Source organism: Ixodes scapularis, unplaced genomic scaffold, assembly GCF_016920785.2.
Source record: "Ixodes scapularis isolate PalLabHiFi unplaced genomic scaffold, ASM1692078v2 PGA_scaffold0__279_contigs__length_252992795, whole genome shotgun sequence".
Classification (NCBI taxonomy): domain Eukaryota; kingdom Metazoa; phylum Arthropoda; class Arachnida; order Ixodida; family Ixodidae; genus Ixodes; species Ixodes scapularis.
In genome coordinates, this window is record NW_024609835.1 from 79,699,776 (window position 1) to 79,771,864 (window position 72,089).

The 72,089-nt window shown below is 43.8% G+C and overlaps 1 non-coding gene across 1 annotated transcript; it reads left to right on the plus strand.

Annotated features, from left to right (window-relative positions):
• Positions 1-40,243: 40,243 nt before the first annotated feature.
• LOC8036350 lies at positions 40,244-48,611 on the plus strand. The gene is made up of 4 exons (XR_006076547.1): positions 40,244-40,280; positions 41,121-41,187; positions 45,749-45,872; positions 48,213-48,611. It is a non-coding gene; the product is annotated as an uncharacterized LOC8036350 (transcript).
• The last annotated feature ends 23,478 nt before the right edge of the window (positions 48,612-72,089 follow it).

A 72,089-nucleotide genomic window follows, 5' to 3' on the forward strand; every position in this document is an offset into this window, starting at 1 on the left:
TACTGAAGGAATGCCCCCACTAAACAAGAGCTCACGCGTTGAAAGCATCCGCCACAGTAAATATATTCAAACCAACATGTCCGAAAAAAAAAAAAAAGTACATTGGATAGTGTTTGGCGTTTTACAGCGATAGCTCTTCGAATCTCTAAAACTCGCGAACGGTTTCCACGTTGCCTTCACTACAAAAACAGATCTCAGCTTAATATTTGAATGATTAACTGTCGTAAAGTGCCAACCTATGAAAGACTAATCGAAAATTATTCAATCAGTTATTAGCGCACCCTTCCCGCGGATATTTATTTGTTCTATTTATTTATAAAATACCTACGGTGTGCAGAGGGCATTATTTTAGGGATTAATTTCGTACATAAACTATCAAATTGTCACAGGTAGAGAAACACAGCGTCCGACTACATAAAAGTCCAGTTCTCAAATTGCAAAAAGAAAAAAAGAAAAAAAAAAAAAAACAGGAATAATAAGAAGGAACACGATCCATCAAGAGCACAGAACTCAAATATCACGCCAATATGGCACTATACAGGTATCACTGGTGACCCGTATTATCGGAGATCACTCCTATCACAAATCATTTTTTTGGGAAAAAAAGAATGAAGATTATTCACACAATTACAATCTGTTTCTAAAAGTGGTAGCTTACGTTAAAAGCACTTACGCTACTTTCGCGAGCACTCTGCTTGTGAAATAGATGCGGGTGGCTTCCAGCTTTTCTCCTGCACTTCAAAATACTACAACACCACCAACATATATTTCCGCGCGAATGCTGCACGTGCCCGAGGCTTGTCCTTAAACAGCGAAGGCTACCGGCAATAAAGTGCAGCTTCAGAGGTGTTTTCGCGGAATGACCGCTTGCGCTAGAAATTTTTGTTTCAAAGGGAGGTTTACGCGCTAGCCCGCGCGTGTCGCTGACTGGTTGGAGCTAGGAGCACGAGGAGCGCAAGCTCATTCTGTAGAACGTGCTATGAACACCAGGAATACTTCGTCTCAACTCAGCATGGACCATTGTTGGTCACACGTGCTAAAAGCGCGAGCTAATTGTTTTGGATGACGCCTCGGCGGGCACACGAGCGCTCGCGGGTGCACAAGCACTGAAACAGCATCTGCGGTTCATTCGGAGGTGAAACTAAGTATAGCGCGTGATGCACGTTAACGACCTCAGGTTAGCGGTCGTGCTGCACTATACTCTGTTTCATACTTAGCGTGCAACGCTGTCAGAGCTACTGGTGCGAGCGTGGGGCTTGATCTCGTTGATCATTTGCACGCGTTCTCGCTCAAACAAAACTATAGATGAAGCCACGCGCTCGCGTCAGTAGCTTTCACAGCGTTGCACGCTAAGTATGAAACAGAGTATAGCTACGCGTGTCTCATGTACAGCGTGAACCAGTGTCACAAATCTTGAAAGGCAGACCGACCTCACGCCGAATAATCTCTCACGAACAGTTTGACCTTTGAATCGAGTGTACACCAACTCATTGCGTGTAAACAAGCACGCGTTTGCACACAAGAGCTCCGCGCACGACGCGCTGCATGTACCCATTTTCCGAAGTGTGAAGCGTTCGGCCATGCTCCGTTCAACAGGCTGCACCACCGCCTAAGCGCGACGTCATAGATTTGGTGTAGGTGGGACTCTTGTTTAATTAACGATTCACTATGGCACATCGACTGTAATTTCGCCCTCATTTGCTTTGAAATAATGTTTTCATCCGAAATACTACCTATAGATTACGAATGACGAGTCACTGATCATTTATACGCCAGGCGAGCACGGGATGGCGGCCCCTCTCATTGGAAATGCACCGGTGATTTTGGCACGGGTGTTTATTTCAAATTTATAATATAAGCACTCCTGAGCTGTCCTATCAAAAAGATGTTTGCTTTTTTTGGCAGCAATGACAGCAGGGTTGCACAGAAGCATATATGCATTTAAGCACGTCCCTTATTATAGGGAAAATTTAATCGAGAAAAGTAATTAAGGTAAATTAACGTAAAGTTCTTTTGTATAAAAAAAAAAAAATTTGCCATATAAGTGCACACGTCAGTACTTAAATGATTGTGTTGTTACCCATGAAGCGCGCGAGAAAGACCTTCTTGAGAAAAAATGTGAAACAGATACTTTTATAAATATATTAATTAATTCATTTATGTATTTTCCGTGTTCACAAACATAACAAATAAATTATCGTTGTCCTATATATTTATGCATAATTGCGCATGGAATACCTACTATCAATGACACATTCATAGTGTCACTAAATCTTAGTTCTGTGGAGATGCCAAAACGGTATTCGGTCATATATTCCGAAACCGTTCGTAAAATCAAAAAACAGAATTAAAAAAAAAAAACAATATGGCAGCGCTACTCTTCCTAGGCCCCATCGTTCGCAAGGCATCCGTTCTAAAGTTCCGGGAAGCTTGCTCGTGGGCAAAACGATCTTGTTGCTTTCAAGGTTGGAGGTTTCGCGCGCAGAAAGTGATGTCAGGCGATAACAGGCCGGAAATTGATTGTAGAGGTGAGCTCTTATTTCGTTCATCTCTAAGTTGACAATGCGGTGAAGCTAAGCGTTCGCCAACCATTCAGTGGCCTGACTCCTATCGCTTGATTTCGCTCGCCTCGCGTGTGTATGCGGAGAAGGGGTGATCACGTGGTGCGAGACTGACAGTCAAACGGTCTAACAAGCACGTAGTTTCCACCGCGCTGTCAGCTTACGGGGGATAAAGTCCCCGATCCATGACTAAAGGCTTTGTGTGGCAACTGAGGACAGCGTGTGCTTCCGAAGGCGGTAATCCAGGGAATCCGGACTCAACGGGCGCCTCGCTCGTTCCTTGCGCACCTTGCACCCAGCTTGCACTAATGCTCCATACAAAAAAAAAAAAAAATAAGAGAAAAATATTAACGAACTTTAGTGTCCGCAGCATGCCCATTCCACACTATTTTTTTTGTGTTTATTTATTTGTTTTTTCGAAGGTTTTTTTTTTTTTAAGTTTTTTCGTGAAAATATTTGCGTCGTGAAAGAGCTGGTTGGTTGGTGCTGGTTTGTTGTCGATTCGGTAACTAACAAACACAGGAGACCAAATTAAAGTTCACAATCTTTCCACATCATGACTTTCAGCTGGCTGGATTGGTACCAAGACCAAGCTTATAAGTAAATTTGGCTGTCTGTAAAAGACAGATTTATTTATCTTCTAAATTCCTCTAAATTTATTTACTCTCTAATTTCCTCTGGGTCCTCTAAATTTCCGCTTGCGACACTTCCCTCACTTCCGAAGCACTTCGATGGTGAAAAATATTTTGTGAATCGGATTTCTTTAGCTCACGGATGCGGCAGGCTATGCCTCTCGGGACGCGCTGACCCACGTCTTCTGTACAGCCCATTTAGGGCATTCGGACGGCACTCCAACGCGTGCTTAGAGTGCCATCGGACGTGGGCACTTGAACGCTTGGCAAGAGTACCACGGCACTCTAGACACAGGCTTTTTCAAAGGCCATGCTAGATGGAGGAAGCTACCGCTAGTTACAGAACATATAGACATTTTCGCTCATTCATTTTAACTGAGCTTCTGTCGTCCGTGTTTCGTACCTCGGGGACATTGAACATAAGAAGCTTAGCATATTTTTAACATATCGTAGGGCGACATAGAGCAGTGTACGTTCTCCCCCAAATAATTGAGCTATCGCTTGCTGTGTAGAATCAACTGAACGTAAGGTGAACCCGTCAATGGCAGTTTAATTGTGGCTCTGTTGGACAGCGAAATAAGACTTCTGTATTACACACTAATGTATCTATATTTAAAGCCAGTGAGATCCGTACCACAAATATCGATATCCGGAATGCTACACGGTGCTTCCGCTGTACATTAGGAACTGTTTGATGAACAGCGGAAAAGAGCAGCGATCTTGAATGTTCTCTTATATCGAAAACCTTCCTGTCAAGGGAGCTTCGCGGAGAGTGAGGTTAAAACAGTTAAAGGATGTAGCAAACTGTGCAGAGTTAAAGGTTTAACCCCCCAGAGCTTTTCTTGAACAGAGCAGAAGACTAATCGACTCCCTCGCTTCGAAAAGTAAAATGTAAATATTGAAAAAAAAAGGTAGTAGTCAAGCCAAGTTTATTTAATGACACAAAACAAAGACCGCATAACAAGTTTGGAAATCATCGCTAACAACTTTTCCAAACGCTCTGGCTCCGTCGTTTATTTTCTCCACGGCGGTGAAAATAAGGGAGCCCCTAGTGTCACGTACCAAAAACCTGGCTTGCCGCCATGTATAGGTTTTTTGAACCTATACATGGCTTTGAAACGAACGCCGTGTTTAAGGCGACGCTTTATGAAATGGTCGTCATGTGGCGTATGCAATAGACCGCGCGAAGCCGACCTCTTCTCTCACGGAGGGAGGTTTTCCTCTTTGCTTGCTTTTAATGCGAATGTGGAAAAAATACTTGATTTATACATATACCTGTTCCTACGATCAGTGAGGTCGGGCTCAGCAGTAACTTGAAACGACCCCCCAAAAATATAACAATGCCCCAAAAACATCCCTGGGCTACATAACAACCCTAGGCACTTATGTAACGAAACATAATCGCACACGCGCGTCAGCATCCGCTCATACACCCGTTTACACACTGATCTATATGCTTATTGTTTAATATATCTGTGCAGCAAAAACATTAATTGCCTATTGCTTGGATAAAGGAGTGTCCCCCGCTCAAATGATCTTCCTGCCGCAGGTAATAATTAAGTTAATAAATACTGAAATATAAACCCGTCAAGGCAGGCTGTACCAACTCATTTATTAAAACATCCTTGCCCATCTCCCCCCCCCCCAAAAAAAAAAAAAGAAAAAAGAAGAAAAAAAAAAGAAAAAAAGAAAAGCGGATAGGAAAAAAAGGTTTCCCCGAGAAAACGAAAAAAATACCTGCGCCGAACAGCGTCGAACTTGCGCCGAACCCATAGCGGCGCCATCTATCGACAGCCCGTGATATCGCGAGGAGAAACTAGCTCTCGTTACAGTTACTCTCGAGGTCGAGGGAGGGTTAAGGGAGAGTATCATCGAAAGAAGCGGTCGGGAAAGAGTAACTTCCATGCAGATAGAGTTAAAGGAGAGTAAGTTATTGCACTTACTCTCCCTTGACACCTTTTTTTTTTAGAGTGTGGAGATATCAGTCAGTCCTGTGACACAGTCTTTACTTTGTAAAACATGAAACATCATCTCTCCACCCGGGTTCTTCCTCACCTTCTGCAGATAATTGATTCGGCATTGTGATACACAACCACCACCGAATGCAAAAAAACTCAGGTAGATAAAATAAGATGTCCATAATAATGTTTGAGTCTTGGTGGAACCTTAGAAAAAAAACTGGGTGCGAACTCCCGAGAGTCCTAAAGTATATCATTGCCTGAGGGCCCGGGATTTTTGATGGTAGTCGAATTTCCCGGGCCTTGTGTAAAAAGAGATACTGAAAATTGCATAATTTGGCATGGAACTACTTCAGGTCATGCAGTTAGTTCACGCCAGATTGTCAGATTTATAATGAGCGAAATAATTAAAAGCTCACTAAAACAGCATTCGATGACATATAAAAATACTCTCCCAGACTAGCGTCATGTATCCATAGTGGAGACTGGACCTCCTCAGGCAATTTTGTGCTTTCCTGAACCAGGCGCAGCTGCCCCAGGAACATTCGGGCTTAAATCTGCGGAGCCAAAAGACGCGGTTTTCGGTGCCAGGGACGGGAATTTAGAAAAATACAGAAACATAATTAGTATAAATATCAAAATGCTCTCCTCGAATATGCTACTAGACACACCCAGCTACATCCTAAACGAAAATTCGATATTCTCAAGCGATGTTTGTGGCTTCCTGAGCCGGGCGGAACAGCCAAGAAAAACGTTGGGACTTAGTCTCCAGAGCGAAAAGACGCGGTTTTCGGTGCCAGGGACGGGAATTTAGAAAAATACAGAAAAATAATTAGTGTAAATATCAGAATGCTCTCCTCGAATATGATACTAGACATAACCAGCTACATTCTAAACGAAAATTCGATATTCTCAGGAGATGTTTGTGGCTTCCTGAGCCCGGCGGAACTGCCAAGAAAAACGTCGGGACTTCGTCTCCAGAGCGAAAAGACGCGGTTTTCGGTGCCAGGGACGGGCATTTAGAAAAATACAGAAAAATATATAGTATAAATATCAAAATGCTCTCCTCGAATATCAAACTAAACATACCCAGCTACATTCTAAACGAAAATTTGATATTCTCCGGCGATTTTTCTGGCTTCCTGAGCCGGGCGGAACTGCCAAGAAAAACGTTGGGACTTAGTCTCCAGAGCGAAACGACGCGGTTTTCGGTGCCAGGGACGGGAATTTAGAAAAATACAGAAAACTAATTAGTATAAATATCAAAATGCTCTCCTCGAATATGCAACTAGACATACCCAGCTACATTCTACACGAAAATTGGATATTCTCAGGCGATGTTCGTGGCTTCCTGAGCCGGGCAGAACTGCCAAAAAAAAACGTTGGGACTTAGTCTCCAGAGCGAAAAGACGCGGTTTTCGGTGCCAGGGACGGGAATTTAGAAAAATACAGAAAAATAATTAGTATAAATATCAAAATGCTCTCCTCGAATATGAAACTAGACATACCCAGCTATATTCTAAACGAAAATTTGATATTCTCCGGCGATTGTTGTGGCTTCCTGAGCCGGGCGGAACTGCCTAAAAAAACGTTGGGACTTAGTCTCCAGAGCGAAAAGACGCGGTTTTCGGTGCCAGGGATGGGAATTTAGAAAAATACAGAAAAATAATAAGTATAAATATCAAAATGCTCTCCTCGAATATGATACTAGACATAACCAGCTACTTTCTAAACGAAAATTCGATATTCTCAGGAGATGTTTGTGGCTTCCTGAGCCCGGCGGAACTGCCGAGAAAAACGTCGGGACTTAGTCTCCAGAGCGAAAAGACGCGGTTTTCGGTGCCAGGGACGGGAATTTAGAAAAATACAGAAAAATAATTAGTATAAATATCAAAATGCTCTCCTCGAATATGATACTAGACATACCCAGCTACATTCTAAACGAAAATTCGATATTCTCAGGAGATGTTTGTGGCTTCCTGAGCCCGGCGGAACTGCCAAGAAAAACGTTGGGACTTAGTCTCCAGAGCGAAAAGACGCGGTTTTCGGTGCCAGGGATGGGAATTTAGAAAAATACAGAAAAATAATAAGTATAAATATCAAAATGCTCTCCTCGAATAGGATACTAGACATACCCAGCTACATTCTAAATGGAAATTCGATATTCTCAGGCGATGTTTGTGGCTTCCTGAGCCGGGCGGAACTGCCAAGAAGAACATTGGGACTTAGTCTCCAGAGCGAAAAGACGCGGTTTTCGGTGCCAGGGATGGGAATTTAGAAAAATACAGAAAAATAATAAGTATAAATATCAAAATGCTCTCCTCGAATATGAAACTAGACCTACCCAGCTACATTCTACACGAAAATTGGATATTCTCAGGCGATGTTTGTGGCTTCCTGAGACGGGCGGAACTGCCTAAAAAAACGTTGGGACTTAGTCTCCAGAGCGAAAAGACGCGGTTTTCGGTGCCAGGGATGGGAATTTAGAAAAATACAGAAAAATAATACGTATAAATATCAAAATGCTCTCCTCGAATATGAAACTAGACCTACCCAGCTACATTCTAAACGAAAATTTGATATTCTCCGGCGATTTTTGTGGCTTCCTGAGCCCGGCGGAACGGCCAAGAAAAACGTCGGGACTTAGTCTCCAGAGCGAAAAGACGCGGTTTTCGGTGCCAGGGACGGGAATATAGAAAAATACAGAAAAATAATTAGTGTAAATATCAAAATGCTCTCCTCGAATATGATACTAGACATACCCAGCTACATTCTAAACGAAAATTCGATATTCTCAGGAGATGTTTGTGGCTTCCTGAGCCCGGCGGAACTGCCAAGAAAAACGTTGGGACTTAGTCTCCAGAGCGAAAAGACGCGGTTTTCGGTGCCAGGGACGGGAATTTAGAAAAATACAGAAAAATAATTAGTATAAATATCAAAATGCTCTCCTCGAATATGAAACTAGACATACCCAGCTACATTCTAAACGAAAATTTGATATTCTCAGGCGATGTTTGTGGCTTCCTGAGCCGGGCGGAACTGCCAAAAAAAACGTTGGGACTTAGTCTCCAGAGCGAAAAGACGCGGTTTTCGGTGCCAGGGACGGGAATTTAGAAAAATACAGAAAAATAATTAGTATAAATATCAAAATGCTCTCCTCGAACATGAAACTAGACATACCCAGCTACATTCTAAACGAAAATTCGATATTCTCAGGCGATGTTTGTGGCTTCCTGAGCCGGGCGGAACTGCCAAGAAAAACATTGGGACTTGGTCTCCAGAGCGAAAAGACGCGGTTTTCGGTGCCAGGGACGGGAATTTAGAAAAATACAGAAAAAATAATTAGTATAAATATCAAAATGATCTCGAATATGATACTAGACATACCCAGCTACATTCTAAACGAAAATTTGATATTCTCCGGCGATTTGTGTGGCTTCCTGAGCCGGGCGGAACTGCCTAAAAAAACGTTGGGACTTAGTCTCCAGGGCGAAGAGACGCGGCTTTCGGTGCCAGGGACGAGAATTTAAAAACATACAGAAAACTAAATATTATAAATATGAGAATGCTCTCCTAGGTCATGATACTAGGCGTAACCAGCTACATTCTAAACGAAAATTCAATATTCTCAGGCGTTTTCTGTGGCTTCCTGAGCCAGGCGGAATAGCCAAAAAACGTTCAGACATACTCTCCACAGCGATGAGACGCGCTTTTTTGTGCATGTGATCAGATAAAAAAAACTAAAAAATAATTATTACTATTATCAAAATACCCTCCTGGAATATGATACTAGACATACCGAGATACGTGAAAGATGTAAATTAAATCTCCTTATCAATTTTTGTGGCTTCCTCAGCCAGGGGCAACTGGGCGGAAAAATGATCTGGCATAGTTCCCAGAGCGACAGATGCGATTTTTTTGTGTGTGTGTGTGGGGGGGGGGGGGGGGGGGGGGGCGAGATATAAAAAATTGCAGGAAAATAATATTTATGAATATTAAAATTTTTTTGCCGGAGAATGATAGTAGACATGCCCAGCTACATGCCACGTGGAAATTTTACCTCCTCATGCAATTTCTTCTAATTTCTTGACCTTATGAAAAAAACACTGTATAATTTAGTCGGCAAAAAGGCGACTAGTAGCCTAACTCGCACTTCTTGCCTACTGCTTTGCCTTTTAACACTCCAGAAGCTACCTTGAGATTATAAATGCGAACTAGGGTGCCTTCATCTCCGCTTTAATCGGGGTGATGACATCTTTTGTAGTACCCGATGCCGACAGCACGTGCTCACATCGAGAATACAAAGAAATACCTTGAAAAAAAAAATGGTGTCGTAGCACAAGTAAAGCGCGCTCCTACCAAAGAATAAAAAGCACAGCACCCGTATGAGAAATATTGCACCATTGTTGGTGACATGGTCACGTGACGATAATTTACGGGGCTCACGTGACCATCGTCCGTTGCGCCACATTAACCACGTAACCACAGTGAAAGAGTGGGCCAACGGAAGCCACAAGGTCATGTGACCATGATCCGTGGGGTCATAAGAACACGGTCCGTGGAGTAACGGGAACATAACGCGCGCAGGGGTGGGGGGGGGGGGGGGGTTCCTCTCCGCCAGGTCTCCACGCGGGAAATGATATCGCATTTAAGCCTCACAGGTTGTCCAATTGTCCAAGATGACAGCCAACTTTTTGGCGATCACGGGCGAGCGCGGTTCTTCTTGGTGGGCGGCGAACGGACCCCCCCCCCCCCCCCCCCCCCCCCCCACCCCACCCGAAAAGTACAGAGGAAGCACCTAGAGCTCCCTGAAGTATGTGAGTCAGAAATTGTGTAAAGTCGTCGATTTATTTACTAGGATTTGGGCATGGTACAGGAACCGCAAATCTCTTATTGGTCCATAATTGCTATCGACATGTATGGCGCTAAAATGAATTCATTTGTCCTTCGAAAAGAAGGATCTTGCTTCCATTGTGCAATCATCAGAAATATATATTTCATTCTTTAAAATAGTAAAGATTTTCGAAATATTTTGGGCGTGAGATCTCTGCTGACCCAACCATGTTTTAACGCTATTGCCAGCCCTCGGTTATTAGAGAGCTTTAAACCTAGATAACTCAAAATTGAGCGTGAATTTCAAAATGCTCTCCTGGAATCAATTAAAGCTAAGATTAATAAAGCGATCGCATTTGACCTCAAGCTCCTGTGGCAACAAGCTTTTCTTCCTGGGAGCTGAATGTCATGGCCTCGTTTTCAATGGGAGTCTATGGGATTCGGTTTGTTGATTCGGGAAGGAAATGTAATGGCCGTGAGGCACTGAAATTCTTCAAATAAGCGGGCTATTAGATCAATATTATGGCCCCCCGAGTGCAATTAAATTTGTGGAGTTTTAACTGAATTACAAAAATAAAACTTTTTTGCCCATTGAGTTACGCTGGGGCGCTGACGTGACTGCCGAGAGATGGCGTAAGTTGCGAGCGGCGGCATGTCCCGGATTCTTGGGGTTGGTTCCCCAAAAAAACGCGAAACAGGTTTCTTCTTCGCACGATTGTGACATGCAGTTGCTCAGTAAAAGGTTGTCCAACGAGAACGGGAATCGTTTGTGCATCACTAAAGACACGGGCAGTGATTTGGTCTACCGTGACCAAATCACTGCCCGTGTTCCAATGATCACGGGCAGTGATCATTGGAACCGTGACCAAATCACTGCCCGTGTTCCAATGATCACGGGCAGTGATCATTGGAACACGGGCAGTGATTTGGTCTACCGTGACGCTGCTTTCTGTAACTTTACATGATAGAACTTGACCGGAACCATAGCCTCGAATCTTGCCTCCCCGGGGCGGCTCAGTGTAGCCGTTAACCAAACCATCAGCGTCTCCCTTGCGCAGTATGGCGCACTGACTTCCAGTATTAACATAAGCCTGAATGGACTTGCCATTTATGAGTGCACCGTGAAAATGTTTTTTGTTGCCCTCATTCACTTGCTGTTTCTCTTCTATGTGATGGCCTCTAACGATCTTGCTTCCGCTAGCCTTCCCTCTGCACTCCGGTCTTTTGTGTTCGAATCTATATTTATTACAGCGTTCTCGCCTCTGCGTTCGACTACAGTTGGCGAATATATGTTAATATTGGTCGCGGTTGAAAGAGCGTGGTACATCGTTGGAATTGAAAGCTGGTTGTTTTCGTTTCGTATTTTTTTCGCCATTTCGGTCGCTGGATGGAAGTCTTGAAAGTCCCAGAAACGGATGCCGCGTCCGATCGGTCGGACGTCCATTAAATGACGGTGAGTCCGTCATTCAGACATCTAAGGCGTTTCATCAGAGCCTCTGGGGTCGCAAACTTGACGATGCTCAGACTTTGAAAGAGAACTTTGTCGTTGATGCCTGTGACGACGTAGTCCTCATACTAATCTTGAGAAAGTTAACATAGGTGCGGAAGGCTGACCTTATCGTAAAAGTACTGTTCCGTGGTGTCATTCACCATTTTTTGCCTTATTCCCATTTCCCGGTGGCAGTGATGTAAGCTTATAATAAAAGTGAAAGCCTTCTATAGCTCCGTCTTCCACTCAGGCCACGAGCGCTCTACGCCGACGAGGACGTCGTGCCATACTTTCGCTATTCCTTCTGGCTTTGTCAACGCAAAATGCGCCGTCTTTCTTTCGTTCCACAAGTACATCTCGGACAGTTCATCAGCTTTTTCGTCCATTGCTCGACCGTCTGCGCGGGATTCGTCACTGGGTTGAACACCGGTACCTACGATTTTTCCGAATTCGGAATCTCATCAATTCAACAGTACAGAAATCATGCTCACATATTATTGGCTCTTCTCTTCGTCGACTGACAGAACGTTTCGAGGTTGCTGAATATCCTCAGGAACATACTTTAAGGCAGTTGATGTATGTCATATGTCCAAAGAAGTCAATTTGGAAAAACCCTAGACATTCAAAGCGAGTAGTCCTTCCACATTTTCATAAAATTTCGCACAACATCAAAGCGTTAGCCAGCAGGTTTAATATTGGCACTGCCTTTTCTACAGAGTATAGATTGAGCCGTTTGACCCCTTTTGCCTCGACTGTTTCAGGTTGCACGATAAAGCACAGAGAAAGGGATGTAGAATGTTCGTCGGGTGTTGTTTACAAGAAACCCTTTGATTGTGGCCTTTGTTATATTGGACAGACTAAACGCTGTGTAAATGAGCGCTTGATGGAACACAAACGTTGTATAATGAAAAAAGGCCCGTACTCTGAAGTGTCAAAACATGTTATCGAATGTAGGAACTGTGCACCGTTGTGGCATTTGACTTCAGTAGTGTTGCGGGAAAAATATGACCATAAGCAATTGATAAAAGAGTCATTAACAATACTAGGTCACGGGAACGCAGTTAATAAGCCGTCGTTTGGGTTGGACAACGAACATCGGCGTTTTTCTTAGGCTGTGAAAAGTTCTGACCTTCAAGGTTTATCTTTGTAGTTTTTCGGGTAGAAGAAACGTTAAGTCGCTTTTTTTTTTTGTGTGTGTGTGTGTGTGTGTGTGTGTGTGTGTTTGCGTTAATGGGTTAATTTAGGTTTTCGGGTAGAAAAAGCGCTAAGTCTTTTTTTTTTTTTTCTTGTGTGTGTGTTAATGGGCTTAGGCTTTCCAGTTTGTTTGGCGGTCGGGTGTGAGGGGTCAAAGATAAGAGAGGTGCTTGACGCAGAGTCCGTTGTCCTTGTATTTAGTCAAAGGTTACTTTGGTGGAAAGTGGCATTTTTAGGGGTTCTCACCCTCTCCCCCTTTTTTTCTTTTGTATCGAAGTGCCTATATAACCAGATTGCAGAAAATAAAAATTTCAGCTGTGTTAGAGACTTTTTAGTGTTGCGTCGTTTACCCGCAGTCTCGGGGTTTGTTCAACCATGACTGCATGGACGTTAACACCATAGGAAGTTAGTGTGCATTGAAATATGAGGATATCTGAACCTGAGCAAGACGTTTAATTTGCTGGGCTATTTGTAGACTCGGGGATTGCAGGAACGCATTCTAGAACAACGTACATTCACATTGAAATGAACAGACTTGGGAGCGCGTGAGGTAATCAGCAGTGCTTGGAACCGCTCGACGTCGTACAGAATGGCGGAACATTCATATACTCAGCGTACGACCTGCACTAGAAAAGGTACATTATTTGATAACGAACAAAACAGCGGAAACGTCAAGTTGAGTAATCCTGAGCACTGCACATGGTAACAGAAAAAGCGAAAACGGGAAACTAATCACATGTTTTTTTGTTTGTTTTTTTTTAAGAAAGGCATGCACCATAAATTGGAGGTATTGCGCGAGCTGCTCTAAGTCAACATAAAGGTGCCGTCTACTGCTCGGGGGACAGTATTGCAGAAAACGGAAGTGTAAAACAGCAATTTAGTCTTCGTTAATCGCAATAGATTGAACTGCATTAACACAGACAAACATTTATTTGCAAAATAGCTACAGATCTGAACGCACCTATGCTCAAGGTGATAATAAACAACGAAATGTGACTACACTCTTAGAAAAAAGGGTATCGATAGTCCTCCCTTAGGGGAGGAACGGTCTTGTAACCTATGTTCCTTTAGAAAGGGAGAAACTTTCGTCCCTGAAGCAGGGGACCTTTCCTCCGTCGCCTGTATCTCATTATGGCGGCCCTGAAACGAGCAAATCGAGCTCAATAAGGCTTAACGAGGACGCTACGTCTGTTGTACGGGACGGGAGGAGCAGCAAATAAAAGCGTAACACGAGCTTTCCGCGAACTGTGTTTATTTCCGAAGCCAGATTTCCCCCAAATGATACAGAAACTTGCTTTTCGAAAGCAGTTACTTAGTCTTCTGGTCGACAGCACTGCGATGTTAAACGGAGACAACCGATACCCAGTTACTTCGCGCCCTTTACGTCTTACCTTTAATGTTTCCTCGAGTCACAATTCCCTCGTCAACCGCACATCACGGAGGAATGGCAAACTCAATCCACGAAACAAAAATCAGCGCTCAAAAGAACAAACCCGAAGCCGCTGTAGCGTGGCGCTAGGTACTGCCCTAAAAAAAATTTACCCTTCTTTCACGCTACGCGTGAAAGAAGGTTAAATCGTTTGCCGCCAGATGGCAGGGTCAAGCAAAGTAATTGCGAGTTGCTAGGCTAGGTGGCGCTAGGTACTGCCCAATTCATGTTCTACAAATTTTTTTTTATATCCTTGGGTCACCATTGCGCATCGGGATGTTCGGGAACCTCTACTCTACACACATTACGGATACTACAAGCATCAGGTGAACATACACCGAGCACATACACATTCATTGCACATACAAACATCGATACAACGGCACACTAACCCGATCACTGCACCCGTGCTCTGCGTTTCCGTCTTTTATACTGGTCGTTTTGAACGTACGGAAGTTCTCGGTGACTGAATGAGCAATAAAGATTATTCCGAGCACGTTGATTTTTTTTCCAGCAGTGTCATACCTCTGAGGGTATTTTAAATGGCTCAGGGGATGAATCTCTTATTAAAAAGCAAACGCTCGATCATGCCGTAATGATTTGAAAGCCAATAAATCTAGCCGCTCCAATGCGGTTCGAAGCCATGAGTTTGTTTCCCCGCACGGCACGTTGTAGCCTGTAATTCTATTGTAGTGTTTGTTTTTCTATTTGTGCTGTTCGTGCAAGGCTGCAATTGCCGTCTTGAATTAATCTCTGTAGAGCGAATATTCACTCAGCTGGAAGTGATACTTCACGCGCTGAGAAATCACTTTTCGATCAAATTGAATGCAGTCAAAGCCGCGACTTGCGGCAGGTCTTAAGTGTACGGAGCTACGCCTATGGCGAGCTCGAAAACTTCTGGCGCTCATCCCAGCGCGCCACTTGGAGGGCAGTTTCTCCAGGAACTGTAGTACATGTAAGCAGCAAAATAAAGGGTAGCTTTTTTTCTCAAATTTACGTACTATTTTTTTAACGCTAAAATTCCATACTGTAAATATACGTACGTTCCGTCACGATTCCGTACTGTTCAGTCCTTTCCCCAGAGCGTAATCGCTCTCGGTTACGAGACAACCGACAGTCACATTGGCCACTGTACGATAGGAGCTTACTGTTCAGACCAGCGTTTCAACATGACTATCCGCACGTCGATCGATTGCACTTAATTCTTCAAGTGGTATTAAACGTTTTTATGTAAAGCGGAATGTCAACCTGCGACACCCCGCCCCCTCCGATGACGGCATGACCAGCGGCATCAATGCCCGACAGTTTACGTCATCTCATCTTGTTGTTACACCACTGATACACGAACACACGGTCACATCGGCGATAATTCCAGTCTTCTGTTCACAACCCACAACCAGAGGTCGGCATTTTAGGTCGCCCTCACTCACCCTCACCCTCACAGCCACACTCACCTAAGCCCCTCACTCACCCTCACCCTCACAGCTACACTCACCTTCAGCCCCTCACTCACCCTCACCCTCAGAGTCACACTCACATTCAGCCCTTCACTCACCCTCACTGAGCCTCACGGCCCTCACACACTCACCGCCCTCACGGCCCTCACGCCCCTCACGGCCCTCACGCCCCTCACGGCCCTCACGCCCCTCACCGCCCTCACGGCCCTCACGCCCCTCACTCACTCATGGCCCTCACCGCCCTCACGGCCCTCACTCACTCATGGCCCTCACGCCACTCACCGCACTCACGCCACTCACGGCCTTCACCGCCCTCACGGCCCTCACCGCCCTCACGGCCCTCACCGCCCTCACGGCCCTCACGCACTCATAGCCCTAACGCCACTCACCGCCCTCACCGCCCTCACCGCCCTCACGCCACTCACCGCCCTCACGCCACTCACCGCCCTCACGGCCCTCACGCACTCATAGCCCTCACGCCACTCACCGCCCTCACCGCCCTCAACGCCCTCACGGCCCTCACGGCCCTCACGCCACTCACCGCCCTCACGCCACTCACCGCCCTCACGCCACTCACCGCCCTCACGCCCCTCACCACCCTTGCGGCCCTCACACCCCTCACGCCCCTCACGCACGCATGGCCCTCACGCCACTCAGGCCAGGTTCAGATGGGGCAATTTCACCCAGAAACTTTACGTCGCAACACTAGCAACACGGGCCGCCCGCGATCACACGCAGCAACCAATTGCTGCAATTTGCCATTGTCATCATAAAATTTTATTTTTCTTGCACTATTTAGACACAATTACGCGTTATAAACGTGTTTTTATGCATGTAAACCTCGTTGAGAATACTAATGCACCTTTCTGAAACAGTTTATTTCCAAAAAACGATCGATTTCAAACCAGAACCAAGTCTTTCGGTGTCATCATCACCGGCACGAGGTATGACGTGAAAATTTTGCGTCCCTGATTGGATGCAGCCGCTTCAAACGTATTCGAATTGCTCCGAGTTGCTCGCTTATTTAGAGTCGGACCCCATCTCAGCAATTCGTGTCGATCTAGGGAAAGCTAGAGAACAACCCGCCATTAACACCAAAATTGCTGAGAAAGATGCTTGATCTGAAGGGGGCCTCACGCACTCACACCCCTCACGCGCTCACCGCCCTCACACCACTCACGCACTCATGGCCCTCACGCCACTCACCGCCCTCACGCCCCTCACGCACTCATGGCCCTCATAACCCTCACCGCCCTCACCGCCCTCATGGCCCTCACGGCCCTCACGGCCCTCACGGCCCTCGCGGCCCTCACCGCCCTCACGGCCCTCACGGCCCTCACGGCCCTCACGGCCCTCACAGCCCTCACGGCCCTCACGGCCCTCACAGCCATCATGGCCCTCACCGCCCCTCACGGCCCTCACTCACCCTCACACTCATGAATTTTCCTGGTTCAGGAACTCACTCACCCTCACCTCACCTGTGAAGATGAGGGTGAGTGAGGGTGAGTGAGGGCCCTCATGAGTGAGGTTTGCCGAGGTATGCCCATAACACTGCTATCTCGATGTTGCTGCTATGTTGCTGAGACCCACAAATACAGAACCACGTTGAACGCCGGTTGCACTCGGCATCGGAAAACAGAACTGAACTCAGCACGGAAGGCGCCTGGGCAGCCTGCAGCAAAAACTGCCTGTCTTGGACGCAGTTCCTGCGGAATCCGCGCAATTCGCGCAATCCGGAGACGGCCATCTTACTCAGGGTACGTGGCGCTGCTGGCACTGCTCCGGAACTTCGCTCTTTCTAGCGGCTTCGTTTGCTCGTTTGATAAAATTAGTGATGAAAACGTCAATGCAACCGAAAGGTTCTGTGCGTTTGGACTAGAAGACGGAATTACAGGCGGCCTTCGCCTGCCGCTGAAGCTCAAGCAACTCAGCAGCATTTATTAAACAACGTGGCGACCTGCTCGAAAAACGAAACCGAAAGAAGATGATTCGGGAAGGCGAAAGCTCTCTGCAGTCTGCCCGGAGAAGGAGAAAAACGTTTCGTTACTCCCTTTTTCTTGTGTCCGCTTGGGGGCGCGTCAGTAGAAGGGAGGAAGACGCGTCGTTGCTACTTTTTTCCTTCATTTTTTCTTAGAGTGTACTTACTGTTGATATTTTCCGCCTAACGCAGATGATTACCCATTTATTTTTACGTTGCTTGAGGACAACTTTCTTTTTTCATATAAAATTTCTCAGCTTCAAAAATATTATGAGGTTAATTTTTGAACTCTAAATTTTGTTTTCGGAAGACAGCTTCCACGCTTTTTGCTAAGTGTTAGGTAATAATTAATGATCTGGGCTTAAATGAGACTTGCTCCTCTCTGTGAAACATGAACACGAGCTTTAACGAATTAAGCGCAATAGGAATTGAATCCTACAGATCAGAGTGCGCGTCTTATCACGGGGAAAGTATTTGTACAAATATGAAAAAAGCACACACACCGAAGTTACACTAATCCTTAGAAGTATCAAGTTATAGAGACGACTCTAACGAAAGAGCATACTCAAGATATCATGCATCAACGTGCATTTACCTCTAACAAGGTTTCCCGAGTTGTGTTTGAGCTTTTTAGATCACTGTTGGGACTGGACACGTGTTCCAGACAAGTTCTCAGGAGGCTTCCTCATAGACAAAGCCGCTAGGACGGATGTTGTTTCTTCATACATGACAGGTCTCTTCTGATTTGTAGATCACGGAGTACTCTCCTGTATAAAAGAAGTTACGCTAGTGCCAATCTTTCGCTAGCCCTTCCAACTGATACTCCTCTCAAAATTCGCTGAGTAGTGTCCTTGTGCTCTGAGATTCAGTTTATTGCTGCTCTTTTCCTTTGCACCTTCAGAAAAAGTTTTAAACTTATTTTTAGAGCCGATTGATGTTTTGATCTGTACACCTAAATGGGTATAAAAGCAGATATAATTTTATTATTTCTAATCTACTAGATACATGTCTCAAATCATACCGGAGCATATATAGGGTTCAGGTGAGGGATCCATTTTAACATATTTATGTTGACTGTTGTTCATTAAAGCCGCTATCCGTAAGTACATAAAACCTGGGGAGCTGTATGAGCGAATAACATAGTGCAACGTCGGGTAACCAAAACTGCCATTGCATTTTACTAATGGAAGTTAGGAACAAGTGACTAGATTTAGTTAAGAACTCCTGATACATTTTATAAGTGCGCGCATGAGGTATAATGATGATATTTAAGCTTGTACCCTGCAAGACACTGTTATGGCGAACACGACCTTAGTGCTTTTTCGCATTTTACGTTTGAAGAATAATGTTGGGCACAAAATATTGCCGCTTAGATTAGAGCCCCAAATAAATACTTTTCATCACAGCAGTCGTATTGTTCACAGCCTTTCGAACTTAAGAGAAAAACTGAAGAACCGGCAATCGCTTGTTGGCACTGGCGGTTTCGCGATAATATACATTGTTGGCATTCGGAACCGCCACATTTTCTCAATGATATTACAATTTGTTTGAAAAAATTTCTAACAAAGTCTATGAATTTACTTTCTTGTAGGTCACGTAGTTTACCTATCGTTGCATACAGGCAAAATAAAAATAATCTTGAAGCACATAATATAATTAGACATGTAGTATTGGCTGTACCCAAAAAATATGAACAAGTCCGGAGTACCTCAGGGATCTGTGCTTGGCCCTCTTCTCTTTCTCATTTACATTAATGACTTACCATTGAATGTAACATCTTCTATTTGTTTATTTGCAGATGATTGTGTTGTATACCGCGAAATTGTTAACAGTTCCGACATCTGTGTAAACACATGATAATTTCCAGGCGAGTTAACGATCCTCCTTCCTATATCCTTAATAATATGACTTTAGAGCGGGTTGACACTTACAAATATCTGGGCGTTCACATCACATCTAACCTCTCATGGGAATCGCATGTTAACCACGTCATTTCCAATGCCAACCGCATGCTTGGCTATCTAAAACGTAATTTTTTCCAGACTCCTTCGACTTTGAAACTCTTTTTCTATAAAACACTAGTCCGGCCAAAACTTGAGTACGCTTCTGCTGTTTGGGATCCTAACACTGAGAACCTGGTCGGCGCCTTGGAGGCTGTCCAGAATAGATCTGTGCGTTTCATTCTTTCTAATTACCATCGTACATCAAGCGTAACCTCTATGAAAAAATGCCTATCCTTGCCAGCTCTTTCTTTACGCCGAAAGTTTTATCGATTAAGTTTATTTCAGAAAATATTTTTTCACAACCCTATACTTAAGACTGAACTCCTACTGGAGCCATCCTACATATCATCACGCAATGATCACATACATAAAGTCGAAATTCCACAGTGCCACACTAATACCTACTACAGATCATTCATACCTCGTTCGTCTGCTGACTGGAATCACCTTTCCACATCCATCGCCACAATTGTTAATCCTGTTGATTTTAAAAAAGCTGTATCAATACTACTAGAAGTTGATTGTGATTTGAGTGTTCCATTAACTTGTACGTAATAATCCCACCCCCCTCTGTAATGCCTTCGGGTCCTGAGGGTACCAATAAATGAAATGAAATGAAAAGTACAAAGTCAAGCTGATTGTCCATGCTCCTGTTATATTTTTTCAGGAATGATTGTATTTTTATTTTTGTTAATTACTGGGATTCATTCGTTGTTCGCTGTCGTTGGCTGCTTGATCTTTCCTCTAGTAAGGTGAGCTCACTGTTTGTTGTTTCTTAGGTGAATATGGAAATCAGTAAAACCGTCAAAACAAAAAAGGAATGAGATCATATTTATTAAATAATATTTGTACAAAATCCCTTAAAGGGATACTAAAGCGAAACTTGAAATACACCTATTATGGTCAGAAATAGGTTCAATATGATCAATGATATTCATAAATCATAATCGCGCGTTTGTATTTTGAGCGGATGGCTATATTTTTCACCCTAATGGGCCCGATTGGGCGCGCCTTCAAAAATCGGCCGTCGGAGAGCGCGATGCGTCTTGGGATATTGGGCGCATTCGTGACGTCACTTGTGCCAGACGGGAAAGGCTACGGCGTGAATGTTGTGGTTACGAGCGTTGCCACTTGGTGGCGCGTCGACGATTTACGACCAGAACATACAGAGTGAAGTACCAGGAAATTGATACAGTGTGCACTGCTTGTGGAGAGGAGGACGAGACGGCTGAGCACTTGATACTCTACTGTAAAGGGCTTCACCCTATGCCTACCGAAGACAACATAGATTTAATAAAGTCATTGGGTTTTAGAGACAGCGAAGGGAGAGTGGATTTCAAGACTGTAGAGATTACCAAGCAAAGATTAAGTGAATGGTGGCAGAAATCGAGAGAAAACTAGGTATTTTCTTATCCACTGATGGCAAGGGGGTTTCATAACCTCACTTTCTTTGCACTGCGGAGTGAATATAGATTTCACATTTAAATATTCTAAGCTTAAATGGTAAAAAAAATGGCTAGGTTGCGTAAGCTACCGCCCGATCCAAAGGGCTCAGCCGTATTCATCCATCCATCCATCCACCTGTGACAACGTGGCCGTTTGAGATGTGCAAGAGCTGCACGCACGCTACACCACGGCAAGTCGGCAACCACGGCAGCACTGACAAAGCCAGCTCTGAGGCCGGATTCTCAAAGCGAACTCACGACGAAAAAAGTGCGTACGACAAATTGGAGAGAAAACCCGTACTCTCGAAACGAAATTGTCGTAACCTTTGCGCAGGTTACGACAGAATCCTACGACAGCTCCGTAGCTGTCTTACGCACTTTTTACGATCAAATCAACAAGGCCGACAGCGTCGCTCAGTTACTTGGTATCGGCCACCAACGGACATTTATTTTTCTACGTGCTCTTCTCGTGCGTCCCGACTTCAACCAGCAAGAAAAAAGGAAGGAGTACTTAAAACAGACCACGACGATCAAGAACGCAGGATCCACAAACACACGAGAAGAGCTAGAACGGCCACGATTCTGCCGACCGAGTGAGCTCGGCAGAATATAGTAGGCCTATCAGCAACATCGACTCGGTGCACCGTTGCTCCGGCGGTCCTTGGCCAAGACCGTCTGTCCATGACCGGCTGGCCTGCTGAATGGAATATGCCCGCGCGACCCTTGTGGACCCTTACCGGATGAGTAGTTTGATCCCTGAACTAAATTTCAGAGGTCAATATTTTCCCCTTGTCGTTTCGATCTCCTTGTTTTTCGAGACAGCGGTGACGAACGCTGTCGTCGAAAAGGGACTCTCATTGATTCTATCTCCTTGTTTTGTGTGATATAGAGCTCAAATAAACGCCATACGGATTACCTTCGCAACTCGGTATGTACACTCAGTTATTAGTATGCCATTTTTATTCTGACTCGACGCTACGTCACTGTCGAGCTATAGCAGTTCGTGGGAGCTACGCGATGTCGGTCTAACCTTTCTTTGCCGAGCGTCATGTCAGTATCGAGTTGCAATCGTAAAAGATCGGTCCAGAAGCGCTTACCGAAACGCGGTCTAACAGAGCGAATCCAGCACTTCGATCAAACGCGCGTGTCCGCTCCGACTGTGAACAGGTATTTGCGTGGCTCTTGCTGACACCCTCGTAGTTCAAACATATCCTTTTTAACGTCGGCTCGCAGCTCGCGACTCGCAGCAACTAATACCGGCCGTGCCAGAAGCATGCTCGGGTCGTGTCGTGCAAAGAGCCGCAACGAGAACGAGCTCACTGTGGCCAACTACGCTTTGGCTTTCTCCGCCAAGGCTTCGCAAACGCGTTCAGGCCTAGGCGAATTCTGCCGGCACGCCGAATTGACGCAGAACGGCGCTGCTATTATGGCACAAGTGATGTCACGAGAACTTCCCCCCCTCCACCAGATGAGAATTTGAAATCGTTTAATTATGTTTAAAATTAGTTCTCCTGTGTTTTACAGCGCAATATTTATATTTCCGAGGTGGTGCCTGTCCCTAGCCCATATTTATGCAACAAGATCGGCGCTAAAATTTCGTTTCACTATCCCTTTAAGAGTTCATTAATCCCAAAAATGCAATGCGTGGAGCTTCTTTTGCCATTTTTTTTTAAGTATATGTTTATGTATAAATACGTGTTATTTCGCCTAAAACGTTGTGGCTTTGTAGCTGGCTAGCTGAAAAAACGCTAAGGTCATAAAAACCCCGTTCGAGTTAAAATGCTATCCATTCTTAGCACAATATGTTTGACATTCTGGGATGCGTTTAACTGTTAACAAAATCATAGAGTCATTAGTAGACTTAGGTCTTCTTCAAATATTTGTGTTGTGTTTTTTGTTGTCTTTTTCATTCCTGGTATTACCATCTCAATATGTTACAGAATCATCAAAATTGAAAATGCAAGCGGTTATTTTCACTCTTCTTTTCGTCGCTGTTTCTCTTGTCCTGTAAGTTAAACGGCCTCTTTATTCTATTGGGGGCGAAGCGTCGCATATTATTGATAACGTTTAGGAAAGTGGTTTATAACCATTAAATTCTCAGAAAAACCTGTTAGTGTAATTGTATCATGTTTGGCGTGTACGTTGTCAGTAAGTAATGTAGGAAAATAAGTAACCAGCTTTTGGCTTGACTTTATGCTTGCTGCTAAACTCAATAACAATATGGGCAACGTGCGCGCCAAGGAGTGGTTTTGTGTTTGCCTTTTACGATCGACCTTAAGTTTACTGCGATAACTTTTATGATAACCATAAGGTGAACGGAAGAGTGGCTAGTTTTACGGGATTTATGCACAACAGTAACAGTTTTTATGTTCGTAAAGCGGGTCGCCCGCATTCGTGTCTTCATTTGAGACTAGGTTACTGGAACGAATGTGGCCAGTATGGGAACGTAATTAATGTTACAATCACTAGATATGAGATACTTAAAGTTAAAAGTGAACTGTAACGGTGGCATTTGACCTCTTGTTGTCAGTTTTATTTTGTGTTAAGTTAAAGTAACTGCGGAAGCAAGGACTCGGTCACTGCAGGAATTCTTCTAACAGGCACTACTTTTCATTCAGCTGAAACACGTAACCAAGAAGCACGCGCGACCTTTATGTTTAATATAATTGCAAGGCAAACAAGTTATAATAGGTTCCTAATAAAAAAAAATATAATTGAGATGCGCTTAATTTGTGATGCAACCGCTTCGAAACAAACCCGGGTACAGAGAATGCCTTCCCAAAGCAATTTTTGTATTTGGAGAGGAGACAGTTTTCAGGCTAAACAGAAATACGATTTCTATTTGAAAATTTACGTTAAAAAATGCCGATACTCCGTTTTCCTACAAGTCTGACTGCGGTCCACGCTACGATCCAATGGAAGCAATCCAGCAGCGCCAAAGAGTGCAGCGTCACGGCGCTCGTCATTTTTGTGGGTTTGCTATCAGCGGCTAAAGCAATCGCGCTCAAGATAAAGCACGGGATCACGGCGTATTTAATGTGCGTGATTGGTTTAGGCGCTGGTAGCGATCGCACAAAAATGCGATGAGCGCCGTCACGATACACCTTCAGCACTGTTTGGTAGGCCCTCCATTGGATCATAGTGTAGGCTGCAGTCGGAATGAAAGAGAAATGGAGTATACCGCACCGTTAGAGTTGCCACAATACTAAAAAAAAAAAATACATGGTCTGTTTTATACTTGCAAAACCAGGAGACGAAAAAAACAAAACAATGTAAAAGAAAAAGCAAAGCACAAACACATTCCTGTGCTGAAATTTTTTTTCTTTTCCCTTGCTTTTTTTTATCTCGGAATTTTGATAAGTATGACCGTTCATCAGCTAGCCTGCATAATTATTACCCATATTTCAACGGTCTGCTTGCCCTTGTATAGAAAAACGTTGAGATCCATTTAGTTTCTTGCATATTCTATTCGGTTCTTTCGTGAAAGGTAGTGAGTGTATTTTATGCGGTGGTACGCATTATGATCTCTTAATATATTGCGTGTCAAGGCCAAATTGTATCCACATTCTTCGATGGGATCAGTAGAGAATAACAAGAATTGACGCATTGTAGGTCTTTGCATTTTCTAGGTAAAAGCACGTAATACGAATGAATAAATCAATGGGTTAATGCGGCAGACATAGGAATTGATCTTCGTTGATTGCGTTATTTATTTATAAAATGTGGAAAACAATTTGTTGTGCACGCTCAGGGTTCGAGCCACCAGCGTCCCCAACTGCTATGGAGTGAACTGCGCAGAAGCGGCGTGCTTTTCCGATTACTGCAGTTGTGGCTCATATAGGGGTGAATGTGGATGCTGCGATGTCTGTTACAAAGTCGGAATATTTCTGCCCTTCTAATGTGGTTTGCGCTTGTGACAGAAACAGCGTCTCGGTATCGGTGGCAACTAGCATCGACATTGTTGAAAGGGTGCGAAGTGTAATCACACAATATATTCTGCCGACGGTAAAAATAAAGTTCGTGTCTTAAATAAAGTGTTTAGTATGCCAGTAATAATCATGCCACTACTGTAATTTACTTCTTTCAGATGATACCAACATAAAACAAAACAAAAAAAAAAAAAAACTAGCGAGTTTGGCACAAATTGGTGCGAACGTATACGCTTGTCAGTTTTAATGCTATGTTCATTTTTGCCTGAGGAATATTTTATGTGAGCCACATTAGCTAGCCTTTGTTTTTTCTTTTTAAAGAACAAAATTACAGAACATAATCTTTCTATTCCGCGGTGTCCGGCGGAAATAATATCGAGCAGATATATAGAATTCATTGTGCCGAATAAAAATGTCATTACAGGAATTCAATAAAGTGGGGAAACAAGAAAATAAAAATGACGGAAAGATAATGAGACAGTGATAAATTAACTGAAAGAAAAAGGGCAGAAGAGGAAAGAAAAGAGCGCGATGAAAAACTAATAATCATACAATATATAGTAAAGTATGTACGGAAGGCTACATTAGGCTACCGTGATAAAGGAGGGGTAAAACGAAAATAAATCTTCCGTCTGCTTCAATGGCCATCCGCCTGTGCCAGTATGTTTTTCGTTCTTAGAAAAGGTCGTTCCCTTATAGTGTGGCATAAAATATTCTTGCGTAGAAGCAAATGCACTTCATCGACAATATTATTTAGAAAGTAGAAAGAAATAGAATTACAAAAACATAGAACGCGAACGTGACAAGAAAGGCTCCTAAAAAAAAAAAAAGCTACGAAGAGAGAATAAGACCGGTGAATACTTATACTAATAATAAACAATATTAGCTGCAATACTTTCTAAAAGAAACTGTTACAACATGCTGTCAATCACCCGGTACGTTCTCAAGCAAAACTCACGGTGAAGGTTCCGCGTACGATACATTCGGTCGTGCATCTAAATCTGCTCTTTTTATGTTTTGGAAACACATTTCCAGGTTCTAGTAAAAAGAAGGAACGGTGTTCGTAAGTTATTGCTATACTTTTTGTGTCTTTTAGTGCCCGGGAAAAACCTGTTCTCCCTGTTTCAAGAAAGGTGACAAGAAGGATACAGGTGCAGACTGAGTGAGCCTGAGATCCATATTCACTACGGAGCCAAGGGATTCTGCACCTTGAATCGGCACAACTGACTCAGGCATCAAGTGATGCTGATCACGAGAGGAAGCCCCCAAAATGTCTTCATTTAATTTCTTTGTGTCCATTTATTTTTGCTTTCTTTACTTATTTTTTAGCAAGCAATAAAATATGAAAAGTTTCATTTTCTAATGCATAATATTTTAGTGTCAGCAAGTCCGAATCTGGAATGTAATCTCTTTGGAGAAGAGTGTGCAAACACCAATTGGACAAAAGCGCTCAATCGGCGACTGTTAGAGCAGTGATTTTTACGGGAGGTAATAATAATATAATAATAATCTATATTTCAAAATAAGTCATACAAAAAGACACTAATGACTTGCCCACGAAAGCACCATTCGGTGCTTTCATGGGCATGTTAGAAATGCATGTTAGATGAAAGGCATGTTAGAATTATGAAATGAAAGAATTAGAAATGAAACGCGTGTTAGAATTGCACGAAGACATACACCACATGGTCCGCGATTTAAAAAAAAAAAAACTTAAGTACCACTGTGCAACGATTAACGAACACTCACCAATTAGCAAAGAAGCCAAGAAAATAAAAAAAGGCCGATATAAACAGTACCTCACGTAAAACAAAAACACCTCAGGTTATGAACACCATTATTTTAATTTTGAGTATTGTGTTGGATGTTACATTCACAAAAGACTCTCGAAGTTCGTTAAATAAGAAAGGAATGTAATGATCTCTGTGTTTCTTTCCATACAATGTGTATATATGCAAATGGAGTACTTTTCCAGTACGTCTCCAATCTATACTTTTAATGGCAGTTTTGTAGGAATAACTGAAATCAAAGAAAAAAACTTGACCAATTCGAAGCTTAAAGCTTAACTAAATCACTATACATGTATAATGGTTCTCAAACATAATAAGAAAGTGGCGTGTCTTATCGTCTCAAAACATAACATCAGCGGAAAAATCTTGAAAATAAACATGATGGCAGAGGAAAAAAGTAACTATTGATCTCCTATATTTTCGATACGCTGACTAGCGACGACCTGAACGTCACTTTGAGAGTGCCAAGACCGAAATGGTAATTTTGTTGTTGCTGGGGTTCAGCGACCTTACCTGCCTTAGGTCATCTACGTGAATATAAGAAAGGCAACTGAGTTATAAAAGTTGAATAAAATCAGGTGAATTGAGATGCAGCATGTTGAAATGATACGGTTTAAAAATAATTTATATTGTTCATACCACAATGTCATGCCCAAATAGAGTAATAAATACTCGCACTCAAGTACGACAGTTCGACACAAGAAATTCACTAGGAACAAAACACAAGACAAACATTAACCATTGCAGCATAACCATTATGCATATATTCAAACCACATGCCTGTCATGATCTTAAAATCAGGTATTTTGAAACGTGATAAGTATATCCTAAGCAGACGCAGATTCAACAAATTGAATATTTATTTCATGCAGTAAGAATAAAGATTGAGGGTGACCTGGATTTAATAATGCAACCTGAAAACTTCTACAAATTATAACGGAAGTGGCCTCAGCTATCTTTTTTTTTTTTGCTCATTTCTATTTTTTTTGTAGAATGGGGATTTGTGCTAACATAAAATAAGAACAATTATATTTTTTAGAACTTAAAAGTTTTGCTATCAGAATTACTTGCATTTACATACGACCACGGCAGTAATTTAGGTGCTAGTATGGTCCCTCAAAATTTATTTAATGATGGCAATGATAATGAAAAAAAAAAAGAAAAAAAAAAGAACAGAAATGACAAAACGAAATATTTGTCGGATCTCGAAAGTGCATTTTCGTTTAATCAAATCTTTGGCGAAGTTTTAAACGTACAGTCGGAAGCAAAAGTTCGCGGGGCACGGGAGCGCGTGCCGAAATGTATCGCCGCGCCGTGCAACGGCGCTCCGCCGCATTAAAAAGCCGCGCTTTGCGCATGCGCGCCCTTCGTGCTGGCAGTCATGTCTCTTTCGCTCGTTTCTGTCCGACTCACTCCTGATAACCGGAGTCGGCGCCAGGGGCGCAAGTTGCCGTTTCGCTGGCTGTCATGCCTCGCGTCCTCTTCAGCTGCCTCAGCAGCCGCGCTAGGTAACGGAAGAAACATGATTGCGAGCACGAAAGACGCGCATGCGCAAAGCGCGTTTCCTTAATGCGGCGGCGCGCCGTCGGACGGCGTGGCGAAGCATTTCGGCACGCGCTCCCGTGCCCCGCAAACTTTTGCTCCCGACTGTACATTCATTTGCACCGCCCGTATTCGCGACTCCAGCGACCTATAGGGGGCGCTACCACCAAACAAACATGGCGACTGAGTCCAGGTCGCGTCGGCTCGGCCGGGCCGCCTGAATGGGTGGCGCATTCAATTTAACAAATTTTCTTTTGTTGAATGCCCAATTTTATGAGTATTTGAACTGAAACAGTTAAGTGTAGCCCGTGCGCATAAACTTGCCGAGCATAGTTTTGTTTTGCCGGTGTTTTTTGTTCTTTTCATGTCAAACTTTCGTTTCGGAGACTTCGATCAAAACCGAAACTATGGGCTCCGGAGAAACGGTAGTAGACTCTAATTAGTTTTGATCATCTAAGGAAAGCGGCGAGGGCTACAAAAATTGTTCCACCGAGAGTAATTCTTAGCTAACTCGCATGCCTCGGCCATGCGACTTATCTATCCGCGAAATTGAGCTTTTGTGCCTGTCCGCGTTTCAAGAAACAGCTCCAGTCGTGTGCTCGGTAAAGAACACAGGCTGCAGGAAAATTACGAAAATTAAGCAAGCGCTTCTTGAGTCAAGGAGCATGTCAACTCGCTGGCGCTTCACCAAGCAGCTGATACTCGTATTTCAATTCAGGTTTTAGTAGCAATCGAGAAGTCACTTTGACGAATATGCGGATTATGTATTATATTACGTACTATGTCCCACTAAAGCGATATGACTATATTCTTCGGGTTGAAATATGAACTTAGTTAACTAAGTATTAGGTGAACTGCTGAATAAAAGTATATTTAACAGACAGAGAGATACTACTTAAACTTAGCCATATGGTTCTAGCCGGTAAAACGGAGACGAATGCGGACAAACTGAGGAGAGTCTTCATCGGAGATTCACTCAGAGCTCTCTGCATTGAACTTGACTTCGAATCCTGAACGGATAAAATGAGTATTTTTTTGTGGCCGGTCAACCTGAGCAATGTAGACGTATATTGCTGCTGGCTTCGACAGGGTTTATAATATAAATATTGGAGGCGCGATAGATCCTAATGCCGTGACAGCTTCTAACTTTGCAAGACGCGTCCCCCACCTTTTGAAAGCAGATAATTTCCCTCGTTAATCATATGCAGCGAGCAGGTTTTCTGAATCAAGTAATTGCGAAATTAGCCCAACTCCTTCAATGTGGTCTTTTTCGGCGAAAAGCCATCAAGATGAACAGCCAACGCACCGGCCGGCGTTAGTGGTTCAAATTAACTTGAAGCTAATCGAGCACAACCAAACTCAAGGAAAGCAGCTATCGAACCTTCCCATTCACTTGACTGCAGCATTGGTGTTCCCTCCAGTGAAACACTTCGTCTGTCGACCTCAGTCCACTGTTCTACATCCTTATAAAGAAACCACTTATCAGTTACCAAGCAGTCGTCACTTGGAATGTGATTAGAGACAGACGAGAAATCAAAACGTTTTTCCGTGATTCCTCCTCATACAAGAAATCGAAAGCACGCGACCGTGTGTTGTGGAGTAAACGGGCTTTCAAACACGTGATGGAAAGAAACAATCTACCGAGGCTTCACCACACTAATGAACACTCAGGTAAACTTAAGAAATTTTCGGACCTTCGTCAAATTACATTACTGGCCCCCGCGCCGATAGAACGTGTCCGCGAAAGCCATCAGAGACGCGGCGGGCCGCGGAGCGACCTGGACCGACTGGTTCCCGGTTTTCCCGCTTGGCGGCGTCCGTTTTGCTGGAGTCGCGAATATGATGACAGTTATAACAGTGAATTTATTGATAAAATAAGCGTTGACTCCCATGGAATTAGCCAGATTGCCCAATCTCTTCCACTTTCCTGCTTAGGAAAGTGACGGTATTACTTCCAAATTACTGATGCCTAAGTTTCCATGTTTCACTGTTCTACTGCAACTATTATTGGAACAAAGTCTGGACCAGGGATTACTACCTACGAGCTCGTTACACGCTAAAGTATTCCTGTTTTTATGTCTAAAGACATTACGACCGCTAATAATTATCGCCCAATTTTCCTAACCAGCACAGCACTCCCTGTTAGCTCCTTGAACATGTTATCTACAGTCACGTCGTAAAATACCTCTGACATAAAAATTTTTGTTACCTGACCCACACGGTTTTTGCAGAGAAAGATCCTGCGAAACTTACCTGTTTTAATATCTTACCGATGTACAGTTCCCTGCAATATTAAACACCCAATGGGAGCGCGTGGCCGAGGCGGTGGCAGGCGGAGGCGCTGCGAGCGCTCCGGGCAATTCCATTCTGCTTCGAGGGGAGGACGCTCACTCGGAGCTCAGCACAAACTGATAAGTTACGCTTTAGCTGAGCCCCGAGTGAGCGTCCTCCCCTCGAAGCAAAATGAAATTGCTCGGAGCGCTCGCAGCGCCCCCCCCTCAGCCAACGCCTCGGCCACGCGCTCCCAATGGGTCTTTCATATTGAAGCGCACTGGACACTAGAACATCCATTGTCGAACATAAACTGATGATTATCATGATGATTTTAAGGCGAGACTGGAGAAGAAGGAGAAAAATTTTTTTACTGTGGAAAAAACGTAACAGAAACCGACAATGCCTCTAACTCAGCTGGTAACTTGAATCCACCACCCCCCTCATATACAGAACCACAACCGTCACGGAACTACCAAGCATCCTGTATTTCAAGGTCGCGCATACCCGCCACATGCATCACAAAAAAAACTAAGTAAAACAGCTTACAAAGCACAGCCACCTTTTAGTTTGGTCTAAGACTATCTAGACTACTTGAGGTCACACAAAAAAGAAATACAGTGCTTTTGAACCTCGACACACAGACAGTCATAAATTTGGTTTAAATGTAAAGCTTCTGAACTCCCTATCTGAAACAGTCATACCCACACAAAATTATTTTGAACGTTAACATACAGGACGGACAAGATCGAAAGAACAGGACGGACAAGATCTCGTTATTGCGCATTACAGTAACGACATTACGAAGCCCGAACGCAATTACTGTACCACCCGACGCAAATTGCTGGCCATTATCAAAGCCATTACTCATTCTCACCCTTATCTACAGGGACGGAACTTCATTATTTGTACCGACCACGCATCATTGACATGTATGCTGAGTTTCAAGACCCCTGATGGTTAGGTCGCCCGCCAGCTGGAACGCCTGCATCAATACGACTTCGATATCCAACATCGTGCCGGCTCACTTCTCACCAATGCCAATATGTCCCACTTGTCTGCTCATGCAGTGAAAAAGTGCAGTCAGTACTTAAGAATTGAAAAACACAGCTTTGATTCTCTGAACGTTCAAATGAACCTCACTTGCGACAAAGAAGCGTGAACGTCGGAAAGCCTTTCTGATGCCCAGCTTGACGACCCGGACATCAGCCGATTCGTAAGATGGAGGAGACAGAATAGCAAGCCCTCAACTCAGGAAGCGTCCAGGTTATCTCCGGCCTTCAAGAGGTACTTGGCACAATGGGACTTTGTTTCTGTGGGACAGTGTTTGTTCCTGACGCTGGGAGTCGGCTGCAGGTAACTCTGTAGTCTGGCAGCTGCAGGTGCTGCCATCAGAGCTTCGCAACCAAGTGTTTTATCAGCTGCACACTAGCCACAAAGGACGTCACTTCGGCCTGAACCACACGGTCAAAAAGATTCGTCAACGCTTCTACTGGCTGCAGTGTCATAGCGATGGAACGCAATGGTGCCGCCAATGCGACGCGTGTGACTCGGGTAAAGTCCTCACTTAAAACAACGAGCACCACTGCAAGAACATGTGACGGGTGCACCTTTCGAACGCTTTGGCATTGATGCACAGAGGTCAGTTCCTTGATTTAAGTTTGGCGACAGGTTTCAGATGGTTATTGTTCACTATTTCGCCAAGTGGCCGGATGTCATTCCCACTCCAAGCCAGACCGCCTCCGAGATCGCGAACGCTCTGTCGAAGAACTGGATTACCCAGTATGAAATTCCCCTGAGCATCCACTCGGACCAAGGCAGGAACTTGGAATCTCGAGCGTTCAAAGAAGTTCGCAAAATCTTCAGCATCACGAAGACAATAACGACGCCTCTCCAGCCGTAGTCCAACGGCTTGGTGAGTGGATGAATCGCACAATTTTACAATATTTATCCATGTTAGTAAATCATCGTCAAGCTGACTGGGACAGCATCGTATCTTTATTTATATATGCATACCGCACGGCTGCTCATGAGGTCGTTGGCAGGCTACACGCGTGCCACAATGCTCTTTGGTCATGACCTTTGCATGCCCTGTGAGGTAGTTAACCCACAGGCATCAGAACCGGCCCCAGACTCTGTGTCTTACGTAGGTGAATTGCAAACATCGAACGGATGTACGCCTTTGTTCGGCAACGTTTGGCAGGCGGTTAGATTCGCATGAAGACCCAGTACAACGCACGTGTCACAACACACCTCTTCTCGCCAAGCGACAAAGTATGGCTCTACAACCTGATTCAAAAACAAGGGCTGTCTACGAAACTACAACGCCACTCGCAAAAACCCTCCATTTTCATCAAATGACTCAGTGATGTACTCTATCGTATACTGCAGAAGTGTTGTAAGTTGGGCGAGTTAATATGATGACATGATGAACAGAACAGCGCACACAAAGACAAGGACAAGGATGTGTCCTCCATGTTCCTTTCCTCTGTCCTTGTCTTTGTGTGCGCTGTTCTGTTTATCATGCTATCGTATACGTCGCAAGGATCGATCGCGGGTCCTCGTGTTCCACCGATATCGGCTATCTTTGTACAAAGGGCTTTACTAACCCTTATTGATGCTGAAAAGAACAGGAGGGGGAAAGTGTAGCGAAGAAAAAAAAATGAAGAAGGCACGCGAAGAAAGATCTGGAGGAGATCAAGTTGGAAGCGAACGATAAAAGATGACGAGCGTTCCGTCCCGTCATTAAACAGCTTTTGGAGCAGACATCTGCTTTAATATATATATATATATATATATATATATATATATATATATATATATATATATATATATATATATATATATATATATATATATATATATATATATATACATATATATATTATACATGAATGCAAGTGAAAGCTCACGGTGAGAAACAAGAAACAATGGAAGTTTAATCAACAGTTCCGCCGTGCGACGGCTATCTAGATGTAGGCGAAATGGAACCTTCGCTGAAACAACAACGGACGGGTTTATTTCGACATATCGGCCAGAGTCCTGGGCTTCGTCAGGAATGGTCTATATATATATATATATATATATATATATATATATATATATATATATATATATATATATATATATATAGATTATACATGTAATTACATAATATACATGATATGTACATTATACAAATCACTTTCTTCGACTAATAGCCGACCTTAATATCCCGGCCAATTTTTTTTAGTTACCCTTGACGTGGCCTCCCTTTATACAAACATCCCGCCAGCTGACGGCATCAGGTCGACTGTTTCTACTTACGAATCCGTGATATTTGACAAACCAGTTGGCGCTAACACATTATCTATTTTGCTCCACCTCATACTGGAACTGAACAACTTCGGGTTTAAGGAACGTCACTATGTGCAAGTAAGTGGAACATCCATGGGTGCAAGAATAGGCCCTAACTACGCTAACCTTTTTATGGGGGTCCTGGAATCCCATTTTCTTTAAAATCAGTCCATCTTGCCAATTCTCTATAAACGCTATATAGATGATATATTTATGATATGGACCCACAAAGAGACTGAACTGCTAAATTTCGTCGATACGTTCAACGCAGCCCACCCTTCCGTTCACTTCTCCCAGTCGTACTCCAAACAGAGTATAAATTCCTGGACGTAACGGTAAAAATGAATTGAAGCAAACTAGAAACTAACCTGTACCGTAAACCTACCGACCGCCAGCAACTTCTTCACTTGAGCAGTCCTCATCCGCGACATTGTAAGACAGGTATTCCTTACAGCCAGGCACGCCGCTACAGACGCATTTGCTCAAATGAAGACGATTTTATTACAAGCACAAACACACTGCGTGAAGTATTGACGACACAGAAATATCCGGAGCCAGGAATAAACGACGCAATCCAAAAAGCTCAAAATCGAGACCGAAAGGAAACTTTTGCGCGACAGGGCACAGACGGCCCCAAATTCCGCGAGACCAATTTAGTACTCACTTTCTTTGCTAACACCCCGAACATTTATAGAATTCTTTGCAGGCATTATAACATATTAGAGCAGAGCCATCGAATGACTGAAATAGTACCCAAAGTACCGCGGGCCGTATACAGGTGAGCGAGAAATCTGGGTGACATTGTAACCTCCTCCAGATTAAGTTCCCCTAAAAGCAATGGATCCGGCCCATGTAATAAGTACCGTTAATTGCGACTCGCGGAATGTAGTATACCTACTGCATTGCGCACTCTGTAATATGCAGTATATTGGACACACAGAAACCCCGTTTCGGCTGCGCTTTAACAACCATAAGTCTCATATAAAATCCACGCCCGATCTCCATTTCTCAAAATACATGCTACTCCCTGAACATACAATTCAAAACATAACGGCTACCATGATCTAGTCAGGCTTTCAGTCTCATTACGACCGCGAGGCGCGCGAATTATATTTAATCTATAAATTCAGCACACTGTCCGCCGGAATAAATAAAAGCAGAGGCAAGCTCTCTGTCACAGCTCTCGTCCCATCTTGAGATTTTTAGGCGGGCAGGGTGTCCATGTGGTCGAGACATACATTTGCTAACAACATCTGCTTTTCTAAGCTTCCTTTACATCGTTGGCGCCAACGGCTGGACTTTCTGAGTCATTGGTCATATTTTTACGCTTCGCTCTGCGGCACCCCTTTTTGTCACGATGATCACCCCCCGTGCCTTCCGCGCGCCGCGGGAGGGACGTGACCGACGCGAAACGTGTTTCAGTTTCCCTTTGGCGTATGTGCACATGCCTCTTCAAACTTAATACACAACTTTTTTTTTGTTGTTGTTGCGGTTTGACGTTTTTTTTTTTTATTAGCGACTTCTCCCTGCAACTTGCCTATTGTGGGATTTGTTTTGATATGTGTTTTCACATGTGGCGTTGTCTCCTCATTTTCCTTACTTTACTCTTGTGCCTCCACTGATGTCTTCGCCAATGAAATTTTACTGTGTGACGAACCTCTGACTACGCGGGTCCTCCCGGAGAAACGGTTGGGAAATAAAGTTTTAAAGTTTTAAGCTCTAAGTTTCCAAGTTCTTTTCTGGCGACGTGTTTATCTACCTAAGTTTTTTCCTGCGTTCAAGTTTCTACTTTTTCCTCTCTCTCTCTCTCTCTCTCTATATATATATATATATATATATATTTATATATTTATATGGCTTCTTATTTGTCACATGTTGACCTTGTATATATATATATATATATATATATATATATAAGGTGCGCGGACACAGCAACCGTAAGGATGATAAAAATAGAATTCTTATTTAATGGCGAAAAAAGTCACGCAAGAAAAAGGGGTGAAGTGCCGAAAAAAAGTTGTATTTGTTTACAAGAATAATGAAGGCTGGGCACAAGGACGCTAGTTACGCGGAAAGAACCTGAGAAAGGACGGAATAAAAGTCAAGGAACTTACAAAAATTAATTGTTAAATGGAAAATAGAATAAAAAATTAAGAATAAAAATAAGTAAGGGGCCTAACGTCCATCGACGCTTCGGCAGTGGCACTGCCTTCTTCAGGACGGAGCCCACATGGCGTAGTGGATTAGTTTTATAAAAGATTAGGGGGAGGGTTTGTTGACGCGAAAGTTCGAAGGGATTTGTAGGGAAAGGGAAGCAGGGAGGGAACGCGTTCAATTTTGTCGCGATGAGGGAGGCGTCGACGAACGTCAGGCCCCTTTCTTATTTTATTCTTGATTATTTATTCTATTTTCCGTTTAACACTTTATTTTTGTAAGTTCTTGTGTTTTAACTTTGACCTTTATTCCGCCCTTTTTCAAGCTTTTCTTCCCGCGTAGCTGGCGTTCTTGTGCCTAGCCTTCATTAATCTTGTAAAATAATACAACTTTTTTCGGCACTTCACCCCCCTTTTTTTTTTTTGCTTGAATTAAACATTTTTTTTTTGCTCGTCATTAAATTAGAATTTTATTCTATCATCCTACGGCTCCTGTGTGTCCGGGTATCTTACTTTTGCCTATATAACAACCGAAGCATTTGTAAACATTCGCCACATGATGTGCATATTATATATATATATATATATATATATATATATGGAATAAAGATGCATTGAAACACTTCCAATTTAGTTTAATCTCGTTGGAGAGTATAAAGGGTCGAGCGAATTGCAAATTGTGCGACACATCCACGTTTACATGAATGCGAATTAGTCGCACCGAATCCAGTTGTCCCATTCATTGCTGCCATGTAAACGGCATAATGATGTAAGGAAGTGTATCATATTCAAGTCGCGAGACAGAGATGGATCGAGACAGCGAATGCGAATTCATTCAGCCCGTGTAAACGGATCGCCTCGCATTTTGGTACTCGGAGGATTATGGAAATGCGCTCGCTGCGGGCGCGAGTGAGCAGCTGAGAACATGGCGGCGGTGAACCTTGTCGGCGCCGCAGAGAGCGGTCCCGTGTGGTCGCCCGCAGTTTTCTCCCGAGAAGAAACGCGAGCCTTTATTGCTATCATAAGTGAAGCGGGATATAGCTGAGCAGCTCGGTGAGGGCGGCCCCGTCCAAGCCTTGCGAAGTACGACTTGCGCGTCCAAGGGAGTTTCTAAAGGCTTCGGCGCAAGCACAAACAACGCCGAGAGCTCCGAGGACTGCATGGTAGCGCAGAGCGAGCAGCTCCTACCACGGTGCTGTTTCCGGCTGCGCCGGAGCCTTTCGGCCTCGGGGTCTATTTCCCTGCATATCCGCAAATTATACGCGGATATCCGTAGATATTCGCAGTAAACTGGCGGATGCGGATAAAAATTGGACGGATTTAGGCGGATTGTGGATCGGATGCGGATGTCAGATGCTGCGCATGCGTGTATCCGCGGGTACGGATCTAAATTTTTGCTCGGTGGCATTCAGTCCGTCGACTGACGTTTCATCTACAGATCGTTTCGTCGACATGCGACGTCTGATCGAAAGGCTTCCCGTGTTCGTTTCATTGAAAAACCTGAGACATTTCGTCGCACATCACCCTGCTATTTTCGTAACGAACTTTTTGCGCCTCGCCTGGATTACAAGGGGGGGGGGGGGGGCATGGTTTGGTTAAGCATGCCTTAGTGAATCGCGCGCTAGCTTTTAGCGGCTTAGTGAAGAAATGCGCTGTCGACAAGGCGTCGCAGGGGCATGTGCCCACAAAACGTACAGCGTCGACGAACCGTGTGTCCATGAAATGTATGTCCGTGAAAAGTTGTCCACGAAATGTATTTCCACAAAGCGCGTTTCGAAGAAACTATATAAATCCTAAGAAAGGTCTTATTTTTACTGAAGATCGCTTCAGTTAGTGCATTTGATCTGGTCAAAAATGCTATCTATAGAAAAAGAAAAAGTAAAGAATGCAGGGCATCAATCGTCCCGAGAAAGCTAGTTCTTTGGCAGGAAAAGAGCGGAAAACTTTCTCCGGGCAAAGAAAACCTCATACGAACAAGTCACAAGAAAGCATAAGAAACCTACCCTCTCCGCAGAAGGTTTATGGTCATGATACCAAAAACAAAAGAAGTGTTTCGACAGCGAGCACGACCCTATGGCGCCACGGTTTGCAAGTTTCGGAATCAGCAGCGCACGCACATAGGCAGCCCTTAAATTGCCTGTTTCTTTTTTGTATGCCTAGAGTTCTAGCCAAAAAAGTCTGGTAGCTCATATTCGCCCGGTTACGACGCCAGGGCGCCAGCAATGCCAGCGGCTGCCGCGCGCAACCTCCGTAACCGCCCCAAGCAAAAAGAAAAAAAAAAAGTTATTTTTTTTTAATATATATACTTGGGCGCCTGCAGGCCGCGATCTTTTTCGAAAAACACGTTAGTCGATCCGATCAGGCCTTGGACTCTGACTTAGCGGCGCATCTGCCCGCTCGCTGATACGAAAAACCGTGAGACTCAAGGCGGCCGCATACGCTCGGTAATATCACAGAAAGGATTTCGTCTTCCTACCACTGCTTCTCCTCCTCTCTCTCCAAACGTTTTTATTTTTATTTTTTTATGATCTTTTCTTTCTCAGGCGTTTAGAATTCAAGGGAGAGTTAAGGGGCCACAGGCGAAAGTTTCCGATTCCGCGTGCGGCGGGGAAAACGCGGTCGGCGTGATTTCCGCTGATTTTGCTAGTCTAAATGTAATCGTAACCTCTGGTGGTTAGTAAGAACATCGACATGGATCCACATTTTGCGGATGCGCTTCGGATACGGATACAAAGTATGCGGATTGGGTTCGGATGCGAATACGAAGTCTGCGGATGCGGATCGGATGCCGATACTCAAACTGTTATCCGAGCAGGGCTCTATCTATTTGGTTCGGTCGCGGTCGGCGAGGTTTGGAGAGGCGAAGCGCGGTGGCGTCCTCAGAGCGTTTGGAAACGATGTCGCTCGCCAAGGCGTTGCGCACACACGTCGCCTCTGGTCCAGAGTGGCCCGGAAGCCCGACCTGGAGCCCATAACGCTTGGATTTTGATGTTTCCTCCGTCTCGTAACTTCTTGCACCGAACCGAAGGCAGCAGGCGCGATCTTTACGCTCGCAAAAAAGCATCGAAAGGCCTTCAGGTGCAATGCACAGGAAAAAGTGGTCACCTGATGCGGCGGGTGCCGAAACGCAGCTTTCACTTTGAGCTTTGCCACGGCGTGGTGCCACCTTCGCGTAGTGCTTGCTGCGCATTCATGTAAATGTTGACGCGTCGGTTTCATTCAAAGACGATTGGAGTCGGTGCGCTGAAGCCGCATTCATGGAAACGCGGCTACAGTTAGCGTGAAGAATAACGCGACACTTATCCGCTTTATAGTCAAACGGGGAATCGAGCAGTGCCTGAATGATTACCGCCCAATCTAATATAATAATAATAGCAAACAATAATATCCCTCATTTTCTAACAGAACCCAATGCTGTGGGAGAAAGTGGAAAAATAAATAAAGAAACCGATGATTGCTTGTTCCTACTATACAGTCACTGACAGCTCACCAATCTCTGAGTGTGGCGAATCGCAAGCACCTAACTGTATCACCCCACAGCCAATGAGACTGCGGATGAAAAAAAACTACAAGGAAGAAATAAGGGTGGACATATTTAGTCACGCCCCGCGTTTCTTAAGCCGTCAGTGATATATAGCGACTGGCCCCTTAAATAAACGGAGGGTGTGGCCGATTAAGTGCGCCTGTTGTGATTTAGAGCATCTAATCTGTCATTTGATGATCATCTGTTGTGCCACTAAACAATAAAAATAAGAAATAAAAAAAACGCAAGAAACGTGAACAAAATAAGGAGAATAAAGATAAAATAAAAGAAAAGAATAAACAATAAAGGAGAATAAGGCCCTGCGTTCCCGAAACTGTTTGTGACACATAACAGTGTTGTGCTTTGCCCAACGTTCAAACCTACTGGAGGGAAGAACTGATCCCGAGCGCTTCCGCATCAGCACACACAGACGATAAAGTTACGAACAAAAATAGTTATATGTGTTCTGTTGTTTCTGTTTAAAAGAGGGATTATGTTTTTGTTTTTTTCGAGCGTATAGAACCTTGGCTCTTATTTCACGGTGTTGCGTTACTGTTTTGATTAGATACGTGCCCTGGAAGAGCAAGGCGAAGGCAACCGGACACTCAGAGGAGCACCAATCAGTGCCCTTCTAAACAGGGCCCGTTTTGATTCGTCGTTCGTGGAAACAAAAACTATAAAAAAGAAAAAAAGAAACGCCAGTTGGATTTTCGCATTTGAATTTCTTCAAGCTTGTGCTCTTCGCGTCTGTACTTCGGTGAGCAATGTTTAAGCCACTAAAATGTTATGTCTGCTCAGTACTGGCTGTCGGGTTTCGAATTGCGAATTTTTTTAAAGAAGGTAGAAGGAGGCAATTAGGTAGCTGGCTCACTAATTCCACGGAATGTACGTACTGTCTATATGGCTTCTATTGAAGTACACCTCAAACACTGTAAACGACTTATTTTTCACGGGCTCAATATTTCACAATTTAGGCCAAAGCTGAAGTTTCGCAATAATTCGAGGGTTCTAATTTTCGCGACGCGGTGGGTTCTCAATATAGATTTTATGGTGTTTACATTTTGCCAGAATTGTTCGCGGAACCTATTTTTTTCGGATTGTAGGCGATTCGCGAAAATTAGGTTCTCGTGAAAATTAAGCAGTTTACAGTACATATTAAACATTTTAACCTAGGGAAAATTAAGGAGGCACTAACATAAATGTCCACCTATCCAACTAACTAAAAATTCCTGTTCGTTTTGTTCTAAAAAACTGGCATACTTAAAGATTTTTACGTATTAGAAAAATATTACGAGGTTGTAGGGAGCGATTTTATGCTACAGCTGGTACGAATAGCACGTGTCGGGGTCTAGCTGTGGCGTAGAAACAGAGAAGACGAGGGGTGGAAGTGCAACAGCTCATAACAACGAAGACTAAGAGGAGAAACACACGACACATAACGAGCGCTGCACTGCGTGGCACAACATAGCAAGGAGTGGCATGGGGTGTGTTTTGTGTGGGGAAGGGGGTTGGCGTGGAAATCACCCTCCCCCAGATATTTTTTCGTGTTGAAACCCTCTTAACACCCGTATATGTTCATGTTCCAATTCATTCCCAGCAAATATAAAGCTGAAGATGAAGGTGGCACTGGTCTTATTCCTTGTTGCCGCAGTGGCAATCGTCAGGTGAGTGAACATATTCGGTACTAATGCACGAGTCCATTTCTGACGTGCAACACCAGAATATCTGCATGCCTCATAGTTACATCAAGGTTGTATTAACCAAATATTAATTGAAGCAGCGTAGTTCTTAGACTGGCTAATAAATACTTTAAACTAAAAGTAGCAAGGAAACGCTTCTACGCTATGCAAACTATTGACAAAAACTGACGAATACAAATATACGCACGTCTAACACGTAGACAGCTATCAATCAATTATATGCATTGTGTACGCCAAGTGGCGATAGCTCAGTTCAGGCTTTTCCGCATAGCTCAAATACGCTACTTTCACCCCAGACCCTTTGCCCTTGAGAGTTGTTGTTCGTTCAAGGTTTACACCATACTTGACATTTTGCCATTGTTGGTGCAGATTTGATGGCGAATAGTAACAATAACAAGACTGCCGTGCTAGCATATTAAATGCATTTTTTTATTTTTTGGGGAAGGGTGCGTGGGGGGAGCGGAGGGAGAGGGGAGGGGAGGAGATTTTTTAAACTACTTGCAAGATACCATTGCCTTTATTACTGTTCAAATATACGTTGAAGTGAGTCTATCAATAAAACAAATTATATTTATATAATCCACCGAATCAAGTTAAGAGACCCAAATTGAATAGAGTGTTTTGAGCTTCGCGGGGTGTTTATTTACAAGCTTTAATGTGCTTGGGAGTAATGCCAATTTAGCGCGACTTAAGACCGCTAAATTTAGTGGATGACGTTATGGTAATTTTCTAACGGTTTTTCGCAACGCTTTCTTATAAACTTATGCTTTATGCTTATTGGAACCAGCCCGAACACATTATGTGCTTAAAAGCCTACACGGATAGCATGACACAGCATAGGCACACGGTTGTCGATTTTACTTTATTATGTAAAAAGCGAAGGGCTGTAATCACAACGTTTAAAGCCGTGAATTTTTATGTTGTGGCTTAAGATGAGTGTTCGACACTTGTCTCCATCAGTGACATGTATAAAAATAAATGTGATCGTGTTGTGCCGCGCTATGTAAATCAGGTAGAAAATTTATTTGGTAAAATAGCAATTTGTTTGAACTGTTGAGCTTTATTTTATTGGGCATGGCTCTTTGCATTGATTAATACTGTATAATGCAGTATTATGCATAATATATTGCATACTACTGTATAATATAATACTGTATTATGCAATGGCACCATTGCATAATACAGTTATCATGGTTACGGCTTGGGGGTACCAGTAGTAACTTGCAACTAAGCAAACAATATAAGTCTTGTCTAGATTGACGAGACATGTTTTATTGAGACAACCGCTAACATGGCGTCTTGATGTCTTCTAGTCGAAACATCAGCGTCCTTCTCTGGAAGAGAGTTAATTAGTTTTACGTCGAAAACCTGACTTGTCCCATTGAGCGAAAAAGCGGCGTATATGGCCATAAAAATACGACTGAGCGGCACGCTACTCTCAATCGTATGCTCAAGGACGACGCTGTGCTTGGAGTTGTCCTTGACGTCATCCTAAATATCATCCTAGACCTGTAGGACGACCTTGTCCCATTCCGCGAAAAAGCGGTGTCGTTGTGCCCGAAAGATGGCCATAAATATACGTCATCAAGCACGTGATATCACCACCGGAGCGCCGTGTGCAAAGGTAGCGGTTCGGTCTTCATCTGTGCTCGTTGTGTGCGACCGCGTCTGTGAGGCGACCGCGTCTACATCTACGGCCTCGACATCGGCAGCAGAGTTTACATCTACGACGGCTTCCGCAGGCAAACATGGCCGCCCAGGTAAATTCACCCCAGCCTCCTTAAGTTTCCTCCCTTAGGCGTCGTTCTCGACGTCATCCTAGATATCGTCCTCTAGGCGTCGTCCTCAACGTCGTCCTAGACGTCGTCCTTAAGGTCGTCCTAAAGGCCGCCCTAGAACTCGCCCTAGACGTCGTTCTTGACGTCGTCCTCTAGAACGTCATCCCCAACGTCGTCCTAGACGCCGTTTTTGACCTCGTCCTAAACGTCATCCTTAAGGTCGTCCCAGAGGCCGTCCTAGAAGTCGTCCTAGACGTTTCTCTTTCAGTCATCCTCTAGGATGACATCCTCAACGTCGTCCTAGACGCCGTTCGTTACGTCGTCCTTGACGTCGCCCTAAACGTCGCCCTTGAGTTCGTCTTAGAGATCGTCCTCGGCGTCATCTTCAAGGTCGTTCTGTAGGTCGTCTAGACGCCGTACTTGGCGTCGATCTCTAGGACGTCGTCTTCGACATCGTCCTATACGTCGTCCTAAACTTTAATACCTGCAGAAACATTACTCGAAAAAATTTCTGCCGCTGGACTATAATGCTTTCGCCCTCCGACATGTAACCTGTCTTGTATTTTTTCTTTACGGTCATGATGTAAGGCTTGTGAAGAATGCAAATATGCGTAGCCTGTGGGTGACGTCTATCGGCCTGCTTGACTTGCTGACTTTGAGAGTATTGGGAGCTGCGTATTAGGCCTATGATCGCTTTTCTCTAACTTTGCGACATGGCCCCGTAAATCAGTCATATTACTGAATTTCAGTATTGCTGAGAACACACATAAACAAAAAGTATGATCAGAGTTGCTAACCACTGTGGTGGCGATGTTAATCTCGTGTGAGGTGTATTTTGACGAATGTGCAAGACCCTCTTCAACCGTTCGCCTGAAAATACAGAAGGAAACTCAATCTTTATGTTGTTCAGTAAAGCCAAAACCTTTGGTACGATTGATATTTGTTTTCTTCAGGTTACGAGGTTTCTCTGGGACTAATAATACACTAGTGTTCGACGTATAAGTGACAGCGTTAAAAAAAAAATGAAACTTGGAATAAAGAAAAAAATTCTTCTGGGTTACGTTGTCTGCCGCGGTGGACATAAAGACACGCGTGTAAAGTGCTCACTAGATAATTAATTACCAAGGTGTCACTAATTCACTTTTTACCCTTTTCTTTAAGCTAGCATGTTTCAATTTGAGTTCTGCAGCCTGTCGTTTACTGAGGCTAAAGCAGTTCACATATCCCAGAAGAAAACATTCTACTTGGAGTTATTGCGTGGCAAATTTTGGGAATCACGGCAGCGGGAAATTGAAAATAACAATGAAAACGTACGTACGCTAGGAGCAGAAACTGTTTTGCTTTCGAAGGGGCGTCAGTGTGTGACGTGTGGTGATGGGCAAGTTGCTGTGAACAGGTGACCAGTAGCTTAGATGTTCCCACCCGCTCCCGCAACCCGATTTGAGACTGGGTGAAAGTTTATCCAAAACTCAAAGATATCTGTCTGATTGGTGCAAAAATGTTAAAAGAAAACCAGATGAGCCAATTACTCACGCGATGACTTTCGATTTTGAATCAGCTCGCTTGAGCAGGCCGCGAACCGAATTGGGATTGCGCCAAAGGTTTTTGTTATGTGTTGACGGATCTTTACGCTTCACCACACGTCACACTTTGACGCCTCTTCGGCAGCAAAACTGTTTCCGCTCCTGCTGCGCGTTTCTCGTGTTAGTTTTAATTTCCCGCTACCGTGATCGCCGAAATTCGCCGAAACATAACTACAAGTAGTGTTTTTTTTTTTTTTTTCAGAGATCTTTTTAGTCCGTTTTCCTCAGAAAACGACGAGCTGCAGATCTCTTATTGAAACGTACTGGCTAAAACAAAAAGGATAAAATTTAATTGGTGACTTTTGTGAATTAAGTATTTAATGAGCACTTTCCACTTGCGTTATTATATCCGCCGCCATGGACAATGTAATCACGAGGGAATCATGTCTTTATTTCAAGTTCCCCTTTTTCTCTCAATACTGTCAATTTTAACGTGAAACACCCTGTATATCTTCATATTAAATCACCACGGCGGAGATATCACCAGTTTATTCAATTATTCATGAGGTCCGAAGCACAATATTTATATGAATTAAAAAAAAAACGAGGGCTAACCTTCATCAGCACTTATAATATTAATAAAAATGTCTACTAATTGGGCGGACAAGAAATATAACATATATTTTAGCCTCCTGCGCGCGCTCAACTTAAAGTTTATAGAAACACACATATATTTCCATCCAAGGTGTAATATTTGACAATTTGAGGTTGTATTTATAATGTAGACGTGTTTACCCTGCAAACATAACCCAATTCTTACCTTGTACTGATATATTCACTTGGGGCATAGATTCAGATATTGCGTTATAACTGTGCAATACCTGTTTGGTTCTGGTTCTGGTATACGCACTAAGATGGCTAGAATGAAACTTGTGGACCAACGCAAGACAGCGAAATAAAAATAAACAAAATACCGCAATGCCTTGTCTTTACTCGCATCTTCTGATTCACTTTCGCCGCCTTCACACAAAATTAGATCCCGCTTGATCAAATTTTCAGTTCGAATACAACTTAATGTTTCTGTGATTTCAGTTCTAACGCTTATCAGTACTGAAACACCAAAATAACAGCCTAACAAAAACCGAAAAAAAAATGTTTGCTCAATGTTGTGGTCACCGACACGTATACCTCTACTAACATTGTTTTCCATTTGTCGTTGAGCAGGGTGCAGTCAACGAGTCCACCGAACTGTGCATTGGTGAATTGCGCGGACGAACACTGTTCGCCCGTTAACTGTGCCTGTGGGTCCTACAAGGGGTCATGCGGTTGCTGCGACGTCTGTTACAAGGTTCGGTAATTTTAGTTGTTTGAATATGCACTCTAAATAATGCGGAGGGTTTACTTTCCAGCAAAGCAATTGGCATAGCCAATCACTCTAATCTACGTAGGACGCTTGGCGAATGACGTATGTTTAACTCAAAAGTTAAACATACTAAACTAAAAGTCAAACATACTAAACGTATGTTTAACTCAAAAGAACTACCTGCGTCGTACAACGCTGACCACGTGTAGACGTCAGGATGATTATCACAGGGCAGATTATTTCACTGGGTCTAAATATACTTTCAGTTTCGTTATTCGTCGAGTTCCCTCCTTTGATTGCAGCGACTGGCTTTCCCATGCACCTTGCGTGATATTAGAGGGTCCACATTTCTTTAAGTGCATGGCGTGCAGCTTCAATTTTCAATGCTCATGACAAGTCAGTTTTTTACAAACCAGAAATAAAAAAGGTTCCCCATGGTAAACAAGACAGCTAGCGCTGTCGTAAATATAATAATGGTAATTAAAAAAAAAATGTTGATACAATGCAGTATGGCCCACCAACGCAGACTGTTTCTCCCTGCGGAACATAACCCAAAAAACTCCCAATCATAATAAATATTTATTCTTCTAGCACTAACCGAGTATTTTACCGCAATTAATAAAACAATACTTATCTAATAAAATTAATTGACTTTGGAATACAGGGTGACAGTGCCAAAGATTTTAACACAGTAAAAAAATACACGAGGTTCAAACATTTACTCCAAAATTCCCTCTTTTAATACCCGTTTTTAGCGGGGTTTTTGTTTTATTCATAAAGGGTAAACCAACTAAGTCATCCGGTCTGGTGGTAATTAATTAAGAACGAAAGAAACATATTAGCGTTTTTTTTTTGTTGTATGGCTAATAAGATTTTCGTTACTACATGTGTTTCGGCATGTCTCAGATTTATTTTTGTAATCTTTGATTTTAAGCTTTTATCATAATAATCGCGCGTTAATATGACGTACTCACAGGGCTTCTGATAAGGAGATATGCCTCTAGAGCATCAGTTCTTTATTTATATCTAAAGCGTACAATTTTAATCTTCAGTAAATTTGATGCCGTTTTTATGAAAACAACATCTAGCTCTGTAGCATTTTGGTCATGTCATACCCCTCAACGTTCTTTAGGAATAAAACGAGACATTATTTCACGTATATTGAATATAATGAGGAATAAACTGCTGTTAAAAATTCGGGTAAAACTAGATGTGACGTCAATATTTGTTAAAACACGTTTTCTACTGTTTCGTCTCCCATTTTTAATATAAAAAAGATCGGACCGATATTGATTCAGCATATATAATATTGTTAAATAACCAAATATCTGATTTTTTTTTGCTTTTTTAGTGAATAATGTCTCCGTCCCTAGTTAAATGAACTTTGATGTTTACTTTTATATCCCAGCTCAGTCACTAGATCAGATTCCGTCATACAGAAATATGTCAAAGCAATCGAGCTTAATGTAATTATTAAACTTTCGGCGAAATATTAGATGAGTGGTTAGCAAAAGTGCCCGCCAGAGTGGGGCACTGCAGAATTTATAAACATGTTGTATACTTATTAAATAAAACATTGCATTTAAAATATACGAATAAAATTCGCAAAATATTAACGATCACCACTATTAAGAGCGAAGTCAGACATTTATGACACCTAACATGAACGTACAGTTTCTCTCTAATGAAGGTTTAATTACTGTTATAGTGATGAACAAATACATTAATTTGATACTAATATCAAATTAATAAAACTTAGAAATATTTTGACTGGCATGGACGATGCCGACAGAGGAGATAAACAATAGTTTCTGTTAAAATAAGCAAGTTGTTCATACTAGACATACAAGGCCACGTTTAGGTTGCGCTATTGTCCAAGTAGCAAATGTGTTAAAAGTTCAGGTGGTTTTTATTAACAGGCAATATTTAACGAGAGTAAAATCTTGATGCCCGGTGGGTGTTACCTACAACAGTCATAAGATTACAAGATTTTTTTTGTTAGTCACAAAACTTGATTAATAATATGACGTTACCAGACCCATTCTATAGTAATGGCTACAAACAAAAATTACAGACGCTGTTACGATCATCAGTCCTCCGAAGCAAGAATTTATATTTTATTTGACTGCAATTCTTAAGTGTACTTTAGACGGCATGTTGAAGCCGTACAGCAAAGATAGGTTTAACAATTGAAGAGAAAAATTCTAAAAAGAAGCATGCAATTTTTAGTATTCCCAAAACGGCTGTTCAAATATTCTCATATCAAGCCGAATATCAAGGCAAGTGTCAGCTATACCTTTCTTCTGGTGTAAATTTCCTTTTCAGTGTGCCAATGAAGCCTGCGTTATACTCCACCAGCACCGTTGCGAGGAAGGAACCGAGTGCAGGCTGAATAATCCCGAGGAAAGTATTTCCCAGGGTGCCCAGGGTACGTGCATCAGGAAACCAAGCACAGAAGGACCACATGGTCACAGCCACAATGAGAAGTAGAACAGATGGATGAGTTTGGAATAAAAAGCCTACCGACGACGTAAACGAATGCAGGGTCAAAAGCTGAAGACGCTAGCTGTCCTTTGTGAAGCGTCCTTGTATGCATTTATAATCGGGGGCGGATCATTGCTTATCTTTTAAGGCACAGCCGAAAATAAACTATGCATGTTACAAACTATGGACTGTTGTGCGCTATAAGATGGAAAACAAATAAAATATATTCAAGCAGTATGACTTAAATGCTATGTTTATCTTGCTTTCCTGATTAGTGTGTTCACCTGTGGGCAATTAATACCGGTCATTTTTGTATAAACTGGTAATAAGTTAAAACAGTATTTATGAAAAATCAAAGAATACATTCGAGACAACGTTATCGGCTGAAGCGGACATCAGAACACGAGTGTGACGAGGTCATTGCAAAATTTTTACATAAATGTCCTAATTCACTTTTGGAATTCATTATACCAGTTTGTTTTATTACAGTACAAGATGGCTAACCTCTCGCCAAGATAAGACATAGCAGTTGAGGGACGTAAGAAAAAAAGCAATTCTGCATCGTTTTGGTGAGTTACGAATATAAGATGTGAAGAGAACCGATCGAGATGACAGAAGTAAAACGCGAAGAGTGACGCAAAAAAACGCCCTGAAATGACGAACGGGGCCGCAGCTCCAGGGGCGGAATGTTTTATGAAAATAATCACAGCGATTAACCGAGGTGACTGTAATGCTACCTTGGAATTTCAGTAACTAAATTACGTTTTCCAGTAATGTAATTATTTTCTTCCTAATGTAATGTTTGAATGAAAATAAACACTCTGGGGTGGTAAGTTTATCTAAATCACCCAATCACGTTTTCGGTTCCATATGCATTTTTGTAGACTTGCTAGAGAGATGGACAGCAATCTTTTGCTAAAAAGCTGTCCGGACAAGCTGAAGGTAACATAAAAAGATATTGGTGAAGAATACATTAATCATAACGTGGCTCGTGAAGCATAAAGTATCATAGATGCTGGGAAAGTAGCGACAAGGTCCCCATACGGTCACCATATGGATAAAAAAGATGAGCAGCTTTTCATTGACATAGACATCGTGGCGAGAACCACGCTAGGGGTTGCCACTGAGCAGAACGTGAATTTCACGTGATATCCGTAACAGAAGGATGTCCGGTTTGTTTACGGGACGCCTCATTCGGAGGTCGATGCGGGGCAGAGCAAAGAAGCAGAGTAGTAGTTTGACGTCTGTGACGTCATGCCCGGTTTTCGTCCAAATAGAGGTATTTGTACCTATTTTGTTACCTTGACATCTTCACCCGTTCACTTCGCGCACTCCTCCGGAGTGTGCTCCCAGCTCGTTCCTCCGAAGTCAACACAACTGTCATAGTAAAAGACGTCCCGTGCCAGTCGTTTGCAAAGCGACTTAGATGGAAACATATGGTCTCAGCGTTTTTCGCGGCCTCGGGAGATGCAGGAGCGAGCCGACGTTAAAAGTTTCAACTACGAGAGAGTCAACAAGAGCCACGTAAATACCTGTGCACACTCGGAGTGGAGGCGCGCGTTTGATCGAAGTGCTTCGGGACCGATCTTTTATGATTACCACTCGATACTGACATGACACTCGGCAAAGAAAGGTGGGACCGGCATTGCGTAGCTCCCACAAACTCGACAGTGACGTGGTACAGTCGTGTAAGAATAAAAATGGCATACTAATAACAAAGTGTGCATGCGTCGTGTGGCGAAGGTAATCCATACGGCGTTTATTTGAGCTCATATCACACAAAACAAGGAGATAGAATCGATGAGAGTCCATTTTCGACGACTGCGTTCGTCACCGCTACTTCGGAAAACAAGGATATAGTAAGAGAAAGAGATTGACCAATTAATCTAAAATTGAGGCCAGCGATCAAACTATAATACGGGAAGGGCACACAAGGGTCGAACGGACACGCATTCTATTCAGCAAGCCAGCCGGTCGTGGGCAGACGGTTTTGGCCAAGACCGTCAGAGCAATGCTGCGGCGAGTCGTTGTGCCGGCTAGGCCTAAATTCTGCCGAGCTCGCCCGGTCGGTGTCATCGTTGCTGTTGTAGCTTTTCCCGGGCATTTGTGGATCCAGCGTTTGTGTTCGTCGTGGCCGGTTTCGAGTTCTTCCTTCTTGTTTCTTGCTGCTTGAAATCGGGACCCGCGAGAAGAGCACGTAGAAAAATTAATGTCCGTTGGTCGTCGCTGCCAAGTAACTGAGGGCCGTTGTCGGCCATGTTGATTTTATCGTAGAAATACGATTCCTGAGCTGTTTTCATACGTACATGTACATTTTTGGCGTAAGATCGTTTCGTGAATCTGGCCTCTGTTCTTTAGCGCATGGCACTGCAACAATGACACACCGCAACCGCCGCCTCCCCCCGCCCCAACACTGGACACATACAACCCGCAACAAACTCCCCGCAAAAGGCAAAAAAGAAAAAAAAAGAAGTGATATTTTTTGCCTGTTTTTGCGTTTCCGGCAGTGACGTCACGGATGTCACTGCCCCGTATCCACCTCCGAAAAAGGCGTCCCTTTGTTTACATCTCGCGCGCCATAGCGGTACGGTGTGAGAGCATGCTTTCGGACGCGGCACTTTGATTCGTTATTGTTCTGTCTATGGTGCCACAACACACGAGACCAGAAAAAGGCGTAAGTTTCCATCCAAATTCAAAATAAAAACAACGATGTAAGTTGAGGTTATATTAAAACAAGGGGAAAAGGTGTGGACGACCGCGATATTGTGCTCGAACCACTTTTCAGGTGCTTTCACAACGAATCGTGTATTTTGTATTACGTTTTGATTTCCTTCACGAGTGTGTGGTTCGTCCACCATACGGATACCACTGGCGGGACTCGACGGCAACGATAATTCGATAATACTTATTTCCTTTTCCCCCTCACCCGAATTCATTTCTCTGGGTCTTCCGTGTTACCTGTCCCGCCGGAAAGTTGAAAGAATGCAGTCATCATTATTTTCTCTCAACCGAAAGGACGCTCCTGTGTCTGTTCAATAAATTGATTCCCGAGGATCCCACATTTGAGCGAGTCTTGCATTTCCTGCTGTTCGGTAGCCGCGGCGCAGTGATCTGATCGAAAGAAGAAAAAAACTTATGCCTAATGCTTCACTATTTTGACTACATGTGGACGCCGTTCGGATTTTGTTTTTAATAAAACGTGTTTTGCTGAACGTTCATGCTCAGTACTACGAGTGTTAATTATTCTAGATGGCTTATGGCCAGGGTAAAACGTCATGTAACGGCCCAAAATACTGGCTGTAATCCTAGGGTTTGTTGTGTTTTATTGACAGTAATTATAACTGGAACAGAAAAGTACTTCACTCGCAGGTACCACATAAATAAGTCCACATCTCTCATTTTATTTTTATTTTTATTACGGCAATCACCTAACATCCTTATCTGTACAATGTCTCAAATGACTGTCATCGCAGCATTAGCTGTCGCTCAAGCGATTTCTCAGTTTAAATGCACAATCTTAACGAAACGACACGTCGATAAAGATAATTTGACAAAACGATTTACACTGGAAGCTTGCCTATGTTTCTTTTTTTTTTGCTTCTTTTATTAATGTATGAGCGTTTATTTTATTTTTTATTTTTTATAATCTGAGTTGGGCTTTTAAATGGCCTGCCTCTTAAGAACGCAACATTTATGTTTGTATTAACTTCATAAGGACTCATAGTCATCCTCAATTTATATGCTGGGAACCTTCCCTTCCCTACTGTAATTACCAAAATAATCAATGTGGTGCTGCTGCAGATTTGATCAGGCTTGGTAAAGCCCAAGATGTGTATAAAAGCAAATGTATGCAGGACTGTCCTTTATCTTTTGAAAGATGTAAGAATCTGAGTAGAAAACTTGTAAGTTTATCATAGGGCCGCTAAATGAGCTTCGCTTAGAGTATCCGCACTCTGTTCCCCAATATTGTTGTGGGAGCTGCTATTTTGGTGCTTGTGCAGAGCAGACGCAACTGCCGATCGTCATGACTTAAAAGTGCCACTTCCTCAGCATTAGATTCGGTGTTAGGAAGCTCATGTAATACTGCTGTGCTCTGTCGCGAACTGTTTAAACATTTGTGAAGGACGCAAAAGCGTTTCCTGTGAATTCAGGCAACGCTTCAGATAACTGGGAACTATGATTTTAAGCCACAATATGGACAAGTGCTGTTACTCTGAAGCGTATCTTATGTAGTGGCACTAGGTTATCTCAAGGGAGGAAACCAGGTCAATAATGGTGCCATTGATTGTTCTCCAAGGAGCCAGGACAAATAATTTTTTTGAAACTGCCAGTTAAAGTGTGACAAGATACGTAAGTTTAAAACTTTAGCGAGCTAGAAGTGGGCGTCTTCAATGTGCTCTGCCCAGAACAAAAAAGAAAAAGAAAACTAAAATAAAAAGAGGAAGAACCCATTTTTTAAGCAGGTTTGAAGCCTGTAATGAAAAAGTCAAGTTTCGGGATTTTACGTGCGAAACCAATGACAGGCGTCTGGCACGCCGCATGCGGATGACTGAGGATTAATTTGGACCACCTGGGGATCTTTTGACGTGCAACCGAAAGCTCGGTTAACGGCATCTTTTCCGTAATAAGCATCCGTCAGATTGCGGGCACCTTGGCCGGGATTTGAAACCGCGCAACCTTTGGATCGAAAACAATGCCAGACGCATTATTTGCAATCGTCCGCGATAAATGCAAAATAATTTTATAGAAAAAAAAGACAAAACAGAAGGCTACTAGCGAGACAGTCAGGTTGAACGAAAGGACATTCAGCCCCGAAGCGACACCGAAACTTCTCGCCGTGAAAACAGTGTGGGTGCGCCGGTCCAAACTCTCGGTGACAGACTGTTTCACATGGACATTTCTGGTACGCCAACATTTTTTGTTATCGAAAATTGATTACGTTCACCCCAGAGCAGTGTGTGTAGATTTTGGTAATTAATTGGTAAGAATAGGGGGAAAATAAGGGCACGTCATTGGCCTAAATGTTTTCAATGACCTTGGGCGCGATGATTCACAGCTCTTGTGACCAACCAGTACCCACATATATTTTCCCTGGCGGAGGTTATGAGCTTAACAAATATCCTTCAATCACAGTTTCTAGGCAAGGATGTATTCAAGTATTTAATTTCAGCACGCTGGAGTTAGCATTTGAGACTCTTCGCTACTGAAAGTTCAACGCACGCGACCTTGACGTCCCAGCGACATTCAGAATGCACTCTATCTCTCTTTTGATTGTAGTCGCAGCCGCGGCAACGACTGAGAACGGATAAAACCGTAGACACGACTCCGTGGAAATTTTGACCCCAACCAAGAACGCGCACCCCATGTTCGCAGTTTCGCGTCATGCTTCAGGATACTTTTCTCGTAAACGTCCCCTTTCCTTGCTCTGTAAAAGCACTCAGCAGCTTGAAACCAGAGATGGCAAAATTACTTTCAAAAAGCAATTAAACTCCATTAATATTTACGCTTTTTTTTAAAAACTCCAGAATGTAATTAAATTGCATTACAAATTACCGCAGACTAAAAGTAATAGCATTACTTTCCAAAAGTAATGGAATTATTTTTAAAATATTTTTCAATACGTTAAGGCAGTCATTCGTCCTCACTGTATATACAGTGTATGTTAAAACTCAGATCTTCCTGTTTACATCGTAACGGCCTTGTGCGCATTAAAGTGAACAACTATGAAGAGTCGTTTTGCTAACGCACATAACATAAGTTAAACATGATGAATAGCTCCTTCTTGAGATGTTACTCAAAGACAGTCGACTCGCCGGTTTCGCTGTTCGTGCAACGGTGAAGGTCCTTAGTTACTTAGTTGAAGGAATATTTGTTTCTGTCTCCCCGATTTATAAGAAATTAGAGTCTTTGTCAGTATGTGTAATTGGGCCATGGGACCTCTGAACTCGGAAAAAGTATAGCATTAGGAACTTTATAGTATTATGCAGCAACAAGCTCAACTACAGCCTGTTACTCGTGGGACCTCGTTCTTACAGGAGTCGTCACTTGAAACGCCTTCCCTTCCGCCTCAGACGTAATCTAGTTACGTTCTCCAGCACTAGTTGAAACATTCCCGGTTATTCCTCTCAAGGAGTCTTGTTACCGAACACCCGAAGAGCCCAAGTTATTGCGCGTTGTAACACAAGGGGTCTGGTTATTTGCAAGGCAGAAGCGTCTCCAGGTGAGGAAAGGGATAGCGCGAGCTCCCTAAAATGTGTACTTTCCCAACAAACGGGTGGCGATATCTGCTGGTAGGCTTATTCCCAAATAAACTTCCGAAGGAAAGGCAGCAAGGCATACCGCGAGCAGCACCACGCCTTGTCCGATTCCCGTCCTTTCCGCAAAAAGCTCCGTTACTTAACAAGTTTAAGGATACGCACGAACCCTTTTGGTGCCTTGACAAGGCATTTGGGATTAGCAATTGATTCCGCTCATTTCTTGTTCACTGTGGTCGAAGCTTACGGGTTCACCTTGCTGGACGAAAGAGCAAGAACGCTGGCGATCTGTTTGTCCCGTCCTCTCAGGTTTTAAAATCTGTTGACCTCACTGGTGGGTGATGTGCCCTTCGCCTTGAACCCTATAAGACGTTCATCCCTAAGCCGACAGTGAGGTGGAAGGTACGTGCCCTTTGAAACAGTCACACGTCAATCTTTCGACACGAAACCACGCTCTCGTTCATACCCAAGCGCAGAGAAAGGGACGGGTAAGGTGATCAAAGGACGGTGGTTGATTGGTTCTGGTGAGCTCGTAGTTTTGACCGCACAGTCAATTTAGAAATGAACGAAGCAAAGCTTAGTCGTGATGACGTGACGCCGTGAATCTGTATTGCCTGAGTTTGTGAGCCGTGGCCTTCCGGTGATGTCTTTACACGTTTACGCTTTTCTCCTTCGCCTCGTGTAAATTTCTTCGTCTGTAAATTTCTTCGTAAGAATCCTAGCGTTTATTTGTTTTCATATTCCAAGAGATTTCACCATGCAAAATAATTTTTCTATTTTTTAAAGCTCGCAAACGAACTTTCTCATTTGGGACAAAAGTAATCGCAGAACTAATGAATAATGTTGTTGAAATTCCTACCCTGAAAGTGATTCACTACATTACAAAATTACCAGTCTAGAAAAGTGATTCATGACATAACTCATTATCACAAAAATTAATTTAATTACTGCAATTTTATTTCAGTAATTTCAGTACAGGAAACAATGAGAATACCGCACAGCTCCTTCAAGGTGATCTCGGCTTCATTTTACTTGGGCCGATCGTGAAAGGGGACATATGGGGCGCTGGCGGCGGCGCCGCTTTCGCCGCTACACCCCGGCGTCCACCGGCTAGTCCCACTGATCAAACACTCTCAATATACGGCTCCGCCCCCCCCCCCCCCCCCCCCCCCCCGACTTGTCATAATTGTTTTTTTATCTAAGCAAACCATTTAAATGGCGAACTTTTTAAAGCATAAATTGCATTTTACCGGACCCCAGCCCCCAACTCCAGACATTTCTCTTTCTCCGTTCGTGCGGCCAGCCATCCATGCGTTTCCCCGCTAAGTTTTAGGAAGAAAAGGGTCGTCATGTGACCTCACTTGGCACTACCAATAAACCAATTTGGTTTTCCCGCTAAATTTAGTGAGAACATTGACGTCACGGGACCTAATATCGCGTAACCTATACACCAACCCATGTTTACAAACAAACCGGAGCGCTCCTAGCGGACGCCACCGGCGCCGCGCATGCGCGGTGGATGGTGAGCAAGAAGCCCGCCGTCGCCCATAAACAAACCATGGAATTGCGTTGTTGTCGGCGTCGGTGGGAGTCCCCGTGCTCTTTTCGCGTTGGAATTGTTGATTCTACGTCCTCCTAACAATGTCTGACTACTTGCGTGGCTTCAGCAAAACTATCGAGGCAAAACTTTGCGTGAATAATGTGACGTGCGGCGATTCATTTCACGTGGACGCCGCAGAACGGGCGCTAAAGCCTGACTCCCACGATGAGATTCTGCTTGCTATTTTCCGTCGCGATGTCGCTCGGACTGCAAAAGCGTGGACCGTAGCTGAGATGGTGGACATAGATACTGAAAACCGCAAGTAGAATCGGGCATTACAAGTCGGTGATGGCCACTGGTTACAATGATCAACAACTTCTTGTATCTGTTTACACTTAGCCGACTTACCCCAACCAACCTTCAAAAGAGTTTTGAGGCCTGCACTTAGTTCTTATCGCAATTACCGGGTCAACGTTTGGTTTATGGGCCGCTGTCGTTTTAACGAGCTGACGACAAAAAGCAGCCAAGTTCGAAAGAGCAGACGACAGTTCGAACGCATGCGCAATGGAGTACGGGCAAGAAGCACCGCGTCCCGCGTCAACAAACCATTGAAATGTCACTTTGTCGGCGTCTGTGTGAGTCTGCATACTCTTTTTCGCGTTGGAGTTGTCGATTCTACGTCCTCATCGCAATGCCTTACCACTTTAATCGCCTGAGCAAAATTATCAAGGCTCGTTACGCCGCTAAACTTTCCGCGAATAATTTGACGTGCGGCGATTCATTCGCATGAACGCTACAGAATGGACGCCAAAACCATGATGAGATTCTTGTAGCATTTTCGGTCGCGACGTCGCTCGTGCTGCAAAAGTGTAGAAGGTAGCGGCGATGATCGACGTTGATACTGAAAATCGGAAGGGGGAACAGACCAAGCGTAACAAGTCGGTGATGGCCACCGGTACCAATAATTAACATCTTGTATCTACGGTTTATTCCGAGCCTACTTAAGTCTTTTGAGGCCTGCAATTACTTCTTATTGCAATCACCGGGTCAAAGTTTGGTCTACGGGCCGCTTTTGTTTGAACGAGCAGACGACAAAAAGCAGACAACTTTGAAAGAGCAGACGAAAGTTCGAACGATCAGGCGGCCGTGTGAACGATCAGGCGGTCGTGTGAATTGGAAGACGCACTGAACCGGTGGGTGGTCCGGACAACTTGGGGGTTTTCTCTCGTTCATGTTGGAGCAAAGCAAATACATCCGGTGACCACAAAGTGTTGCCCGCACACGCAATCGTAGTTCGACAGCGTCTGGTTTGCCCTTTTCACGGCTACTATCCACGTTCTCGGACGAACGGAGGGGGCAAAAACACATGAAAACTGATCTTCTAACCTTTCCAGACTCTCTTGGTGCAACCCCCGTCGCAGCATTTTGACAAGAAGGGAGGTTTTTTGTCTCGTATCTTCCAAAGGAACACAGGAATGCAGGTCTGGCACGGCGACTTCTGCCCACCGCCCCAGACCGGAAGTGCGTCCGGCGCGCCACCACCGCGGCGTGACGTAGGAGAGTTGAGTTCGTGTATATATGAATACCGTTTCTTCGCTGAACAGTTTGGGGAGATTGACGTCACGTAACCCGAACAAAAATTATTTATTTCCCGTTAAATTTAGTGGAGTGGTAACATTGAAAAAACAGCAGAATGAAAGGAGGAGGGCAAGAGCGTCGACCAAACTTTCATTCGGAGTACACCCAACAGGGAAGGAGACAATAGAGAAGGTGCCCTGGTACGATAACTTGGCAGGCAGCGGGCTCCTCGCGGAGGCCCGCATGGGTACTTTGCGAACCCGGGTATCGAGGGCCAGGTTCAGGCAGGGACTGGAACTGGACAAGGCGCGCGCACTCTGCGGTCGAACTGGGGAGACGACGGTGCATCTGGTGCTGAGGTGCCAGACCATCGTACCGGAACCCCTGACGGCGGCGTTGAAAGTTGCGATTGGTATACGAGGCGATGGCGACGAAGAGGAGAGGAGCCAAGTGGAAGCGTCGACTTAAGTTCTGGTGGCGGGAAACGGGACGACAACGAGAGGTTAAGGGCAACCAACAGGCCATGGAGCGAGGCGTGAACCAACCGTACAGGCCAAGCGAAAGCGGAAGTCGCAGGTGAGGCAAGTGGCTAGATCCAATACAAATGTGATCACCTGAGACAAAGGGGAAAGACGTAAAATTCAAATCAAAATCCGGTTGATAACGCAAAAAAAAAAAAAAATCTATTTTTTACTTACAAAGGCGACACATCATGTTCACTACGAGCAGGACAATACCGACCATGAACACTCTAAAGGCCCGTTCACACAGTTGCGTCCGGAGCGACCACTACGCTTACGAACGAATGCAACCGGTTGGAACGACAAGTTGCCATAGCAACGAAGCGTCAAACGGTCGTTCCGTTCGTGTTCGTTCGCAACGCAAGGAGTTGAGCCGGAGTGAACTTTTTCGTTACGTTCGGGAACGACGGGAGCCACAGTCCTATCACAGGTCGAGGAGAGCTCGGTCGCGCGCGTTGCATGCAGGTCGTGCCAGGCTCCTTCTATTTGCAAACATGGCGTCGGTGGTGAAAGCGGTGGTGATCGTCGACATGGACGGCATGGTGGACGCTCATTGTTCCCCGTAAAAGCGCTATCCTTGACTGTGAAGTTTCGTCGTATGTCGTTATGATAACCCAGCACGTACTAGAAGGGAAGACCCACCTACTCGTGCGGCGATCTCGTGGCGGCACTCTCAAGACAGCAGAAACGCCCGTGCCGTCGTGTTTGTTTACTTCGACTACAGTGGTGCTTTCTTAGCATTTGTGTCCTCGAACATCGCCCGTATTTCTTTCTTAGCGCATTCCATGCGTGTGCTCCAGTTCAAGGTATTACTGGTGCGTACCGTATAAAGGATGTGAATTTTCACGCGTTTTTATCACCCAAAAAAGGTGATTAGTGTTAGCAATCCTGAACGCTCGCAACGTCTGTCAAATTATATTTCTACGTTGCTATATCGTTGCTAACATTACATCGTCTTTTATAATTGTGGAAAAGGCGTGTGGTGAGATTTGTACTGTTGGCAAAGTCGTGTATTAAAGTCGTGATCGTGCAAGACGGCGTACTGCATCTTTTTCTTTTTTAATGCACTACCCTGCTAGCGTATCCTGAAAAAAAAGAGTAATAAAGCTTGAGGTCATATTTACTGTTACGCAAGTGAGTAGCAGCGCGTTCCTCTTTTTTTTGGAGGCACCGCTGAAACAGCTGACGGCAACGGAGAGGCGGTCACCGTGCTGCCGACCCGCTGCGCTTGTTGCAGTGGTAGCAGGAGTGTACGCGCGGCGCAGAGCGGTCGTTCCGGTCGCTCCGGTCCCAACGGACGCAGTCGCGGATAACGTGTTCGTTTCAGATGTCTGAACCAGCATTTACAAAGCTATTGGAGGCGCACAGCAGATCTTCGTGACTGTACGCCGCAGCCGAAACCTCGGGCTGCTCGCTGCTCCGGTGAGGACCCCGCGTCGGGCAGGAAACCGTCCGCCATGTTTGTATGCGTAGCTGGGTTGCTTACTATTGGCTAGGAGCAAGAGCTGAAGCTCGCTTCTCATTGGCTGTTGATTCGTGTGGCTGCATGCGGTTGCAAGTGTGTGTACATGTCGCGCACAGTTGTCGTTGAAGTCGCAGCGGTTGCATTCGTTCGTAAGCATAGTGGTCGCTCCGATCGCAGGTGTGTGAACGGGCCTTTACAAGCATACACGCAATGGGAAAGCAGTACAGAGCGCACACAGAACCAACGCAACACCAACTCCCCTTCCTACACAAAGTGATCAACTGCCCAATTCCTATGTATACCTTATATTCTAAGTTACTGCCACGATTATGCAGGACTATATTATATGAAAATAATTATAGTAAAAAAGCTTCACGCCGCATGAATCTGTTGAGTTTTAGTTTGTTTCTATTCAATGATAGTTCCTATTTAATAGATAACGCGTGTTGCAGCCGAGTTGCCCAAAGCTTAATGTACACTATTCGTTTAAAGATTAATATTTTATATACTTTATTTAAATTTTTGGAGTGGCACTTGTTTGGGAGGGGGAGGGGAACAATATGTTGCCGAACGAGGATTCACCAATCTTGTGAATTAAATATCGAAGAAATAGATATTTAATGATAAAATGCAGGTATAAAAAATCCGGTGAATCAACAAAGCGCATTTGGCATTTAAAAGCAAATCAATAATTTAAAAAAGCTCGAGATACACCTAAGCACTTCTTGTGTGTTGTGAATGAGAAAGCATGCATGCCGTTCTCCCGCTCCCTTATTTCGTCTGCGGGGTATTTGCGTCGACGGTCGAGCGCACGCGCTCCTCGCCACGCTAACCTTAAGCGTGGAGTGGTGGAACCGCTGCCTCGCGGACACCCAGCGCCATGGGGAGGCGCTAGATGAAACTGACGCGCGGCAGCTTCATATCACTGCCGTTTTGCGTGGCTTTCTGAGTGGTTTCAAAGCTGGAGTGCCTCAAATCGCGGCTTCGGGACTTTATCTGCCATTTGGCGCGGCTGATGACGTCGGCTCGCTCCATGGTACAGTTAAAGCTTTACATTAATGAACAAGAAAGCGAAGCCATCTACGCATGTTTTTATCAAATACGCACATAACCAACAGTTATCTTTTATATCAAGAGTAAACTATAGAAACACCTGACAAAATATATGCTAAAAACTTGCAAATTTCGCTGCGGGGTTGTTCCTATTACGAATACAAATTTATTCAATTTCAGCGTTCAACATCTGACAATTAGCGTATTTTCAATGATCACTTTACGTGTTCTTTTTTTAAACTCCAAGCTGAAAATGTTTACTAATGTTGCTTCTCGCGATCTTTGACAAAACTCCCTAATTTCTGCGAATTGCATTACATATAGCAATCTTGACGCATTAAAATTGAAGGGGGGACACCGAAGCGAAAACAACACAATTTACAGATTTCTTTGGTTATCGAAGTAGCTGCTACTATCTAACAACCGTCTGCACTTCAATATCTGGCTCAAAAGCATTCCTCGGCAAGACTCACTCATTAGTACACTCACTCACTCCACTCACCCCACTCAACCTCACCGATCTGGCGTGAGTGAGCTTGAAATGCCTCGAAATATCGTGAGTGTGAGGTCGAATGACGGCGTGAGTTGGTGAGTTAATAAGTTCGCTGAGGGGTGTGTTCAGTCAGTTCACGAGACGAGTTCAATGAGGGGCGTGAGTTTGTGAGATCGGTCAGTTCATAAGTTTAGTGAGGGGCGTGAGTTTGTGAGGTCAGTGAGTTCCTGAGTTCGTTGAGGGTCGTGAGTTCATGAGTTCGGTGGGTTCCTGAGTTCGTTGAGGATCGTGAGTTCATGAGTTCGGTGAGTTCATGAGTTCGGTGAGTTCATAGTTCGGTGGGCTCATGAGTTCTTGAGGGTCGTGAGTTCAAGAGCTTGGTGAGGGTCGTGAGTTCATGAGTTCCGTGAGTTCCTGAGTTCGCTGAGGGTCGTGAGTTCATAAGTTTGGTGAGTTCATGCGTTTGGCGGGGCATCAGGTCCCTGAATGACTGTGGGTTCGATGAGGGGTGGCGGGCGGTGTTGAGGAAGCGTGGGTTGCTAATCCTGAAGCCAATATCAAAATGAAAGCCGGCTGGGAACTGACGCAATTCGCCTGCATACTTGTTAGTCGAAGTGGTAGCCTGGAGCTCTGTAAAAAAGTACGCATGCATATATTCGTGCTCGAGTACGCCCGAAACGGCGGACTTGTTCGCAATTGGGTTTGAAGGCTGCTATAATTTTTGGTAGTAAATAAAAGTTAATTGGATTGTGGATTGTCATAAAACAATTGGAGACGATAAATTTCTAGATTACATTCAAAATGATATGAAACAATATTTTTACTTTCACTTAATATTGTTGATAACCAGAGCTGGACATTTTTTATTAATGTTTTAATCGATAAAATGATCAAGCCGTCTTTATGTTTATGCATGGCTCTAAAGCATTGATTGTAGCATATGTTTAACAAACTTGACTCGTGAAATGACCTTTCTTTTTTAATTCCAAATAACCTACCCTACCGAAGAACCCAGTATACCTCTTCAGTACCTGGATTATGAACTGGAAATCTAACTGGAATTGCTTCTGGAAACCTGAAATCCAGATAGCAGACAAAGAAATACTTTATGAAAACTGTGACTCCAGATGAAATCCAGATAGATTTCCAGTTCCATAATCCAGATAGTGGAAATTTTTTTTATAGGGTATTTTATTTAAATGCCCATATCGTTCAGCACCACCGTCCTTTTCACCCCTCCAAGTGTCTTGTCCCGATACTGTACTTCCCGTGTCGCCTTGCCCATTTTAAGCAGCGTTCCTGTTCCGTGGCAGAGTTGACCACTAAAGTTGCGTGATCAATAGTAGTTTAATACTTTTGTTTAAAATACCACACGAGAGTAGCCAAATAAAAGGACCAAATTTCCCACCACAAAACACAAATTTGAAGTGCGTTACTCATTATTACGTAAAATGTTTCGATTACTTTATAATTAGATTTTTTTTAACGGAATTGCTGCCAGTTTAAGCCTTAAAGAGGTGACAACGTATTTGTGGCTCTAAAAGAACTTGTTGTTGGGCTAGTTGGTGTTGACTGTATTGAACCAAGGTTAAAAGCGCTAAAAGGTGTACACAAGATAGAAGACAAACAAAAGTGTTTCGATTACTTTATGGTTGGATTTTTTAAACGGAATTGCTGCCAGTTTAACCCTCAAAGAAGCGACAACGTATTTATGACTCTAAAAGAGCTTGCTTTCGTGATAGTTGGTGTTGAAAGTATTGAACAATGGTTAAAAGCGCCCGTGTTTGTCTTCTACCTTGTGTACGCCTTTTTAGCGCTTTTAACCATGGTTCAATACAGCATTTAAGACTCACTCAAAAAATTAGTAATGTCCTTTCATATGAAGCTGATAGGTGGTGTAGTTCCATGGTGAATTAATAAAACTGAATCCTTTGACTCACCCGGTGGTTTGCGTTACCTTTCTTTAGTGACATCTTAAGAAACGCAGGAAATTGCGTTCACACTCCTTCGTACTTCATGTTTCGTTCTTCGGAGTGATTATTGAATAATAACGCAATATCATTGACTGCGGAGGAATTATATAGGATGAGTGAGAATATTCACGCCCCGTGCTCCTTGATCTGTCAGTGACTAAAGCCAGTGACGTATGTTTGCACAAATAAAAGAACTCTAAAGTGTATGGTGGCAAAGGTATCCCACTAAACACACGTTTCCCTAAAGTGTCTTTTATCCGATATTACTACATTTACTTCCACGTTAAAAACGAATTAAAATTCGCTCACCAGTCACCTAGCTGTGTTTGGAGATTTATGTTTGTCCCTTGTCCCTCTTGTTCCCCTTCTCCAGGGATTATTTTCATCATTATTGTCCAGCTCGCTTGCCCCTTCGCATTTAATTGCATTCTAATTAAAAATTCCCTCATGGCAAAAGTAAGTGGACAGACCTACGATGAGTGAGGTCGAAAGGACTCCAAATTTGACCAACACGCACGAAGAGGCTCCACCGATTTCTTTTTTTCTGATCTCGCTCAACTCTCGCCGTTCGTCGTCTATCAGATACATACTACTCTCATTTTCATGTTATGGCTATGCCATTAAAATGTAAAAAGGAAACGATCTTTTCGCACCCTTAAATATTCTGCTGGACACAAGCGTAGGTAATTAGAAAATCGGCAGTTAATTAGCAAACATTTCTTCGACTGTTTGAACAAGGATGCAAGCTGGCAATGCGTGCTGAACATCCGTTTTATTTTTGCGATTAGTCTGCAACGCTTCATTTGTTAGAAAATGAAAAAAAACGGGAAATATATTTGCAATAAAAAGTACCGGCGTGGCATACCTTGAAAATGTAGCAGAAAACCTGAACACCACTACAAATTACACACGGAAGTAACAATCTTTTTGACAGTTCTCAAGTCTCAAATATTCAGTGTTTTTTTGTGTTTTTGTTTCTAGTTACAGATGTTTTGGGAGTTGTGCTAATTCGGATTTTGCAGACCAGCGAGACATAATATCGAGGACTAACTTACACGATAAGTAAAATAACTATCTAAAATCTATTAAATACATTCTTAATAAGTGATAATAAATATATCGTTCCAATTAAAAACTTGCTGAGCGCTATGAAAAACCACTAAATCAGCATATTTTAGAAAGATTTGGGGCACGTGGGAGGTGGGGTGATGTGCTAATGTTACTAATTGTGCAACAGGCTCAAGGCTGGCGGTGTGAAAACGTGGATGATAAGCGCGCGGTGGTGTTATCATCCGCTTTTTCGCACTGCGAGCCTGGCGCCAGTTGCACGGCGGTAACTTTAGCCCACCGCGTTTCTCACAAGCTCCAGATATTTATCAATTTTACTGATTTTGTGGTTCTCAAAAAACGCGCAGCAAGTTTCTATATAAAGTTACATGTTTCTTTTCAATAATTAATAATCAAGATATATTAGTTAATTATCCGACTTAACGCGACGACTAGACAACAATACAGGGTGATAAAAGGAGACGCCAGGCTCTTTAAATCGACCGGAAAATTCGGTTTCTTAACCTATCGCGCTACGACTTTGTGCAGCGTTGCCCACAGATGGTGCATTTTTTTTCGTAAAATTTGCGAAGAGCGAACTTACCTGAGGAAAACGCAGCGACGCCACCGTCCTTCAAAAAGCACGGCGCCGTTTCGCACGGGACACAAGAGATGGCGCAACGAACGCCGCCAACGAACGAGCAGACGGCGCCGAGAGCCAGCGTCTTTAGCAGACAATCTTTTCGACTCGAAAGCGGCGCGCGTTCCGCAGGCGGCGACAATCTCAGAAACAAAAACAGGCGCGGTAACAACAAGGAACTGCAGCTCCTTGTCTGCTAAATACGCCGGCTCTCGGCGTCGTCTGCTCGTTCGTTGGCGGCAGTTGGCGTCGCGACCGCTTGCGCCATCTCTTGTCTCCCGTGCGAAACGGCGCCGTGTTGTTTGAAGACCGGTGGCATCGCTGCGTTTCCATAGGAGCTAAGCCTTTTACTTTCGTTACTTTTTCCTCAGGTAAGTTCGCTCTTTGCAAATGTTACAAGAAACAAAAATGCGTCATCTGTGGGCAACGCTGCACAAAGTCGTAACGCGATAGGTTAAGAAACCGAATGTTTCTGTCGATTTAAAGAGCCTGGCGTCTCCTTGTATCACCCTGTATAATGTACCCCTGACCTATAACCCATCTGCACATACCGCATTAGTTTAGCTTCCGCGGCATTTTTGTGAAAAAGTATTTGTAAAGCATAAAAAACACATACCATGCATGTAAAGAAAAAAAAAACACATAACAGGCATGTATATAGAATAAATAAGCTTGGAAACAATTTTTTGTTTATTTAGTCTCATTTGAGAGTATTGAAGGTCCAACACAGTGTAAACTGTACGACGCAGTTAAACGCGAAGAACACCGCGGTGTTGTCCTTCCAACAAGAAATTGACCTGTGCCTAAATATTTACCACAAAACCTAATGAAAAGTAAAGAACTGAAAAAAAAAAATCTGCATGTTTTGTCATTCTTTTAAACGCGTTTAAATGCGGTATTTTTAAAGGGTGTGTAGTGCTCTTATTTCGGGTGGTGTCTGGGGCAGGATTACCCTTAGTTTCTCAGTGCCTGCGTTGGGTGTGCTATTAGTTTAGGAGGTGCCTAGGGCAGGTTATGTATGGCCACAGATTCCGTCACACCATTGTCTCTTCGTGATGTTTCGCGCTATTGCCTTCAGCAAAGCCTTTGCGCTGAATTTTTTGGTCACTAGGAATCGCGCTCCCTGCCCTTTCTACTACTCCTCTTTCCGCGCGCTCTTTCTACACCACCTGTCTCTGCTCCTCTCTTTATTGTTTTTTCCACCCTTCTCCGTTCCGCGCGCTTTCTCACACCACCTGCTTCTTCAGTTCCTCTCGTTCCTCGGTGCTGCGACCGTAGCATAATCAGCAGGGCACTCGGCTTCCACACCGGTGACCGGGGTTAAATAACTGGTACCGGGTTTGTTTTTTTTTTTTTGTTTTTTTTTGAAGTGCCATTTAGAGGTTACGGACTGGCCGACCTACACATTTCGTGCTTACGCGGCTCATGAGGTTGCTAATGGTGAGGTAACAGCTTGAACACTAAACGATTATAGAAAGAGACAGGACGAAACGCACACGCAACTGTTTATTAACTATTCTTTAGTATTTTACCTTGCTCATCCCGAGGTCTAGGCTTCTTCCTGGTCCGCTCCACCACTACACGTTTATAACATTCGATAGATTGGATCCACTTTACACGCACATTTATAAAACATCGAATATATGGATAAAGCAAGAAAACAAGAAGATGGAATATTAATGAATAGTTAATAGTCACCTTTGTGTATGTCTGGTCGTCTCTTTGTGTAAGTGTGTTCTTTGTGTTCAAGCTGTTTCCCCATCATCACTGACCATGTAGGAGCTAGTTCAACTCAAACCGGTATTTCAGTTTCTGAGGTTGATTGGCCCTACAGCCAACCCGATTGTAACGCAATCCGATAAGACGTCGAAAGAAAAATTAAGAAGCAAGAAGAGCGACATAATAAGTCGCCTCCGGCGCTTGTTACGTTTGTTAACGAGTGCTGCCTCCAGGCAACAAACCAAATCATTTTTTTTTTGTTCAACAGTTTCGACTTCATCACTTTTTTTGGTTTATCAGCAGTCTGGCAAGAATCTTGAAAACGACACTACAGCGCCGACTATTGAAAAGACACGCAAATAGTTGACAACTGAAAATGAATTTAGCGCGCAAATCCGGGGGGGGGGGGGGGGGGGGGGGATTTAGAACGGCGTTTCCCCTGAATTTCGAGCGAAAAATATGGATCAGTGTTTTTTTCTCGCCAATGATTTTTGGCGGTAGGTGGCCGTTTTACATGAGGCTATCGTATGCGCAGAAATTATTAATATCTCGTAGTGATCCGTACACTCTAAAAAAGTTTGTGCGTCTACTTTCTGTCTGAGTTGTGACATTAAGCAATACGCAGTCTGAGTTGTGACATTAAGTAATAGAAGCGTGACGTTTTGCATTGCTTAATGTCACAACTCAGACTGCGCTTTTTGGTCTAAACATATGTTACGGCATTGTCATTCACTGAGCTGGCTCTGTAAGTTGCGGTGATTGGCTCTCCGAGTGTTGTGCGTGAAAGTAGACGCACAAACTTTTTTTAGAGTGTAGAGGTTACGCAAGGGAGCCACCTTCTTACTTGTGTTGTCGACAGGCAACAACGCCATAACTTGCAAGTTTACGAAAATTTTTAAAATCATCTCTGTTCTTTTATTTGATCTTGTTAAACTTGAACATCTTAAACATAAATGTTTAAACGAATACTGCAAACCCTAAACATTTGTCTTAAACTTTTTTTTTTTTGCTGGACATTTAAAATGGTGTTAGTAGACTACCAAAACAATGTTTGCAGCAGAACCACGTATATTTTAATAAAGCAAAAAAAAAAAAAAAAACTATATTTTTTGAAACCGAAGCCGAAACACGAAAGCTCATGGCCGGAAGTTACGCGGCTACACGCGGCGCGTTTTTTCTCTCCGTGTCTCGGGCGTGTAAAGCAGACGACTACGACCACGAATTTGCGTGCACCGTTTCTCGTGCGATTGTTTCGCACTTCTATACCTTCCGCTCGATGTTTTGCGCTTGAAGGTCAATTGGCCGGTACCACGAACGACAGCTCAGACGTAGCGGCACCACGTCACGCGCAACGTTGTTCCGTCGTGCGCTGCCATCGCGTCATCCAGCCCGCGGTGCGTCGCCATATTGAGAATGACGTGTGCATGTACTACACTCTAAAAACTGTCACGCTGAACCTCACGCTAATAGCAAGTTTCAAGCGTGGAACCGACGTCAATACGACGGGAATGACGTTTTAAGAGCCACGTGATCGAGAATAAGCGTTTGTTTTCTGTATCCAAGCGTTAGAGCAGTCCGAGGGATCCCGCTCGGCCGTTTTTTCGGACGCGTTAGCGTGACGCCCGCAGAACACACGCTTATAGATTTTCGGAGAAACGCGCGCGCCTTCATCCATCGTCACGCTAATATATATCCGAATGGGTTCACCCTCCTGAAGATGCTCTTCTGGAAGCGCAGAGAGCGCATGCGACCTCTCTTTTGGCGGGAAAAACGAGAAAGCCGTTGCGCTGTTCCCTTTGCTCCCTGGCTGCCCTGGCTCGCTCAGTCAGTTCCCGGCACGCCTTGTTTGTGGCCGGGGCTGGTGGCTGGACCAGATTGACTGACTGCGACTTGCGAGATTTAGCGGGAGACGGCGCGTGAGTTCGGACACAGTGTGCCATGTTTACCGCACTTGACGTGCGTGGAGTGCTGCGGGGTCACTGCGAAGTTCGAACATAGCGAGTGCGAGTGCCACGAATTCATGCGGGAGACGTATCTGAATGCCAGCCAAGGAAAGGTCTTCCCATTTGGCTGGTGCCTTTACTGCGGCGATTCGTCAGTTACTCATGGAAGTGACTGCAATATTTGGGTAAGAACCCTGTTTTCGTTTGTCCCTCATCACTGTCTTAATCCGCTCTTTTTTTCTTTTGTTGTGAAAGCGCAAGTACCAAGTAGCACAATCTCCACTGTGTTGCTTTTCTCGAAGCGATGTGCTTTTCTGCATAACCGCCACATCTAGGAAGCAGTTTTTGCTGCTTGTGATTGAGCGCGGAATTGAAATGAATGTTGTTTATTCGGAAAGGTGAAGGAATGAACCGTGCATGTTGGGGCGTAGTTGAGGTAGTCGGACTAGTTTGTTCTCGGCTGTAGCAAGCTGTAGACACTGGACTACATAAGTGAGCTTGTTACTCCAAGTGTTACATTGCTGTCGCACAAACTTCAAAAGCATATTTTGCCTGATGTCCCGCCTCTGCGTCGGTCTCCCTCCTTCACCCAGAATATGCGTCGGTCTCTCTCCTTCACCCAGAATATGGGTGAAGGAGAGAATTGGTACGTGGGAATGCGGCAAGGGAAAAAGGGTGGCAGCGGGAAAGAAGGGAAAGGGTACACAACGTTGCATTCTAGGAGGAAAAGGGTCGCAGCGGTGAAGGAGACGCAAAGAATCACAGTAACGTGAATCATGTTCCGGTGCTTAGAGCCATGTTTCATTTTGGTTTTGATCGGCCTCTACCCAATCGTTTCTTTGAGATAAAGATCCGCAGAAATATCAAGTTAGCTTGAGCGGCGTCGCCGTCGGCGTAACCGTAACGCCTCGGCGTAACGCTTTTTCGTGACGCTCACAAAAAAAAAACGCACTGATTTTAGCGGTGAATAGAGCACTTTCCCAATAAAGAGAATACTTCAAGCACGCTCAAAGTGCACTTAATGTTACACAGCTTTGCGAACTAAGAACAGCCTGTTACGAGCGCTTCAGTGGTGCAACGTGCACAATGTTAACGTTCAAGTGTTCATACTCATTTTTGGAATACTAAGTTTTTTTAGGCCATAATATCTTAATCTTATTGTTAACATGTTGCACCAACAGATATTCTGGGACCCTGCATTGTGTGGGGCGCAACGAGACGGCTAATCTGCGGCAACGAAGCACAAAATGAAATCGACCGGCAACCAGACCCGTCTCTCGACGAAACGCTGGTGTTGTGCCTCTGTGTTTACTACTTAAAGAACGTAACATACCCAGCACCATTTGGGCAGCTGCTTGGTTTTGTGCAGAGAGTAGTGAAACCAGCAAGCAGGTCCGAGGTAGCGTGGGCCCAGAAAAAGCTGTGGGCCCGGAAAAGGTTGCCTGATCTTCTCTCAAAGTTGCCCTTTCTCGCACAAGGTTTTTTTTTTTTTTTTTTTTTTTTTTTTTTTTCCATACTCGTTTTTGAGGAATAGTTGGAGGGGAGTTATGTACATCAAAATATTAATAGCTCTAGTCAAGTGAACGAAAGGGCCCTTAATAATGAAAAATCTAAGATATGTAGAAAAAAAAAGGCAAGTGCCATGTGGTCGAATGCTCCAAAACTAAATCTAGTCATTACGCCAATTCAAATTTTGTTAACAAATGTTGACTTTCCCAACGAAGTCAACACTTTGCTCATTTGAAATAATTTATTATTTATGCCAGTTTGACCTTTTTTAGTGAAGTGTTGACGTTGTTTAAACTGGTTGTGTTTCGTTACGAACAATTTTTAGAAGGAAAGACCTCCTTCTTATTCAGTGGTTAATTTCTTTTACAAAATCACAGACTTGCCACCAAGCACAATTTTCCTAATATACCAATTGTTGTATTTTGTAGAAAATGAACCGAAAGGAAGTATGACAAGACACAATTATCACTGCGTAGCTGCAAAACAGATGGTAACAAATTATATATTGATATTTTACTAACATTTACTAAAAAGATATATCCTGATTCAAACCCGCTAAAAATTCAAAATATTGACATTCGTTCATAGTTGTTTTATGATACACATAGTTGCTGCAGTTCTTAGCAGTTAGTGAGCTTTATACTTTTTAACGGCTTATTTGAAAAAAAAAGAAAAAGATTTTCTAATAAAGAGTTTAGCCCCGAAGCTGAAATTTGTTTGCCCTTTTCTATTTAGTTCCCTTTGGACTGTTCCTTCTTGTAACTGGAGCCTAACGAGATCTATCTCTCTCTTTCTTTGGGCTTTTAGACGCCAAAGTTAAATTTTCTCAAATCTTTATACAAGTAGCTGCAAGCTGTTCACAGCTTGCAGCTACTTAGCGCAATGTACTAGGCGTAAAATGAATCACAACTGTCATTCGTATACTTGCGTAATATACATGAAGCAGCACGTTGATCTTTCTTGCACTACTCAATTTGCCTAAAGGAGTACTCAGAGAGATTTAGTAGATCGTTTTTGAGCTCCGATAACGATATCCGATAACAATACGATGCATGGGGGCCCGTGCGTTCATACGCTTATTACGGCGTGCGCTTTCTCCACTCTCAAATAATGACGCCCCCTAGGCGCGTGAAATGTGCGTCGTGGTTGAAACCTCTGGCCGCTGACATTGGACTTTCTCGCATTTAGTATATCGTCCCAATAATCTTAGTTATTGGGACGATATACTAAATGCGAGAAAGCCCAATGCCCACGGCCAGAGGTCTCCACCGCGACGCGCATTTCACACGCCTAGGAGGCGCCATTATCTAAGCGCGGAGAAAACGCACGCCGAAATAAGCGTGTAAACACAAGGGCCCCCTCACGCCTGCCAAGCGTTAAACCATAGCACACTTCGCTCTTAGGGAGCGTGAATTCTAAGCGTTGAAAACAGCACGCTTAGAACAAGCGTGTAAAAAATCGCTTTGCGTCACGCCTGAAAGCGTTAAACCTATGCGCAGTTCACGCTTAGGGAGTGTGAATTCTAAGCGTTGAAAAGCACCACACTTAGAACAAGCGTGCAAAAAATCGCTTTGCGTCACGCTTGTTTTGCGTGACTATTTTTAGAGTGTGTGATCTGAGCAACTTTTTGTTTTCTTCGTTTTGAAAGTTTCTTTAATTGACGCCTCAATAACTGTTTCAGCTCGTGATGAACGGTTTCACCTAGAGAACTCTCGCATCCTGGCACATTAGAAAGGCAACTGGCCGATGAAGACCTATTTCGCATAAAAAACTCCGCGCATACTCACGCGCAAAGATTGAGGCCAGGTGATAAAGGGAGGCGGCTGATGGGTCCGGCAAGCGCGTAGCTTCCACCATAATGTCAGCTTAGGGGTGAAGGAACTAAGTGAGGTCCGGTTTTGTGTGACGTGCGTTTAGACCCGATGACGCGCTTTTGGGACCGCGGATGTATCACAGTGCAAAGGTAGAGAGCTTACGAAGGGG